Source organism: Nicotiana attenuata, unplaced genomic scaffold (genome assembly GCF_001879085.1).
Source record: "Nicotiana attenuata strain UT unplaced genomic scaffold, NIATTr2, whole genome shotgun sequence".
NCBI lineage: Eukaryota > Viridiplantae > Streptophyta > Magnoliopsida > Solanales > Solanaceae > Nicotiana > Nicotiana attenuata.
The window spans coordinates 1086465-1158553 of NW_017670290.1; the positions used below are offsets into that span (position 1 = coordinate 1086465).

At 39.6% G+C, this 72089-nt stretch overlaps 5 protein-coding genes across 6 annotated transcripts; all 5 read left to right on the plus strand.

The window, feature by feature from the left end:
- Positions 1–2394: 2394 nt before the first annotated feature.
- On the plus strand, positions 2395–9374 carry LOC109237330 (TOM1-like protein 2). 2 transcript variants are annotated; one of them, XM_019403625.1, is made up of 4 exons: positions 2395–2636; positions 3192–3817; positions 4098–4343; positions 8678–9374. In XM_019403625.1, the coding sequence occupies exons 2-4, from the start codon at positions 3296–3298 to the stop codon at positions 9095–9097; spliced, it is 1188 nt and encodes a 395-aa protein (XP_019259170.1). In that variant the 5' UTR covers positions 2395–2636; positions 3192–3295; the 3' UTR covers positions 9098–9374. The 2 variants fall into 2 exon arrangements, with proteins under 2 accessions (XP_019259170.1, XP_019259171.1); XM_019403626.1 differs by lacking the exon at positions 2395–2636 and adding an exon at positions 2674–2710 and having other exon boundaries at positions 8678–9286.
- Positions 9375–10327: 953 nt separating this feature from the next.
- LOC109237331 (probable arabinosyltransferase ARAD1) lies at positions 10328–15738 on the plus strand. The gene is made up of 9 exons (XM_019403627.1): positions 10328–10943; positions 11038–11211; positions 12181–12338; positions 12422–12563; positions 13517–13632; positions 13740–13878; positions 14449–14559; positions 14659–14727; positions 15369–15738. The coding sequence occupies exons 1-9, from the start codon at positions 10464–10466 to the stop codon at positions 15495–15497; spliced, it is 1518 nt and encodes a 505-aa protein (XP_019259172.1). The 5' UTR covers positions 10328–10463; the 3' UTR covers positions 15498–15738.
- Positions 15739–17783: 2045 nt separating this feature from the next.
- On the plus strand, positions 17784–23645 carry LOC109237332 (cellulose synthase-like protein D3). The gene is made up of 4 exons (XM_019403628.1): positions 17784–18211; positions 18783–19681; positions 20610–21417; positions 21531–23645. Exons 2-4 carry the CDS (start codon positions 18816–18818, stop codon positions 23274–23276), a joined length of 3420 nt encoding a protein of 1139 aa, XP_019259173.1. The 5' UTR covers positions 17784–18211; positions 18783–18815; the 3' UTR covers positions 23277–23645.
- Positions 23646–24140: 495 nt separating this feature from the next.
- LOC109237333 (FAS1 domain-containing protein SELMODRAFT_448915) lies at positions 24141–25072 on the plus strand. The gene has a single exon (XM_019403629.1). The coding sequence runs from the start codon at positions 24305–24307 to the stop codon at positions 25025–25027; it is 723 nt and encodes a 240-aa protein (XP_019259174.1). The 5' UTR covers positions 24141–24304; the 3' UTR covers positions 25028–25072.
- A 45692-nt stretch (positions 25073–70764) lies between these two features.
- On the plus strand, positions 70765–71376 carry LOC109237317. Its single transcript, XM_019403611.1, has 2 exons — positions 70765–70774; positions 70928–71376. The coding sequence occupies exons 1-2, from the start codon at positions 70765–70767 to the stop codon at positions 71374–71376; spliced, it is 459 nt and encodes a 152-aa protein (XP_019259156.1).
- The last annotated feature ends 713 nt before the right edge of the window (positions 71377–72089 follow it).

Here is a 72089-nt window from a genome sequence, read left to right on the forward strand (position 1 = left end):
TAAAGAGTGAAGATGGAATAATGTTGTCACAAGAAAATTATGTTGAGAGACTTCTTAAGAAGTTTGAATATTTTAATGTCACATCTGTGAGCACTCCTTTTGATGCAAACTCTCACTTGAAAAAGAATAATGGTGACCCAGTTGCTCAGTCTAACTATGCGCAGATTATTGGGAGTCTGATGCATTTAATGAATTTTACAAGGTCTGATATAGCCTATGCAGTGACAGTGTGTAGACTGAGTAGATATACTCATAATTTCAAAAGAGAGCATTGGTCTGCATTAGCTAGACTAATGAAATATTTGAGAGGAACCATGAATTATGGTATCCTATATAGTGGATTTCCTTCTATTTTAGAAGGGTACAGTGATGCAAACTGGATCTCTGATTCAGATGAGACAAAATCCACTAGTGGTTATGTATTCACACTTGGTGGTGGTGCAATATCGTGGAAATCAACTAAACAGACGATCATTGCTAGATCGACTATGGAATCAGAGTTTGTAGCTCTGGAGTTAGCCAGTTCTGAGGCTGAGTGGCTAAGAAACTTCTTCGCTAATATCCCTTTAATACATGACGTATTGCCTCTTGGGTCTATGCATTGTGATTGTCAAGCGGCAATAGCTATTGCAAAGAATAAATCTTATAATTGTAAAAGTAGACACATGAAATAGAGACATGATGTCGTAAAACAGCTGTTGAGAGATGGAATAATTTTCATTGATTATGTGAAGTCAGAGATAAATTTGGCTGATCATATGACTAAACCCGTGGGAAGAATATTAATTATTCAAACCTCAAAGGAGATGTGGTTAAGGCCGACATGTTGTCAATAGAGATGGTAACCCAACCTATGCGATTGGAGATCCCATGAAGTAGGTTCATATGGATAATAACAAGTTGATATTGACATTGAAGCACTAATAAAGAGTGCTTGACTGCTACTAGTTGAGAGGTTGAGTTATAACTCTTAATGAAATTCATATTCCGTATAGATTGTGTATTTAAAAGTAGTATACACTTGATGAATTCACCTATATGAGAGTGGAGTGGGGCCGCTCCTATGAGATTTTGGCCTGGTCTCTAGAGCTCTCATGAATAACCAGGCACGCGCATGGCCTGTGGAGCGCAAAACCGCGTTGAACAGCAAAATTATCGAGGACCGAAATGTGATTGATAAAATCTCCGACTTACAATAAGAGTTATTGGTTCATAGAAATATTATATTTCACCAGTAATTCTGTGAGTTAAACTTTATTGATCTAAGTTTGGTTCATAGTCCAAAAGATACCAAACCTTTTGCATTTGGACCATACAAATCCAACAAATCTTACTCCTCTTTGTATGAATTTTTTGAAAATATGTGGGGAAACTGTTGTGATATTTTCAAAAAGTGGACAAATGTCCATCCATGTGGCAAGATGTATGCAAGTTTTGACAATTATACTTGACAAATGGCAAGAAAAGCCTTAAGCTTTTTGCGGGACTTCCCTTCAGCCGATTTGACAAAACAGAAACATCATTTCTTTCATTTCCTTTCACGCCTCTTTTCTTCCTTTGTTGTCCAATATTAAATATTAGTTGTTTCCTTTTTTATTTACTTTTCCTACTAGCTAGCTGGGTTTGTAATTTAATATTTTGCTGATTCCTGTATCCTCCCTACTAGAGGTAGACTTGTTTAATCCCGGAGAGATATTTCACACTGCTGAAATAGTTTCTTAGGACAATGCCTAACACGACTCAAATCAATCCTTGTATCCGCTTACAAATAATATTAAAGCAGTGTTATTATTGAAATTCTTGCTCTCAATTACTACAATATTTTGAATGATCCAATAGTTCAGTTTTATGTTTTTTGTGAGGACAATTTCAACAAATTCGATTGGCGTCAAAGCTGGAATCAATTTAAAATGACAGGCATGCCATAAGTTCGGTGCAGTATCCAATAAGAATTATTGACAAAATAGAGATAAAGTAGCAAAGACGCAAACTATGACTATCCCTTACGTTGAGAGCAAATTGGGCCATTTACCCAGCATAATAGGAGATGTAAAGCCGGCTTTAATAATAAACATTTCCTCTATATATTTACCAATAAATGATACTCCTATGAAAATTTATGTCTTCAGAAGATACTATACAACTAATTAGTACATCTATTTATATATAACGATTTTTTTTTACATAAATCTCCGATTATAATGTACTGCAACTTTTCCCTAAAGAAAAACTATATCAAAGAAAAACTATATCAAGATCACAAAAAAAAAAAAAAAAAACAAACTATATATGGGAGTAAATGATTTGGTGGAAAAGGGAAAAAAAAAGATCAATGAGTTGTAAAAAGAAAAAATAAATAAATGCATAAAATTCACGAAAGGGAGAGAAGAAAAAGAAGAAATCGCATTTAAAGCGTAGTTGGTATGCATACGAAATATTAATACGGAAATACAGTTTAGCACGAGCAAAGGAGTAGGTATAAAAGGTAAAGTAGAAGACTTTGGTCTCCATTCTCGAGGAACATCGGAAGATTCCTTCATCTAGAGAGAGAGAGAGAGAAGTCAGTCGCGTTACGCGTCATATTCTCATAAACACGCAATCGAACAGTCTTCGATCCTAAGCTTTTCAGTTTCAAGGTAAGTCACTCAGTCCTTGCACTCTCTTTCGTGATCGCCGTATTCCTTTTTTTTTTCTTGTGTTTTTTGAAAAGGTAGAATTTTATGCGATCTTGTTGCTGAATTTTGTTCCTAATATACTTCAATTTCAGAGTTATATCGAAAAAATTGATCTGCTTACCTGGAATCTTAATTCAAGTCGGGAACTTGTACAAATTTGATTGTTTTTTTTTTTTTGCAACTCTGCTGCACTTTGAATTGCTTATTTTTTTTTTCCTATTAATTTATGGGATATTTTTCATATAGTTTTCTCCCACGATCAAAACCTTTTAATAACTATAGTCCTTTACCGGGTGTCTATTATATTTGTTCGAGTCTCGTGGATGCTTTTTGATTTCTCCATTTTTTTCATTAGTAAACCCTAGCAATAGACCATATTAGGTATTTATGATATCCAGTAATCTATGGGTTTGAATATAATTACATGGTTCCTGCAAGGTCAATCGTTAAGAAGAAAACTTATGTATCATTGTTGAGGTCAATCATTTATGCTTCTTTTTTTGTTTTCATTTTCAGTATAACTCTGAGCCTGTTTAGCTGGAGATAGTGTAGAGGCAAGGATTTGAAGAATTTAATCTAGGAAGTGTCGAAGAAGTGAGTTTCGGAAGATTTAATCGAAAATGAGTGACAACAATTTGTTGGATAAAGTCAGCGCCTTTGGGGAGCGCTTAAAGATTGGGGGGACGGAGGTTGGGCAAAAGATCACTGCTGGAATGAGCTCGATGAGTTTCAAGATGAAGGAGCTTTTCCAAGGCCCAAATCAGGCTGATAAGCTTGTTGAGGAAGCCACAGCTGAAACTCTGGATGAACCTGATTGGGCTATGAATCTTGAGCTTTGTGACATGATTAATCACGATAGAATCAATAGTGTTGAACTGATTAGGGGCGTGAAGAAAAGGATAATGCTGAAGAGCCCCAGGATTCAGTACTTAGGGTTGGTGTTACTTGAAACTATTGCAAAGAATTGCGAGAAGGCGTTCTCAGAGATTGCAGCTGAGAGGGTTCTGGATGAGATGGTGAAGTTGATTGATGACCCTCAAACTGTTGTTAACAATCGGAACAAGGCCCTGGTGTTAATTGAAGCTTGGGGAGAATCATCGAGCGAGCTTCGCTATTTACCTGTGTATGAAGAGACTTACAAGGTATCATTACAGATGTTCAGTCTCACCTTCATTTCAGAAAAATTTTAAGAGGTCAAATGTTCGGTTGTCTCTTTGTTTTTGTTGACTTGGCAAGTAGATTACTAGCCTGGACTTTTCTCTAATATACATCCTCCAACTGTCAAACTACTACAATTTAGACAAGGACATTGTAGCAAATACATGAATGATTCTTTCAGTAATGGAAGAGTGGATACATACTTTCTGATATTCATTTCTTCACATTCCTGTGTGATACCTGCCTTTTTGTTATTGTTTCCAGAGTTTGAGATCTAGAGGGGTACGTTTTCCTGGTCGTGACCATGAAAGCCTAGCTCCGATCTTCACTCCTCCAAGAACAGTGTCAGCTTCAGAACCAGATGTTACTATGGCACATCAAATCCAACATGAAATTCCACAGGAGAACTTTTCAGCTGAACAGACAAAGGAGGCATTTGATGTGGCTAGAAACAGTGTAGAGCTTCTGACAACGGTTTTGTCCTCTTCACCTCAGCAGGATGCTCTGCAGGTACTTCTGTTTTATTCCTATCAAAACATGTCAATCTCAGGATCAAAGATTTCGTCTTAATACATCCTCAGGGTATCAGTGTGGACCTATTATGTTTGGGGAACATTTGGAGTCTATCATTTACTTTGTTTCGTGAAGTAAAATAGAGGAAAAATTTGTGTTGAGAGATAAAATGCGGGCTTCATAAAACTTTATGTCATATTAGGAAGTAGACACCATTTAAGGCTGAGCTGACCACAAAAGAAAGTAGGACTGCTTTTTGAGACAGATGGAGAATCATCCTATTGATTAAATCAGTCAAGTTATATAATTGGCTCACATGAGTTATGTAAGATTTTTTTAAAGAGGTTTATAAAGGTTTTGTGCTACTCCACCCATTACTTTAATGTGTGGATGCTCAGTTTTATCTTTCACATCATATCAGAGCCAAACCTTCGGTATGTCATTCTCACATTGGTTAACAAATAAAAAAGAAGAACTCATTCTCACACTGGTAGCTCCATATTAAAGTTCATGTGGGAACCTAAAATCAGATTGTCCCACATGAGTTGTCTAAAGGGTTTCCCAATCTGCAGTAGGATTTGAACCGTGATGCGCCCCTAACCCACACATCACGCGAATGCGCTCTTACACTAGAGCAAGACTTTGGATGCTCATGTTCTTCCACAACATCAAAATATCTTTTTGATGTTAATAGTGCCAAAGTTTTAAATATTTTGAAATGTGATCCTAAAATAGTTAGTATAAACATATAGTTTGAAGCTCAAACTCGTTCATCCTTGGGGGCTTCTGCTGTTTCTAGCCAAGCTTGAGCTCAAATTTTGCAAAATTTATATAAGCCAAGCTCAAGTTCAACTTAAAATTCATTTAAATGTGCTTACTTCATGTGCTACTCAAAGCCAGCTTGAACATCTAAAACTGGGGCTTTATTATTTCATCTTTTTGTTACATATAAATATCTTTCTAGCTATGTGATTTATGCATTTTTAAATTATGCCCTCTAACTGTGAAGCCTGCTTTCTATTATGAAATATCAAGTCTAGTTGTATTCAAGTCCAAATGAGTTGGCTGGATTTGGAAAACTAGTGGTAAAATTGTTGCCTAGTACAAATATTACATGGTGATGTTGTTTTATGCAAAGAATTCATTTCTTAACCAATTGTCTGATCAACGATATATTGATGGATTGCTAGTAGTGAATTAGTCTTTATTATGGATACATAGAAGGTGTTAAGCTCCTTAGCTACTGATAGCTTATGCAGTCTTTATCCTTAGTTTGTTTTTGACTTGGTTATATTTGTGTGATCTAGCTCTAGAGTCAAATGAGCTAGTTGTGTATATTGTTTACTTGGTTAACTAAAATTTTCTCAGTTTGACCAAAAAAAGGATACATTCAGATCCCAACTCATCTGTGATTGACGTACAATAATTGTTTGAGATCCACATGAATTAATACAGCAGAGAAAGAAAAGATGGATATGAATGGATGATGGCGATGTACAGAGATTCTGAGTTATGTTTGGAAGGAAAAATTGAACTTCTGGACAACAATGAAGAACAAGACATCAAGTTTTCTTCCTCTCATCTTTTTGTTCCAAAAACTTACAAAGAGTCACTTATAAAAAAAACCCTTAAAGATGTGTCATCCATTTAATGAGTGGGAAAGGATTTACAGTATGTTAAAATTGTCAACTTGTTGCAGACATGTTAGCTGGTTTTTTGACATTGCAGTTGAAGATATAATTTTAGTTTTTCAATGCAGTAGTTTCTATTTTAACCAACAAGTTTTGGATTTTGGTGGTCACGGCTAGCAGAGTTAAATACTTGTTTAGGTTTCTCGCGCTTTTTTTTGTAGTTGGTTTTTATAATGCAGTTGAACATATCGAGCCCTCCACCCCAAGACTGAGTTTTGTTCTTTTCATTTAAAGCTTTCTCTTGTTATATTTGGTGCATTTAGTGTTGGAATACTGTGATGGAATTATTGTTGCTTGTGCATTTTGATGCGGACCACTTCTTGTTAGCGAGTGATATAAAGGTGGTAGAGGAGATCAATTTAAAAAGTTTCAAGCTTTCATGTCAGCAGGGGCGTACGCAGGAATTTTCTTAAGCGCTACCGAAATTAGGCTACACTTTGCTATTATAGAGTTGAATTTATCTGTCGATTCATTTAAAAAACTCGATTGTAGGCCCACTGGTTGATTTTGGTCTTAATGGGTAAGGGATCGTGGGTTCAAACCTCGTTGGAACCTTTTTCTTGGCAGTTTAAAAGCGGAAATTATTTAAAAAACAGATGTTCGAACCCTCTACCTCTCCTAAAGAAATATGGCGCTTCACAGCGGAACTGGAAGTTGTTACTCTCAAGCGGTGTCGTTCATATTCATTTTATCAACGTTTAGTGTTTTTCATATTATTTATGTATAAATGTTTATTAAGAATATCGGACGAACCACTTCACATAAGGTGTGGCTGCACCTACATGTCAGGGCAGAGATTCAATTTGGGACTGGAATATATGTCCGCAGTTTCCTGGTTAATAGTGTTTGAGCTTAATCTTCTGGGGTAAAATAACTGAATATCAGAAGTTCAGAACCCATCAGACTAATGCATAGATAGAAAGATTAATCAAGTACTCCTGCAAGCAGGAAATTTTAACCTGTATAATGGTTTGCTAGATATTGGGAGGCTTAGTGTGTACTTGCAAAATGTATAAGATGACATCTACATGGCATAGCATTATATACTTCTGATTTATCCTGAAACAAGGAAAAGAATCATCAAGTATTTTTACTGTTTTCCTGTGACCTTATATAATCCTTATAAGTTGTTTTACAATGAGTATTGAATGTTGCACTAAACCTTCATTAGTATTCCACTGCCTATTACTGTAAAGGTAGTGGCTGAAAAAGGCAGTGCAATTCCTAGGTAAAGGAAAACTTCAGTATTGTGGTGCATGGTTTGTCGCCCACTGTGCATGTTATAAGATTGTTTGGTCAAGTGTGGTTATCATTTTGCTTCGTTGGTTTTTTAATTTGTTCTGCAAAGGACACGGCTCTAGGTGCATTATAGTACTTTGGTGGCAAGTGGCTGCACATTTTTAGGTGGTAGAGATTATAATCTCACTGGTTTGCAATTGAAATATGGCAAGATATAGCAACTAGTTAGTAATTCATATATGTTTTTTTGTTTTCACAACTGTGGTGTCCGGGCCAGCTTGCGCGCACCTCGACTAGTACCTCCCACCACAAGTATATGTTTCTTTTATCATTGAAGTATTATGTTCCTTTCTTATTCCCTCCACCCTAAGTTGATTATCTGGTTTATTTTACACTCTTATGAGGGGAAGAACTGCCAATGTTATTGTTTATCAGTTTATTTGTTATGCGATTACATGGGGCTCATACGTTATTTTGGTGCTTAAGGATCAGAATAAGATAAAGGACCTTATTGAGAAGAGGAAAAGAGGCCTCGTGTGACTTTTGGTGCAAAACATTTAGTGAGGCCAAGGTCTCTTTCTTAATATAGATGTTTATCAATTGTATGAATTGGATGAATTCCGGTGTTGTTTGACAGTCTGAAGTTCATAGCTAGCCTTCCATCACTTTGTGCCAAAGTTTATGTTAGAGTGGGCTGTCATTGATGAGCTTTTCTTAATGTGCTATATACCTTTTATTTCATTAAAAAAGAGTTTCTTAAAGTGCTATAGACTTGTGTGGACATTTTGAACAGCTGAATCTTAAATTAGTGATATGAGTAAATATTTGAGATTTATAGATTAATCATAGGAGCTATCCTGCAAACCAGCAAAGACACTAGTCATGTCTCTATTCTAAAAGTAGCGGCCATCAACTTGAGCTGCGCTGTGATCGTGAAGTTGTAATAGGCTAGATCTTTGTCAAGTAAATCATTAATGGAAGTTCCTTTTCTAAACACCCCTTCTATTATTCCTTTTGGTCAGTGTCAGCATGTATATCTTTTCAGTGTCCAATTCTGGTTTCACGTTTCTCACCCTTGCTTTAGGAATTGGTGTACTTTAACTGTTTCTTTTATTAGTTGAACCAGAATTTGTCTAGGTTTTTATGGAGATTATTTTGGATAACTGTCCAGATTTTGAAATATATTCTGGTATATGCTTCCTTGAAGGGGCTTCTCAGAAAAGGCCACTATTTTTGCCCCCAACTATTAGATGGAAAATACTTTTTGTGCCACCCCTTGTCATGCTGTTGCTGAATGATAGCAATCTCCTTACAGAAATTCGCGATTGTGGATTTAGCTCCTTGAATACTGGGGTCATATTCCTCTAATTTCATGCCTACCTCTCAAATTATTTTTTGCAGGATGACTTGACAGCTACGCTAGTACAACAGTGTCGCCAGTCCCTCAATACTGTTCAGAGAATCATCGAGACTGCTGGAGATAATGAGGCCCTCCTTTTTGAAGCCCTGAATATAAATGATGAAGTCCAAAAGGCCCTCTTGAAGTACAACGAATTGAAGAAACCTATGGTTGTTTCATCAGAGCCAGAACCTGCCATGATTCCAGTTGCTGTGGAGCCTGATGAGTCCCCCCGTGCCGGAAAAGAAGATGCTTTGATCAGAAAACCAGCAGGCTCCCGGTCTGCAGTTCACGGAGGGAATGACGATATGATGGATGATCTTGATGAGATGATTTTTGGTAAAAAAGCGGGTGGCACATCTGAATCAGGACATGACACAAAGAAACAGCAACCACCAAAAGATGATCTCATATCATTTTGAATTCCTTCCCGTGCATTTGACTTAATACTGGAATCCACAGGCTTTGGTGATGTTAATATCAGGCTTGTTCAATTTCTACCAACTCTTGTGCTCATGATTGAACCTTCATAAATGGATGTAGAAACTTCGTCGATTTGGTCTCCACATATACCTGGATTACTTATAGTTTTAATGTTTGAACTTTTGGGATTTAGCTGCTTGAAAAAGAAATACACTGCTTGTTTTTCACTGGATGATATTTGTTCTTGATCTCGTGTCAGTGCTTTGAGACATGTCAGTAGTGACTCCATTTCAGTTGTTCTAACTTCTAAGTGATGCTACATGTCTGTGAACTTCCGTTTGAGAATTAAGATAATTTGGAGAATATATCCCTCGTTATATTTCGGGTCCAAATATACCCTTGCCGTAAGACTGTTGGTTCAAATATAGGGACACTCTTCCGTGATTTGGGGCAACATATAAGATAGAATCAACACCTATTAAGGCCATAAAATTAACATAAAAATATCCTTTGTAATGTTCAATTAATCAGTTATGACAGTCCCTAGTTGGTCTAATACAAATTTGCTTGGTAGTGTTGAATTCAATATCTTTAGTCACTCAGGTTGGCACAGCATGCTGTTAATAGTCTTTTCACACAATTCAATCTTCATCTGACGATCCGTTATTGCCATCTCAAGAAAACTAGTACACTTTATTTTCAATTTGTACATTCAATTAAGAAATGGACTTTCTTCAACTTACCTGTCACAAATTCTAGTGTTGATGTCGTAGTGAATTGAAAGAGAAGGAGGTAGTGCAAAATTCTTTTGCTGTCTTTAGTTGAATAGGCAAAAATATGTATTAATTAATCATGATTAAGTGAGATCAATTTATTTACAAACACATATTATGTATGTATTGAATGATGAAAACAACCGATACGAGTAAAATTTTACAGAAAGAAATTATATAACATCCAAAAAAGGCAAAAATTAACAAAGAAGAAATAAGATATAAAGAATTAAAAGTAAAAATAGACTACCTATTTGCTATTAAGCTTATCAAAGAGGAGAAGATATACAGTGGCGCTGCCACTTTGTTAACGAGGAGTCAATTGATACTCTTATACTGTGTAGTTAGGTAATGCATTTCCGTATACGTAGTATATATTGAATCTCCTAACTTATTCGTATAATTATTTTATTATATATATATATATATACTTACTAAATAATTGTGACTCAACATATATCATCATTGTAAGACTATTATCGAAAATGGTAAATATATGTTAGAAGGCCAAACAAGACAATTATGAATCATATGTAGCTTACTAAAGATTTCAAGTGTCATTGTGGCGTTGAGTAGTGATTCAATTATCTAAATGGCCGGAAGACATTACAGTGCTGCTTCTGGAACCTTCAAACCCAGATCTCCGGCACTACTTTTCCTCCTCGCATTCCTCGCTCTCACCCTTCTCTTCTACATCTTCTCCAGCTTCTCCTCTTCTTCCCCGTCCCGCTATTCCTCCCGAAACCCTAACTCCGAGATCGATTACTCCTTTGTAGCTTCACTCGAGAAATTCCTAACCAAATCTCCGCGATCCCCGACGGCCGGTGACGATACAGTTTCAGGAACAACGTCAGTTGAGGATGCTAAGAACCTGGACGATTCCATTTGGAAAAATGAGAATCAAAGGCTTTATGATGAGCCGTTTTATCCTGCTTTTTCGCCTCTCAAAGTTTACGTATACGAAATGCCATCAAAATTCACTTATGATTTGCTCTGGTTGTTTCATAACACGTATAGAGAGACTTCGAATCTCACCTCTAATGGTAGTCCTGTTCACCGCTTAATTGAACAGGTAATTTTCTAGTGTTCACTTTAAATATAAGTACATCATTTATTGGTTTAATTACATTTGCTTAGCTCATTTTGATGAAATATTTCCTGTGTAGCATTCAATTGATTACTGGTTATGGGCCGACTTAATAGCACCAGAATCAGAGAGGCTATTGAAGAATGTAGTTAGAGTACATAAGCAAGAGGAAGCTGACCTGTTCTACATTCCGTTTTTCACTACCATTAGCTTCTTCTTGATGGAGAAGCAGCAATGCAAGGCTCTTTATAGGGTGTGAGTGCGTCACTTCTTCAACGTTTTTCCTATTTCTTATTGATTCTTTACTATTTCTGTTTGAACTTAGAGTTTGATTTATATGCACAGATGGTGTAAAAAATATTTACATAAACCGAAAGGTAATTATTTAATAAGCATTGATTGGTAACCTAAAATAAATAGTAAGTAACCTGGTATAATAAGTAAATTGGTGTAAAACTCACATTAAAATCCTGACATCCTCTTGCTCGACTTAGTATATTTTTTTTTGCTGAATTTTGCTTAATGTGATATTTTCCGTGATTAGGAGTAATTTAAGCTGCACTCAGTCTGTACAACTTTTGTTTTTGACTGAAGCACAATCCTGACTATATTTTGGGAATCAGTCTGGTCCAAATTTCTAATACTGCAATCAAAGCTACATTTTCTTCGTTAATCTTATTTCATAGGCATACTAATTCTTTATTTGATGAAGCATACTAATTTCTTCTACTGCATCGAGGTTTCAGTCCCATAACCTAGTCTTAAGCGTTTACATTGTGTTCGTTACAATGCTCTGTTTGCAGATTTGGGGGAAAAGGGACAGAAAATTCTCCCGTTGGAAGGAAAACTTGTAAACTTGTCCCACAATTGGTTAATTGACTTAATTCTGAGTGGGGAACCTGGTATCAATGTGTATTTTAAACGATTGTTCCTTCCCCTTTTCAATTTACCATGCTCGAAACTTGTACCTACACAAATTTTTTGATATAGCCTATCATGATCAAATTTAAAAGAGTAACTGCTAATTTTCTAGTTTCACATCCTTATGGTTGAACACCAGAACAGATATCTTAAACTTTGATACTTTTTATCTATTTAAATAGAACTTCGGATTCTGTGACAGGATTAAAGACTTTTTTATGTTAGTGGAAGATGGTGCTAGACTTTGTCTAGCCGTGGTTTTATCGTAAATCAATATTCGTTATTACTTTTCTTAATTTAGGAAGCTTTGAAATGGGTTATGGATCAACCAGCTTGGAATAGATCTGAGGGAAGAGATCACATACTTCCAGTTCATCATCCTTGGTCTTTCAAATCTGTCCGCAAGTTTATGAAGAGAGCTATTTGGTTGCTCCCAGATATGGACTCAACAGGGAACTGGTTAGTATCTTCACTGCTAATTTCTACAACTATCAAAATTATTGCAGCTCTACATCATCTACTGTGGTTACTTTGAACTTCAGGTACAAGCCTGGGCAAGTTTATCTCGAGAAAGACCTGATACTTCCTTATGTTGCCAATGTCGATCTATGTGATGCAAAATGTTTATCTTCATCAAAGAGATCTATGCTGCTATTTTTCCGGGGGAGACTTAAAAGAAATGCTGTAAGATTCACCTTGTATTAATAAGCAAGTTTTATTCAGTTTGTTTAACGGTTCACATTAAGTTGATGTTACTGCTCATGTACTAAGTTGGTTAAAAGATGATATTTTATGATGTTTTGGAAAATTTGGGCTATCCTATGACAGTAAAATAGGTTCTAGGCTACCATGTTGGCCTTTAATGAGCAGGTTTCAAAATATCCTGGCATCAGCAGATTTCAAAATATTTGAGGGCAGGGCATGAAATGGTGGAAAAAGAACTTTCAAGCTAATTGAGGATGCAAACGTTTGTGCAATTGTGAAATCCTAAAATAACAACTTATTTATTTCTTTCCATCTTAAGAGAAGATCTCGGTAGGAACTAGTTGCTAAATCGTGCTAGGAACCGGTTGCTTAATATTGCTAGGGAAGAACATGGACAATCTTGCAACATCGTTCTCTCTTTTCATATTCCCATTATGAAGTAAGGAACTGAAGTTTCTAATGTAGTTGATGCTACCTTGTAACCTTCCAAAGTTATATATACACAGTACACGACATTCTTGATTATAAATGAATGAGATGGTGAAAGGAATTTTTTTTTCATGCTTATACAGTAGGAGGATGCGGAACTATCAATTACTTGCAGTTTTGAACCAGACTAACAACTTTTCTATTTTCCCTTGTTTTCAATATTATAGTGTTAGGGTGCAGAATGTGATGCCCAACTATTGCCTTATTGTATGGAATATTTATAACTTAGATCTGTTACTACTAGGTTTAATTTTTTCTTTTTTGGATTGGTCTGTAAGGTTTAATTTGCTACTGTAGTAGTTTCCATAGTTACAATTAGAAGCAATGGACTCTGAATCTACTTTTCCTTAAGTATTCCATGCGCTGTGTTCTTCAGAATGGGTATTTTTCCACAGAGTGGTTAGAATTATGGTTGGCTGTGGTTATGATATCTTTCTTTTCAGGGTGGGAAGATACGTTCCAAACTTGTGGAAGAGCTTCGTGGTGCAGATGGAGTACTCATTGAGGAGGGGACTGCTGGAGAAGGAGGAAAAGCAGCAGCACAGAGTGGCATGCGCAAGTAAGATTTAGACTGTCTGAGTGTAATCTTTAAATTCTGGAAGTGAAGGTGTTCTTCAGTTCAAACGTTAATTTGTGTGCTTTTTATTTATTTCCTTGGGTAAACAGGAGTATATTTTGCCTAAATCCAGCTGGTGACACCCCATCATCAGCCAGATTGTTTGATGCAATTGTCAGTGGCTGCATTCCTATCATAGTTAGCGATGAACTAGAGCTTCCTTTTGAGGGGATTCTTGATTATCGGAAGGTATTAGTTACTTTGGAACTCTTATTTCAATCTCTATCAATATCTTGGAGAGGTGTTAAAAAGGTGAAATGTTTTTCAAAGCAAATCAGACTATGGTAATGGCTCTCTTTTTAGAGCAGATTTTTCATCCAGACTTTTGTGAAGCCCCTAATACAAGGTTAAGATGATCAATCCTCGTAATTGGAAGCCCATAATAGGAAGTGTTCCTAGTTAACAAAAGCTGCAGTATTAGTTCAAGGCCAGTTGTAATGTTGATGGTCTAAGAGGAAGTTACGTATCTCAATCTATAGTAGTTTTTGGTTGTCTGCGAGGAAGTTACATCTATCAATGTATAGTAGTTTACTAGGGAACTTCCCATAACTTTTCTAGCAACTACCTCTTCCTCAGGTGTTGTATGACATTGATTTCTATATTTAATTCTAATTGCATCAAAGCTGGAATTCGTCTTACCCAACAAAGTTTCTCCGTTCTCCTTAAAGGAGAGTGAACATGGAAGGGAAGGGATGAAGAAATGAAACTGCATACTATGTATGAGGCTCTTACTCTTGTTTATCACTTTTTCTTTGGCAGATTGCTCTGTTTGTCTCTTCTAGTGATGCTTTGCAACCAGGATGGCTTCTCTCATTCCTAAAAAGTGTTAGTGCAGCTCAAATCAAAGAGATGCAAGTGAACTTAGCTAAGGTACGTAGATTTTTAGGTTGAGACTATCACTTAGAAGTAGCATTGTCTTTCATTTCATAGAATGGCTGGAAAAATAAATGCTTTTCCTTATGAATGCAGTATGCAAGGCATTTTCTTTATTCTCATCCAGCTCAGCCGCTAGGTCCTGAAGATTTAGTCTGGAGAATGGTTCGACATTTACTTCTCTTTAGTTTGTTGTTATTTTTGTCTTCACTTTTGTGAAGTACTGGTTTCCTTTTCTTTTTTTTATTTTTTATTTTCGTGACGGTTGGATTTTTGTGTGCTAACTAACTAAATTTTTTCAAGTATTGGTTTCCATTCCTATCATTCCACTTCTTTTATCTATCTATGGATCAAAACTAAACTTTCTTTGAGCAAATTGCGAAGGAAACAGCTTATTCAGGTGAAGTAGGAGAAACACTTTGTATGATATAATCAAATGGATTTCTCTAGGCTGAAAGTCCCATAATTTTTTTGACATTCTTCTCATTCATTGCAGACTTTTACTTGTGTTAAGATTTATAGAGTTGGTCATTGTTAGTACTCATTAGATTTCTTGTTGTACATTTTGATTCTCTCGTGATGCTTCATTGCTAAATAGTTATCCATGCAATGGTGTATAATGATAAGTTGCTTCACTAATCCCTTTTCTTTTTGCGGAACGGGCTATTCTTTAGTATGTTCTTCTTCTTTTTTGGTTGGTTGGAGGGGGTTCTTCATCTATTTCGACTATGCCATCTATGAGTTGCAGTATGAGAGGTAATAGAGTCCTGAATTTTGCTTTCCTTCATTTTCTGGTGATTCACCAGATGGCAGGTAAGCTGGTAAACATCAAGCTTCACACTAGAAGGTCACAGCGGGTGGTGAAAGGATCCAGAAGCGTGTGCACGTGTGAGTGCCGTCGTCCCAATGTTACAAGCCCAGGTCCATTATCTTGATTGTAGATCACAGATGTTTCTTTTTGTTTTCCTCGTATATTATTTTGCACTTCAACATTTGATGTAGTTCTAAGAGACCTAGCAATATGTGATTCAGTAAGCAGAAGTGAGGAAATTCTGATTTATTATTTGTGTCAAATGTTGCCCAAAGAATATTATGATAGCTTGATTTAGAAACTCAATATTATGCAATTTGTATATGCACCTTTAGTGGATTTCTGAAGAATTCTTCACTTTGTGATGGCATGGATTGCTACTTATGGAGGCCTTGAGATGTTGAGGTTTTGAATTTTTTGAGGCGTTAACTAGTTTTTTAGGAGTGCGGCATATGTGCTATCTTGGTCCCGGTTCCTTTAATACCATTAAGGAAGTGATGGTTATATTTGCTGCTATTGTCATACAGATCTTTGTCTCCAATTCGGAAATATCAGGTAATGGATACAGCTAGTGGAGCCATAGGATATTGAACTGCTTAGTTAGATGTAAACACATGAATGAAAAAAAAAAGTATTTTAACAGTTTACGCATGTGGTGAGAGATGGATGCACATGCTTTCTTTTTAATTCCCCAACTGTAGTGTTGGACTGTTGGATGGTAGTGGCAAAGGGGATGGGTGCAATGAGTATGGTGGGCAAGGCTGCGTATGGGACGTGCGAGGCACATATGATAATAATTTCTTTATATCATGAAATCATGATAGATCGTGCTCATGTTTTTGGATGGTTGCCTTCGCATGTTGCATTAGCTGTGTCACTTGCAATTGTGTAGTTTCCTGGCAATAAGTCACCGACCATCTTATGTTTCTAGATGCCATCGTATTACATGATCTCTTCTTTCCTATCCCCCCCCCCCCCCCAAAAAAAAATAAATAAATAAAAATTCTCCTCTTGCCTATCTCTTAATGCATTCCTTTCCGCACGATAAGTAATCATTGTTTCCGCAGAGGATCTCGGCATCAGATTTGGGACAACTTCTGAAGTAGTGTAATGTAGCCATTCCTTTATACTATTGGAGTAAGTTGCATTCCCGACACTGTCATAAGTGGCATATGTAAATGTAAAAAGGCCTTTATCATCGGTGGATTTTTGAGTCTAAGGAGGGCGAGTGGTTCTAGTTCAAGAAGTGCTAAAGTGCTTATATTTTTCTTTAATTGAACACCTTAATGGTCCCCATAACTATCCCGAAAAGAATATCCAACATATTATTGGTTCACAAAACTATCATCCAATGGGTTAACAACTATTACAGCTGAGAAAGCGACATACTGAAAGTAACGAAGCCACGACTGCATTTTGCAAGAATTGGCACATTTGCGGTATAGAAATAATAGTGGTAAATAGTAGGATACGAAGAGAGCAAATGAATGACGTTTTAAGTGGGTACAGAGTTGTTGCCAGCCAACGTTCCCGCGTCGAACAATTTATATATTTATGTATATACATAGCATAAAAATTGGGCCACCATTGTCAAGGTAGACAAAACGGTGATCGTGAAGTCCTCATGTGCTCCGCTAATTACGCGTTTACCATCATCTCGCCCATGTTGTGTGGCACTTTTGCAATTAGATACAATTCGAGGTGCTTTTTTTATTTGCTTTTTCGACGATGACCCACTATTGATTAGAGTTGACCTCTTTTCTCTAAATAGGACCATTTTTCTCAGTTAGGAGTTAGGACATTATCCATCCAATTGCATTTGCTTTAAAATAAATCTTTGGTTTAATTTTTCAAATTGAATTTTGTTGATAGTTAAACTGGACTAACTTTTTGTAGATTTAAGAGCATTTGTATTCATTCTATTGAACACATCGACCGTTAAAAATAGAGTTTTTATAGTTTTATTTGAACTAATAAGTGTCTAATCAATTGTTAATGCTTTGTCGTTAAATCATAATAATCCACCCGAGGGGATTGTTCAAACGATCAACATCCCTCACCTATAACCCCATGGTCGTGAGTTTGAGCCACCAAAAGAGCAATAACTCCAACAAAAGGATCAAAGCGGAAGAGATTTTAAAAATAATCGTAATGATCCAATTTGCTTTTAGCACTTTTTACTACATGTCAAAGGCCCTTTATTATTTTCTCCTTTTGGTGAAGATCATTTTCCTTTTCGAAAGTCCTAGTCAGCACTAGATACCAAGAATAACCTCCACATTGCGAGTAATATCTGATTTGCCCTTTTCCGACACCCCACACCACGTTTGAGAAAATAATTCAAAATAGACGAAATTTTGCTTCTTCGTCCTTGCCTACAAAATATTTAAAAAGGAAAAAAAAGGACAAAAACACGCCATTACAGAACATCTTGTAGTAAGACAGACAGTGAAACTTTTCCTTGTAAATTTTCCATATCTTCTACTTATTCCTCTTTATTATTTAAAGCTATAAACAGAGATTGAAGTGAAAAGAGAGCAAAAAAACGCTTTAAATTGAAAGTAGAGAGCCGGCATTCGACTACAAGTTCCTTTAATTTACTTCCAGAGCTATTTAATTTTCCATTTCAAGCTAAAGGATACGAAATCCCATTCTTAGTTTCTGAAAAAGCTTCAAGCATTGTGAAGACAGTTGCATAACACATTACCCATTTTGAAAATCTTTCAGATTTAGCATTAGATTGTAAAGATTTGCGTAAACAAATTGGTTTTGCTGCAGCGATTCAGTTCTCTTGGAATTTTCAATTCTCAAAATGATGGCTTAGCATTTCTTATAAAGGTATAACCTGCTTTCCCTATTAGTCTTATAAAGGTCTTTACATATTAGCAGTGACCAATGAATGAAGCTGTTTTTGTTATTTCTTTATGTACTTTAGTTGCTAATTGTTATTTACATCTCGGTTTTGGTAATCTATGAAAAGGTTATTCTGGATCTGTTCATCTTGATCTCATTAATCTGATTATGAGACGTGATTGTGCTAGTTTTCTAGCTTTTTGTGTACAATTGAGTTGAAGTTTGACTTCAGTTGAACTTCATGTAAAATTTGTGCATCTTTCTTATAAGGTGCATGCTTATATGGTTGCCAAGTTTGTGAAAAGAAAAAAAAAGCAAACATTTGGAATCCTAGTCGACCAATAGTTCAAGACTTAAGAGCTCTGTCTTTGTTAATCATTTCTCATCATTAGCATACTATATTTTCTGAATGCTTAGTGAATTATGATCTCCAGATGTCTACATCTGAGTATTTGGTTGTTGCCCCATGATCTGAAGGATAACGATAGAGCATGTTGATAATGATATTTATCTATGAATTTGGAACTTGAACCAGGTTAATGTTTTCTTTCTTCAGGATCTGGCGTTATATCTTAATTAGTCTTTGGAAATGGCTTCAAAATCATTCAAAGCTAGTAGATCATCTGTGTCAAATTCCTCGGATTTGCCTGATTCGCAGCATGGCAAACCTCCACTTCCTCCACATGTGACTTTCCAGCGGCGGACTTCCTCAGGCCGATATGTAAACTACTCAAGAGATGATCTTGATAGTGAACTTAGCAGCAGTGACTATATGAACTATATGGTACATCTCCCTCCGACTCCTGACAATCAGCCCATGGATTCTATTTCTCAGAAGGTTGAAGAGCAGTATGTATCAAGTTCACTGTTCACGGGTGGTTTTAATTCCGTTACACGCGCCCATCTCATGGACAAGGTGATTGAATCAGAGGCAAATCATCCCCAAATGGCGGGTGCAAAAGGGTCGTCATGTGCTATCCCAGGATGTGATGCTAAAGTGATGAGTGATGAAAGGGGCATTGATATTGTTCCCTGTGAATGTGATTTCAAGATATGCAGAGACTGTTACCTGGATGCTGTCAAAACTGGTGATGGTATATGTCCTGGGTGTAAGGAGCAATATAAAGTCACTGATTGGGAGGAAGCGAGTGGAAAAGATCGGCCGCTTCCTCTGACTGCGCCAGCTGGGATGTCAAAGATGGAGAGAAGGTTGTCAATTATGAAATCAACTAAGTCGGCATTGATTAGGAGCCATACTGCAGATTTTGATCACAACCGTTGGCTGTTTGAAACAAGGGGCACATATGGGTATGGAAACGCTATATGGCCAAAAGAAGGTGGATTTGCAAATGGAAAAGATGATGATATTGTTGAGCCTACTGAGCTGATGAACAAACCATGGAGGCCACTTACGCGCAAATTGAAAATTCCTGCTGCAATCTTAAGTCCTTACAGGTGAGAAGTTATTTCCGCTTTTACTCTTCAGAGTCCTTCTGTGTCGTGTTTTAGTATTAATACTAATAGCTGTACGCTGTACTTGATCACCCTTTTGGCGGGTCTGAAGTAACTAGCTGCTTGCTTGTTCTTCTGCTTTTGCTTCGTTTGTCCTGACATGTAGTTTTTCCATTGATTTAAGCTACTTTTTAATCGGTCGACTAATTTCTCAGTTCTCCACTAAATTATAAATGCATGATTTTTCTCGTATTACTACCGTTTTTTTCTTTTGCTTCGGTTATCTTACTGCTTCTTTTCCATGGCTTCTCCATTACTGTATTTCTTTTCAACAATGTTTTGACTGTGCTTTTCCTGAGCTAAGGGTTTATTGGGAACCTCTCTACCTTCACAAGGTAAGGTAAGGCCTGCATACACGCTATCCGCCCCAGACTCCACTTGTGGGATTATACTGGGTTTGTTGTTGTTGCATTTTTCTCGTAACATATGCTATGTGTGTTTCACTACTGGGTTAGTCTTGAATGACACTTAGATGGTATAGTTGCATTTTTTTTTCCTTTATCAGTTGCTACTACTTGAACCATTCAGGGGTGCAATATATCGAATGTTATCTTTTAATGACTTTTACTTTCTAAGGAAAAAAATCACTGCTATCTTTATGATTTTTTAGTTGTTATAAGATATAAAAGAAAAGAAAAATTTGAATGTGTTTCTTATTATCCTCAATTGAATACTGCTATCACTATTGTTCTAGTGTTTACTGTTAAATACCTTCTCTTTGATAATCCAAAGGACCCTTGTCAATAAACAGGACGGAAAGAAAAAGTGGTTCATTGCTTTGTCTAGCATTTATCTCATGCAATGACAATCTACAGGTTCCAGTCATTTTGAGCTGATATATACTTTCTTTTCCTATGTTTCTTCTGTTCAGACTTTTGGTTGCTGTTCGGTTTGTTGTACTTGGGCTTTTCTTAACATGGAGAGTGCAACATCCCAACAATGATGCAATTTGGTTGTGGGGGATGTCCGTGGTTTGTGAAATATGGTTTGCTTTTTCATGGATTCTTGACCAATTGCCCAAGCTTTGCCCTATCAACCGTGCTACTGATCTTGGTGTCTTGAAAGACAAATTTGAATCACCTAGTCCAAACAATCCTACCGGGAGATCTGATCTCCCTGGCGTTGATATGTTTGTCTCTACCGCTGATCCAGAGAAGGAACCTCCTCTTGTGACTGCGAATACTATATTGTCCATTCTAGCTGCAGATTATCCTGTAGAAAAGCTTGCTTGCTATGTTTCTGATGATGGAGGGGCTCTTTTGACTTTTGAGGCAATGGCAGAAGCTGCAAGTTTTGCTAATTTATGGGTACCATTTTGTCGTAAACATAACATTGAACCTAGAAATCCAGATAGTTACTTCAGTTTAAAGAAGGATCCGTACAAAAACAAGGTAAAGCAAGACTTTGTTAAGGATCGTAGGCGGGCAAAGCGTGAGTATGATGAGTTTAAGGTCCGTATCAATGGCTTGCCAGACTCCATTCGCCGTAGGTCTGATGCTTATCATGCAAGGGAAGAAATTAAGGCCATGAAGCAACAGAGGCAGAAGACCGAGGATGAACCTGTAGAGAATGTAAAGATCCCAAAAGCTACGTGGATGGCTGATGGAACCCATTGGCCTGGGACATGGTTGACTTCTGGACCTGAGCATTCCAAGGGGGATCATGCTGGAATAATACAGGTAATATTATCTTAAGAGTCTACTCTAAATTCTTTGGAATTCCACCTGCAATACCGCTGCAAATTGATAGATTCTTGAAAGCTATTAATATGATCACGTTTTCAAATATGCAGGTGATGTTGAAACCTCCAAGTGATGATCCACTGCATGGTAACAGTGAGGATGGGGTTATGGACCTGACTGATGTTGATATCCGTCTTCCCATGCTTGTTTATGTTTCTCGTGAAAAGCGTCCTGGCTATGATCACAACAAGAAAGCAGGCGCTATGAATGCCCTGGTTCGTGCATCCGCAATCATGTCCAATGGTGCATTTATTCTTAACCTTGATTGTGACCATTACATTTACAACTCCCAGGCTATCAGGGAAGGTATGTGTTTCATGATGGATAGGGGAGGGGATCGTCTTTGCTATGTGCAGTTCCCTCAGAGGTTTGAGGGCATTGACCCGTCTGATAGGTATGCCAATCGCAATACTGTATTCTTTGATGGCAACATGAGGGCCCTTGATGGGCTACAGGGTCCAATGTATGTGGGAACTGGATGTCTCTTTCGAAGGGTAGCCCTCTATGGTTTTGACCCTCCTCGCTCCAAGGAGCACCAATCCGGTTGTTGTAGCTGCTGCTTTGGTCGCAGAAGAAAGCATGTTAATGCACCAGAAGAGCATCGGGCCTTGCGACTAGGTGATTCGGACGATGAAGAAATGAACCTCTCACTGGCTCCTAAGGCTTTTGGGAACTCAGCAGTCCTTATTGATTCAATCCCGGTGGCGGAGTTCCAAGGTCGTCCTTTGGCAGATCATCCAGCTGTGAAGAATGGACGGCCGCCTGGTGCTTTGACCATTCCTCGGGAGCATCTTGATGCCTCAACTGTTGCAGAGGCCATCAGTGTCATCTCCTGCTGGTACGAGGAAAAGACAGAGTGGGGACAACGTGTTGGATGGATTTATGGTTCAGTTACTGAAGATGTTGTCACAGGATACAGGATGCACAACAGGGGTTGGAAGTCTGTTTATTGTGTTACCAAACGTGATGCATTCCGAGGGACAGCCCCTATTAATCTCACTGATAGGCTCCACCAGGTCCTTCGATGGGCTACTGGTTCAGTTGAAATCTTCTTCTCCCGAAACAATGCCCTTCTGGCCAGCTCAAAAATGAAATTCTTACAGAAGATTGCTTACCTCAATTGTGGAATCTATCCCTTCACATCAATCTTCTTAATTGTCTACTGCTTCTTACCAGCACTCTCCCTGTTCTCTGGTCAGTTCATTGTCCAAACACTCAATGTCACCTTCCTTGTGTACCTCCTGACTATTACAGTCACCCTCTGCATGCTTGCGGTGCTCGAGGTCAAGTGGTCAGGCATTGAGTTGGAGGAGTTGTGGAGGAACGAGCAGTTCTGGCTGATTGGAGGGACAAGTGCTCACTTAGCTGCTGTGCTTCAGGGGCTCCTGAAAGTTGTTGCTGGCATCGAAATTTCTTTCACCTTGACGTCAAAATCAGGTGGTGATGACGAAGACGATGAATTTGCTGATCTCTATTTGGTTAAGTGGACATCCCTCATGATCCCACCCATTACAATCATGATGGTAAACTTGATAGCAATAGCAGTTGGCTTTAGCAGGACAATATATAGTGTTATACCACAGTGGAGCCGTTTAATAGGGGGTGTATTCTTCAGTTTCTGGGTTTTGGCACATCTCTATCCCTTCGCAAAAGGGCTTATGGGCAGAAGAGGCAGGACACCCACCATTGTCTTTGTATGGTCAGGACTTATTGCTATCACCATTTCCCTTCTTTGGGTGGCAATTAATCCTCCAGCAGGCACTACGCAAATTGGAGGATCGTTCCAGTTCCCATGATCATCTTCTCTTCCTCGGAATTTTTCTCACTAAGCTGCTCTAATATCATGGCAAAAAGTGCTGGTACGTTTGATTCGTTGCATATCAATTGGAGTTATATTTTTTTCATCTCACCAATGAAATTGGCGTCATACAAGCTGCTCAACTATTTTTAGCAAAGTGGAAGCAGAACTAAGCAAGTTTAGTTGAGTTGGACTTGGATAGAGAATATTCAGCATTTTTTGTATCATCTTGGACCGGAATTATTCATTTAATTGTTTGGTTTACAACAACATTGGTGTTACGGAATTGCAATAGACATTTTTGTCATTGAAGTGTCCCCCTTCACTTCTTTCTTCTGCTAAACATGGAAATTTTGAATTTCTGCCATCTGGTTTTTTAGCTGATTGAGACTGGAGTAAATTAACTCTAGACTTCCAAAGTAAGATTAAAAACCTTTTAATTTTTCTCTAAATCATGAAATCTTTCTTCATTTTTTTTCTTCTTTTTCCTCTCCTTTTTTAAGAACTTGAATCATGTGATATTGGTTAAATTCCCTTGTTTGTCAAAGGATGTTAGATGGTAGAAATAACCTAAATTCTTCAATTTCCTCAAATACACAGAAATTAGGGAAGAAAACGAACATGTATGTATGTGTATATAACAGTCAAACCTCTCTATATCAACCTCGTTTGTTTGGACATTTTTTTTGCTGCTATAACGACGTGTTGTTATAGAGAACATATATTATAACACAATATGAAAAATTGGTTCCAAAGAAAACTTGGCCGTTATAGTGAAGTGATGTTATAAAGAATGGGCTGTTATATACATATATATGTATATGTACATGTAACGTCCCAAGATCAAAAAGACTTCCATTCATGTAGGCGGAATGAAGTGTAGTTGTTGAGCAGCAAAATTGCATGTTTTAGCTAACTTCCATCTAAATAGTAGAACACATAATATTTGTATTATCCAGGATAAAAATAAGATCATCAAATGATACAAAGTCATATCAACTCAATTGACACACAATAAACCAAAACATGGCCAATAATCCTATGACCTTGTTCTTCTTACTCCTAACAATTATGATTTCATCAGTTTATGCCACAAACACTACCTCAAAAACCATAGACATTTTACAAGCCATTGATGAAATGAGAAAAGCCAATTACTTCACTTTTGTCATGCTCATTAACATGGCCCCTCCTGACTTCATTCAAGGAAACATCACTTTCTTGATGCCAAAAGACAAGACACTCTCCCAAACCTTAATCTCACAAAATGATGTTTCAGATTTCTTGCTCCAACATTCTATCCCTTCCCCTTTACTTTTCGACTACCTCGATCATTTTCCTACAGGTTCTATTATACCAACTTCAAAACCTGACATTGTACTTAAGGTGAACAATTCTGGTAGAAAAAGTTTCTTTCTCAATAATGCTCGAATAGTTAGTCCCAATATATGTACTGGATCTGGTTCTATCATTTGCCATGGTATTGATCAAGTACTGGAACCTACCACTTTGTCATCTGATGATCATAACTCTACATTTTCACCTGTTCCGCCCCATTGTCCCAATGTCACAATCCCACCTTTTGTAGTAGCAGCCCCTCCTGCTGTCATGTCATTTCCGCCACCAGCAGAGCCAGTAAGGAGTGGAAGCTTTAATAATCCGACCCCACCGATGAAATCTGGTGTTCATTCGATACTGCAGCTAAGTGATGCAGTGGTAGCTGGGCTGATGTTGCTGATGTTGCTGTAATGTAGTTCATCTGTTTAATTGGGATCTACTAACTAAAACTAAGAACGTGATTAAAGATTGTGTACAGTGGGTGGGGGGGGGGGGGGGGGGGGGAGCAGATGTGCTTGTGACTTATAGCTAATAGTATTTGGTTTCTTGTTTACGAGATTTGTTTGTTTAAAGATTCAAACAGATTATAGTTATGTGATCAGTTTGAGTTCATGAAACCATAGAATGATTTGCTTCTTGCAAAAGATAGGATTAATATGTTTTATGGTACTAATATAATTGATTGAATTTTATTTGGACAAAATATGGATTTGCTTTGACTAAGGTAGATTATGGAAAAGAGAAGGAATTTCATTCCTACCACATTTACAAGCTGAAAACAATTCTCCGTTTAAAATGTTTTAGAAAAGATGCAGAACGGAAATCGAAAAATAAGTGAGCGACTATTGGTATTAGCTTTTAAAATTTTTGCCAAGTTCATATCTTTTACATGATGTAAGGAGCATATGATTTATATAAATGAAAATAGCCACTTGGCAGGACACCCTACCTAGTGGTATATTAACTTTAGCTTAAAAAAATAAGTGAGAAATAACAAATTAACTAATATAGTATTTGTGAAATTAACAAAATAAGTAAGGACTAAACTATCAATTTAAGAGTCTTCGCTCTGTATGAACTTCCATAAAATCTTGTAACCGCAAGGTACTCCTCTTTAAGCTTCTCGTACACCCTAAAATGTTATACAACGTAGTGGATCTAGACCACAATCTATAGGTGCCAGGACCTAGTACTTTTACTCTAATCATGTATATATTTTAAAAAATAAATATTTATAAATACCTTACTGTATAAATATCAAATCACAGATTCGCCTCACTCACTTATATCGAGTTGATAATAACCAATAATATACATTGATGAAACCAACACAACAACGACTGTTTACTCAAGCCTATTACTAACACCTTTCAAAGTACCATCACTAGCATTATCGAATTTTTCTTTTTGACATGACGAACGAGAAAAAAATAACACAAAATTGTGAATTCTCGGTTTCGATAAAAAGTGGCATCTACTTAATACATAGGTTGAATTTAAAAAAGCATCGGTGAGAGAAGGTCTCCCCTTTCCCTAGACTACCTACATGGACACAAATACTACACCACCAATTATCTCACCGGAATCACCGGATAAAAATAACCAAATAGATGTGGAAGAAATACCAACACAATTTTACAAGAAAATATAACTAGATAAACAGGCAGTAAGCGGAACATAGTATTACGATGAGGAACCCTCCCCAAACATCAAAGATGATAAAGGAAAATGTATTCATGGCTCATTTGCCCTCTCTCGGGAAGATAAGAAACGCCTATACCAGCCATGACGCTTTTCAGTAATCATAAAGGTCTTTGGTAGTAGAATGCCTCACCACTACATCCGATCTAAACTTACCGACCTCTGAAAACTATCCGAACAGTTAATCTTGATTGACTTAGGATGAGACTTCTTCATTGTCAAGTTTGGTTTAGAGGAAAATATGGCTAAGGCACTGCATCTAGGCTCATGGTTCATTTCTAGGAACTTCTATCCGTACGTAAATGGGAACCAAAATTCATCCCACAAGAAGCTACATTATCTTCCACCGCCATTTGGATTCGTCTGTAACAACTGCCAACAAAATTCTATGATAAAAGAAAACCTAGAAAAGTTGGGAGAAAGCTTGGAAAATTATTAAAAATTAATTCTCGTGCACATCCTCCACTCTGAGAGGAAGGTATGCACGTATCTGTATTCAAGTCCCACTTGAAACCCCGGTGAAAACATCAGTCATCATCGGAGATCACAAACAGGCAGTGATCTATGAAAGAGAATGGACTTTGTGTATAATATGTGGTAGGATTGGTCACACCTCAAAAAATTGCAAGTTCAGGCAACTTGCATCAACACCACTACAAGAAGTTCCTGAATGCGCAGATATGCACAATCCCAAGGAAGACAAGGACGGATGGAAAACAGTAACCTTCGCTAGACGGAAGAAGCCAAACCACCAACCCACAAAGGAAAGAAGCAATGGAGCAAGAAGTTCGCAACATCATGAACAAAAATCACAAAATATTCAGGTAAAAATGTTTGATGCAAATTCTAATAAGTTTCGGGAAACCAAAACTTTTAAATATTCAAAAATGCACAATACACAAACAAATAACTCCAACCGGCCCAGTGACCCAATTAACAAACACAAACCCACTCCTCACTCCCCGATAGCCCAACCAAAAAGGCCTAAACCCAAGTACATTGCTAAAAGAAAAACAGGAACGGGGCTGAAGGGACAGAAACGGATAAAGCAACTAGGACCGTCCAAGTTGAATTAAAAGAGGCTCCCATCAATTAACTCCGTTTAGGCCCGTTTAGGACCGGTCAAACCGACCCACTTCCCAGCCGGTCCCTGGCCCAAACGGTCTCGGTCTCGCGGGCCTCAACCATGGGACCGGGCCAATTCCAGGCCCACCACCACCTGGTCCCGGTTCTATCCGATTAGGCCTGTTTAGGCCCATCGCCCATTTGAGCTCGCGGGCCCGGGCCTAACCGGCCCACATGCCACCCTTACATCAATAACACAAATCTAGGGCTACATCTGATATGAGCTGCTGGGTTAGGCCACCACTCCCCAAACAAACCAACTAATGGGGACCATGCCCAATCAGATCCCCCCAGCCCAAATGATTTCCCTTGCCCCAGTACCTACACGCCCCCTACTTCCCCCTAACGAAGATCTCTACTGTGAAACCTTCACCACAATCCATGGACACTCAAGTGTCTCACCTGAGAAATCACCCAAACTCAGGTGACATGACACCCTCCGTCCACTCAAACAGATACACTATTAATTCCAAATCCACAATATCAGATGCAATTACCGATGCTCATACCACTGATTCTGATTTGAATCCCACTCCAAATTATGCCATTATGTACCCACCCTCTAACCTAACCCCCATTTATACCCAAAGAGGCAAAGCAAAAAAATACAAAAATGGAAAAACCCCAACAACCACCCATTATCGTGACATTCCTACTTCCACTGGACCATTCACTGGCATCGTGGCTGAAGATGGCACCACAGGGCCAAGGCTTAGCCTACAATTTCACCCTAAGGAACCATTGAGTCACCCTAATCGTCCAAAACCCTGCGCACCTAGCGAGGCTAATAGTGGAGACCCTAAACAGGGGCTTAGCAGCCTTTAGCCCAAGCCTCTAGCAAGCAATGACCCTCAACGGCAACATGCACCCCAATCTAGACCCACCACTTATCAACAATTTTTTCTCCCAAGTATTCCAATCGATCCGCTTCTTCCCAGACCCAGTAGCGGAGGACCCGACGACGACTCCTCTCTTCGCGACAATCGAGCCCCAATTCTAACAATCTCCATCATTTTCTATTCCAGTAGGGAATAGCCACTCGCCACCACTAGGGAACATAACAAAGGAGATCAACAGAGCTCTAGAACTTTTGAAAGGGAAAGCAGTCCTAGAAGTGGAAGGGGAGGGTTATGGACCTCTTCGCACGGACTCTCTTCTACTAGACTCTGTCAGGGCTATAGAGTTCAGTGTAGAGAGTAGCGAGATTCTAGTTCTCATGTGTCCCAAGACCTTAACCAAATGTAGAGTGAGCCTGGCTCTCACCACAGTCAAGAAATGATTAACCATTGCTAAATCTAACCCGGTGCTGAACATGAGAAGCAAAAATCAGAAGAAACCAATGATGCCTCCTTAGGGGATAGAGAAGGCACATAGAAACTAATCCCCTACCAAGCCAACACCCCTAATGAACTACATTATATGGAATGTTAGGGGTGGGAACAATACTGAGTTCAGGAGACACTCCTTTGATATGGTTCAAATGCACAAACCAGCAATGTTTCTACTGCTAGAGACAGAAATGGCTGACATAAGAAGCTGACCGAGGAAATGCAATTTGATATGCTCATCTAGTCTCTAGCTGTAAGTCTCTCCGGTGGGATTGTTATGATATGGAAAGCTGACTGTGTGTAAGTGGATGAGGTGTCCACTACTCCACAGGCATTCATGCCATGGTTAAGGTACTACCCTATCAGAATCCCTGGTTATTTTCTGCCATATATGCTAGCACCATATTTGCTGATAAGAAACTATTATGAGATAATTTAGTTACTATCTCTAAGAGCTATACTGGAAATTGGTTTGTGTGTGGTGATTTTAATGAAGTATGAAAGGGTAGGGATAAGTTTGGGGACAATTTCATTAACCCAAACCGTAGCAACCTCTTTTGGAATTGCCTCAATGAATGCAAGTTAGTTAACTTAGGATACATGGGTAGTAAATACACATGGACTAACAAAAGATATAAAAATAGGAGCAGTCTAATTTTAGAAAGAATGGACAGATATTTTGCTAATGATTGCTAGATATCTCAGTACTCTGAGGCTTGTGTGACCATCTCTCTTGGACCCATTCTGATCACTGCCCTGTACAAATAACGCTAAAGGGGGATCCTGTCAATAATACTAACATGCCCTTTAGGTTTGAATCTATGTGGACTAGCCACCCATCCTTTCCCAATATTATCACTGAGGTTTTCACCCCAAACTCCCCTTTAATCCAATCAACTCACACCTTCAAGAACTTAGTCACCCAGTGGAACAGACTTACCTTTGGCAATATCTTCCACAAAGAAAAGAAAGATCCTGGCCAGAATTGCTGGAATCCAAAAATCCCCCAGCTACTAGTATAGCAACCTTCTTTTGAACCTAGAAAGTAGCCTGATTAGAGATCTGGACTCAATCCTCAGGAATGAGGAAGATTTTTGGAAGCTGAAATAAAGGGTCAACTGACTAACTGAAGGTGATGCTAAGTTCTTTCACACTTCCACCATCAATAGGAGAAGGAGGAACATGATCCTGTCCCTTAAAGATGATAGTGTGAAATAACTCTATGATCATGAAGACATTAAGAACTCCATCCTGAACTTCTTTAGGAACCTTTATACCTCCTCCCAAACCCAAGTCCCCCCTTCACACTACCATCCATGTATGTATGACCCGAACTCTCTCCTACTATCAAAGAGACAACCTGGATAGACCCCTAGATGATAGTGAGATTAAATTGACCATCTTTTCCTTCAAACCATTTAAAGCTCCTAGTCCTGAAGGGCTTCACCCTTTCTTCTACCAAAAATACTAGAGAATTGTGGGAAATTCAGTGATTGACTTCTCTAAGTCATGCTTTGACACACTCCATGGATGAAACCATGAATGAGACACTGCTCTGCCTCATCCCCAAGTTCCCCTAGGCTACCATGCTAAAAAACATCAGACCAATAGGACTTTGTAATACCATCTATAAAACTATCACAAAGATCATTGTTAATAGAATCAAGCCACTCCTCCCTGGCATAATTGTCCCTAGCCAGGCAAGCTTCTTATCCAACAGAAGAGCTTCTAACAACGCTATCATAGTCCAAGAATACATCACCTACTTTGGCAAAATAAGAGGGAATAAGGTCCACATGATCCTCAAAATTGACATAGAAAAAGCGTTTGGCAGGCTGGAGTAGTCCTTCATTAGAGACACACTCCATGTTTTTAACTTCTCATCTGGGCTAACTAAGTTAATCTTATCCTGCATTAGATCCTCCAACATTTCCATTCTAGTAAATGGTGGTAAGACTGACACTTTCAAACCTTCAAGGGGAATTAGGCAAAGGGATATCATCTCTCCATACCTCTTCATCATTGATGGATATAATTATTCATATATTTTATATGTTAAATATTAAAGATTTTAAATAAACAAGAATAAATATATCATTTTCTTTCATATTTTGTAACATACTTCGCAGGAGGAAGAGCATACGAAAATTGAAGAAAAGAAGCAAAAAAGTGAGAATTGAGTAGCCAACTGGAAATGAAGAAGCAAATGGACTATATCACCATAGTTGCGATAATGGAAATCGAAAATCATGAAGCAATTACATAGTTGCAACTAGAGAACTATAGTTGAAGCTATAGTCTTTTCTGCAGAATGAAACTCAATTGGCAAGGCCATAGTTGCACAGAGAATTTTCATAGTTGCAACTATGGAGAACCTTAGGCATAAAACTCTATAAATAGAGTGTGAATTTTGGAGAGAAGACATCGAGTCTTGCTGGGAGAAAACTACTCTTTGGTCTCTCTTTTTTGTTCTTAGTATTTTCTACTTGTTGTCTTTCTTTTAGAAGAATAATATTTTATTTCTAAATTATTTTCTTACTTCGTAATGGAGTAACTTCTTTTGTTGGGATAGTTGATGAAACTTATATATATATATATATATATATATATATATATATATATATATATATATATATATATATATTATCTCAGTTTAATACATCCTTGGCTTGAAACTTTCTTTAATACTTTGTACGGTGCTGTAATAATAGTTTTTAATTAATTATTATTATCACTTCTATATATTTTATCTCTAAGTTATTCTTATATTATTTTTGTAATTCTCACGAAGCAAAATTGATATATAGTAACCGATGAATAAAATAGTATAGTGAGCGTAATTTTTAGTAAAATATTATTCCAAGTTCGTAATCTTGCTTGCCTCAATTTTAATTCTTACAAAGGAATTGTTGTAGGCAAGATTACTGATTTTTAGTAAAAATATTCTCACGAAGTTTTTACTACCTATTAATTGGCTACTTCTTAGTGAGCTAAATATAATTATATTAGCAATAAGCAATTATTCCTCAGAGAAATACATGTAAAAGCTGAGATTTTATTGTAATATATTATCAAGTGAATTCAATGATTCCCAACTCATTTAAATTATAAATCTTCCAAGAGTTCTTGATTCTTTAAGTAATTAACAAGCTTCAAACCCCATTCACTTTTCATCAAATTGATCCTCTCAAATAGTAGTCAAAATATTAAAAGTCTGTAGCATAGATGTTCCAATCTGCATGGGACGATATCATAAACTATACTAGAATTTGACAAAGTACGAGCAGGAGAATCCTTGGCCTCGTCAATTATCTGCATGGAGAGACTCTCAAGACTCATTGATAGGGCTGTGTATGACAAGCAATAGCTTCCCTTCAGTATTAGTAGGTATTGCCCAAAGATATTCCATCTCTTCTTTGCTGATCACCTTACCTTGTTTGCAAAAGCAAACACCAAAAACTGCAACACATTCTCCAATATCCTGCGGTCTTTCAGTGAAGCTTCAAGTCAGAAAATCATTCTCACTAAGTCTAGGGTGCTTTTCTCCTCTAACATTAAGCCTGACACCATAGAGAACCTTACACGTTTCTTTCCATTCAAGCCACAACCTCCTTTGGTAAGTATTTGGGATTTTCAATGTTCTACAAGAGACCCTCCAATAATGACTTTCAGTTCATAATAGATAATATGCAATCCAAATTATCTGGCTGGAAAATAAATTGCCTAAATATGACTTGAAGAATTATTCTGGCCAAAGCCTCTCTTAGTAGTATATCAAGCCATGTCATGCAATACATCAAACTGCCCACCAAAACTACCAAGAAAATAGATAGAATCCAAATGAATTTTATCTGGGGAACTAATCCAAATAAAATAAAAATGCATTTGGTCAACTGGGACAAAGTCACTAAACAGAAGTCTCATGGAGGCTTGCGACTATAGAAAGCTGAATGCAAGAACAAAGCCACCCATGCATGACTGGCCTGGAGGATTTTTCACACCTCTAGCCTGTGGGCAAGAATCATAATCTCCAAATATTGTAACTGGAAACATACTCCTAGAAAGCCCAATTCCCTAATCCGGAAATGTATCCTCAAAGGTTGGGATACATGTAATAAGGCCAGTAGATAGGTGGTCCACAAAGGCAACAAGGTGAGTTTCCTTAATGATGCTTATTCCCAACTATCCAGCAACTAGGGACATGATTGAGGGTCCACTCACCCCAAACGACATTATTACCAAAGTGGACACTATCTACAGTTCAGAAAACTGGATACTTCATCCATCTCTATGAACCTTCTTGAGGATATCTCTAATCCAATCAAATATATGTTTATCCCTACAAACTCTGCCAAGGAATATAGGCTAATTTGGGGGCTAAGTTAAGGTTCCTTTACCACAAAATCAGCCTGCACATTCCTTAACAACAACAATAAGTCTCTGATTAATGGGGAAGGGGGTAATTTCAGCTGGATATGGAGGTTATAGGTCCCAAACAAGATTAAACCTTCATCTGGCTGCTTTCATGGGATAGGCTCCCAACTAGAGCATTCCTACACAGAATTGGTATCAACTGCAATCTTGCATGTTGTTTTTGCTCCAAGATACCAGAGAGTAGTAACCACATCTTCTTCTAATGCCCAAATTCCATTCAATTCTAGCATGAACTGATCTCAAAAGGTTCCGTTGATAGTCAACAGATGAATCCTATCTTTACAGCCCAGCTCTGGCAAACCACTTGGAGCTAGCTAAGAAAACTGCCTTTTAATAACACTATCTCCTGGAAAGTCATTCTCCCTTTCTGTTTTTGGCACATTTGGCTAACTATGAACTATAAATTTTTCAATAATAGGAAAGATGCCATATCAATTGAGAACACCATTTCCAAATCAACTGAGTACCACACAATAACACACACATGAGCTAATAGGAAGACCTTTCCTACTAGAGTTAAGTGGGAGGCCCCCATAAGGGGCATTACAAACTTAACACTGATGGGGTGGCTACGGGTAACCCAGGCATTGGGGGAATTGGTGGAGTATTTAGGACACACAATGGTGGTTGGGTTCTGGGGTATCTGAAAAACATATCACACACAACCAACACCATGGTAGATTTAACTGCTTTATTAAAGGGTCTCCAAATTACAGAACAAAATGGTTGGATACTACCGAAAGTAGCAACAGACTCACTAGAGGTAATAAGAATGCTAATCACATGAAACATAACTTATGATCCTATTATATGTGAATGCAGGTTGTTGATCCAAAAGATGGACAGAGTAGTAGCGAGACATAACTACATGGAACATAATAGGGTAGCTGATTAATTGGCGAAGGAGGGAGCAGAAACAATTTTTTGGGAAGACCTACCATGCTACCAATTCTTTCGATGTTTGCGAACGAACTGTTTTGGGCAAACATCCTAGGAGCTGAAGTAACTAGACATTTTTTGGCTTGTAATATTTGTACACTCAATATATATATATATATATATATATATATTGAGTCATATGATGTTTTCATAATGAAAAGGCATCCGGGTGCACAAGCATTCTGCGTTCATGCAGGGGAACGGCGAAACTATATTGGTCTAAATTTGGCGACTTGATAAAACCAGATACGGGATCGAGAACGAGGTCAACCACGGCGTAATAGTGGAAAGCCGTCTTCAAGAGGATTGTAGTCGAGGACGGGCTACTGGGCAAAGAAATAACGGTAGGATAGATTTGGGAATGAATACAAGGAATATTCCGTTGGATATTCCTTATTTTGTACTTTTTAGGGTTTCTTGAAAATATCCCTTATAAATAGGAAGAGATAGAGAATAAGAAGGGGATCTTCACTTTTTGAGAGGGAACACATTGTAAAAAAGGTTGACTTGAGAGGATATACAAAAGATGTCTTGTTCATTGATTATCTTATTCAAGTGCACATTATTTGATCTTTGCTCACAAGATCTAAAGATTCCATAACCATCTTCACTTCCCTTCTTTCCACATTGCTGTCAGGAGAAAGAACCATCCAAAACATACAATAATTCGGTGATAGATTCTTTCTTACTATATTTATTGCATGTTTATGTTATCATATTTACTAGCATTCATTGAATACAAACTTGTTAGTTAGCGCTGTCAAAACATCACTTATCTTACCGACTTCCTATAATCTTTGATCTAGAATTAATTATTTTTAACTAAGGTTCATCCATCATTTCATCATTAATTAGTTTAACTAAAAGGCTCAACACTTTTTGGTCAAACAATTTGGCGCCATCTGTGGGGAGTATTTTAGTTAAAATTTTTAGTTTCTGCTAGATCATAAAGGACATACATCTTTTTCTCGTCTGCACAAAGTAACAATAGCACGGAAAGGAGATGAAAGACAGATAGCAATAATGGGTGTCACTACCAACATCTTAAACACCATTAACGAGGATGGCGCCAAGTGTTACACCCATGCGGAGTGACTCACCTCCCCCTCATGGAAGTGGAACCACTTCACGTGAGAGAGGAGCTTCCATATCCATAGCCAAAGAAGCACCACCACCAGTAAAAAAATTACTGGAGGAACGACTGACAAGCACTCTAAATAACATACTCGACAAACCTGCTCAACGGACGAGTAGGAACGTCATATAGACAGATACCACAGCGATCGCCGACGAGCAACCCGCTCCCCCAAAAGGTAACACTCACACCGCTTTTGATGCAGGTAATGACGCACTCACGTCCATCCTAAAGAAAATGGAAGAAATAGAAAACGAGAACAAGGAACTCCACGACCAGATGAGGGAAAATCAAGAAAGGGTCGATAAAATACCAGGCGCCCCAAAACTGCTACCAAAACGGGATGTCGGCCGATTCGTCAAACAACCATACAGCGAGGAGGCAGCCCCACATGCCATACCCAAAACCTTTAAGATGCCACCATACTTGAAGATATATGACGGCACAATGGATCCCGAAGATCACATCATTTACTACGTTACAGTAGTAAAGGGTAACGACCTCTCAAAGGAGCAAGTACCATCAGTGCTACTAAAAAAGTTCGGAGAGACCTTAACCGGGGGAGCCTTAACTTGGTACTCACAATTACCAGCACGATCTACAACGTTCGAGGAAATGGCCGACAAGTTCGTCACCGCCCCCGCTGGAGCTAAGAAAGCGGAAGCCAGGGTAAATGATATATTCGCCGTTAAGCAATAGCCTGGTGAGGGACTCAGGGACTTTTTAGCCCGGTTAAACAGGGTAAGAATGAGCTTTCCAAATGTATCGGAAGGGATGGCGGTAGCAGCTTTCCAGAACGGGTTGAACAGGATTGGGTCAAGAGCGACAAGAAAACTATTAAGCAGACTCATGAAATACCCTCCCACCACTTGGGAAGAAATTCGCAACGCCTACTGCGCCAAGGTGAGAGCGGATGAAGACGATCTTAATGGGTAACATCGGTTCAAATAGAGCCGAGTGACGCTCGAAGAGATCAGTCGGGACCCCACCTCAACCGAGATAGGCACCGACCTTACGTCAGAACAACCGTCCACTATCTTCTCGCCATGTGGAAGGACCGTCCAGGCCGCAAACAGGGACTCACGGAACGAAAGAGGTATGCTTCCGCTCCTATCTGCTCATAATTTTTGTGTTTCCCCTTCAGAGATAGTGTACGCACTAGAAAAGCTCGGCCCGAAGGTGAAGTGGCTGCAGAAGATGAAATCCAACCTGAGTAATCGAAATCGAACATCCTTTATGAATTTCATCAGGAGCGGGTCACAAAACTGTGGATTGCATAGCCCTACGGCAAGAGGTAGTAAACATGCTCCACCAAGGGCACCTGAAAGAGTTGATGAGCGACCGAGGAAGAGCTAATTTCGGCCGCGGAAGAGAACAACACCAAGGACCACCAAAACTGCCCTTCCCTGCCCGCACCATTCAAATGATCATCGGTGGAGGCGATGAAGCAGCAATCAACCACATAAAGTTTACCACCACACACAAACTGAAGTGGTCGATCACCCACGAACGGTATGATGACCTCGAAGAAAGTATCATCTTCGACAAGTCAGATACCAACGATTTGAGTTTTCCTCACTCCGATGCTCTTGTCATTACTTTACGTATTTCAGACACTGATGCGCGTGTATTATTCACCCTCGAGTTCTTGCGCAAATGCGACTCGAGGACAAGATAGTACCACACTGCATAACACTAACGGGTTTTAACAATGCAGTCGAGCGAACCTCAGGAGAAATAACGCTGCCTGTTCTGGCCGGGGGTGTCACCCTAGAAACAACATTCCACGTCATGAACCAGGACACAACTTACAACGTAATCATAGGGAGACCATGGATACATGCCATGAGGGCCATCCCATCCAGCCTGTATCAAGTAATCAAATTCCCTACTCTGTGGGGGATATTCAGCATCCGAGGAGAACAACGCACATCCCAAGAATGCTACCGGATCGCCCAAGATTGTACATTCACTCAACAGCTAAAAGGAACAAACTCAGAAGCATAGCAATTATCAAAGTCGGCGTCCGAACCCAATGATCAAAAAGATGTTATCAAGGACCCCGACGTCATGGAAGCCGTGGGATCAACAATAGAAGATCTTGATCCCGTCCAATTAGACAGCAACAACAGCAGCAAAAAGGCTTATATAGGCCATAAGCTCTCCGAGCTAGGTAAATTTCATAAGTTTCTAACTAATAATGCTGATCTGTTTGCTTTTTTCCACGCAGATATGCCAGGTATTCCGAAAGACATTGCCACACACAAGTTGAACGTCGATCCCTTCTACCCCCCAATACGACAAGTAAGAAGAAAATTCAATGCCGCAATCAATGAGGCCGTCAGCGAAGAAGTGGATAAATTACTTGCTAACGGCTCCATCCGAGAATCAAAGTATTCTCAATGGGTCGCCAATGTAGTCATGGTAAAAAAGTAAAATGCGAAGTGGCGGGTGTGCGTGGATTTCACGGACCTGAACAAGGCCTGCCCGAAAGACTCCTTTCCCTTGCCTCATATCGATCAGCTAAATGACGCAATAGCAGGGAACGAGTTATTGAGCTTCCTGGACGCCTACTCAGGTTACAACCAAATCCTCATGGAGGAAGAGGACCAGGAGAAGACTACTTTCATCACCCATCAAGGAACGTACTGTTATCGGGTCATGCCATTTGGCTTAAAGAACGCGGGGGCAACTTATTAAAGATTGGTAACCAAAATGTTCAAGGACCAACTCGGCAAAACTATGGAAGTTTACATAGACGACATGTTGGTCAAATTGAAAAGGAAGGAAGATCACATCGACCACCTGAAAGAAGCCTTCGGGATACTAAGGCAATACGGTATGAAGCTGAACCCCGAAAAATATTCCTTCGGCGTAACTTCAGGCAAGTTCCTCGGTTTCTTGGTGTCACAAAAAGGCATCGAGGTCAACCCCGACCAAATCAAGGCCATTGAGGGAATACCTGAAGTGTTAACCAGCAAAAAACAGGTGCAAAAATTGAGGGGCCGCATAGCTGCCGTGTCGAGGTTCATCTCACGATCCTCCAAAAGATGTCACAAGTTCTTTAACGTGCTAAAAAAGGACAACCGGCTCCAATGGAATGCAGAATGCATCGAGGCCCTAAGAGAACTAAAGGCGTACCTGTCTTCGCCCCCACTACTCGCCAAAGCATAACACGGTGAACACCTCCTGATATACTTAACCGTATCAGAGGTCGCGGTAAGCACAGTACTAGTCCGCGAAGATAAAGGTCCGCAATCTCCGATCTATTATACTAGCAGAACTCTCATCGACGCCGAAACGAGGTACCCTCACCTTGAAAAATTAGCCTTGGCATTGGTTATAGCTTCATGGAATCTTAGACCCTATTTTCAATGCCACCCAATATCAGTGGTAACGACCTTTCCCCTATGAGGTATCTTGCGTAAACCTGAGGTATCAGGGAGATAAATGGGCCATAGAGTTGAGCGAGCATGATATAACATATTAGCCGAGAACAGCGATAAAATCACAGGTACTTGCCGACTTCGTTACCAATTTCAGTGCCAAGATAATGACTGAGGTCGAACAAGAAACTTTTCGTACCTCGTCCAGTTTACCCGACCTATGGGTCCTATACACTGATGGTGCATCCAACGCGTCAGGATCTGGACTGGGGCTCGTACTCGAGGTTCCAACGGGCGAAGTCATTCGCCAATCCATACGGTGCCCTGATATGACTAACAATGAGGCCGAGTATGAGGCCGTAATTGCAGGATTAAAGCTAGCTCTCAAATACGAAGCACGACGAGTCGTCCTTAGATGCGACTCGCAACTCGTTGTAAACCAAGTCACAGGGACTTTCGAAATCAAAGAGCAGAGGCTACAAAGGTACCAGGCAAAAATTCATAAACTGCTACCAGAATTCGACGAATGTCGACTCAATCAGATACCTCGAGCACAAAACATCAAGGCAGACGGTCTCACCAAGTTAGCAGCGGCTACTAAAAACATCACGAAGGAAAACGTGGTCACCCTCCTCCACTCATCAATAGACTAACTCGAGGTACCCTCCGTAAATTTGACTTGGGACTGGCGCAACCGTATTATAACATATTTGCAGGAAGGAGTACTCCCAGCAGACAAAAAGGAAGCCAAAAAGCTTCGAATGCTGGCGGCCAGGTACAACATTGTAAATCATAACCTATACAAAAGAACGTTCGGGGTCCCCTTGGTGAAATGCCTAGGGCCGAATCAAACAAGACGTGTGCTCGAGGAAGTAACAAAGGCCACTGCAGTGCCCATACCGGCAACCGGTCCCTCGTCAGATGCCTCATTCGAGCAGGATATTATTGGCCCACAATGAAGAAGGAAGCCGCTGATTATGTCAAGAAGTGCGAACCGCGCCAGAAATATTCCCCTATGATACACCAAGCGGGAGAGCACCTCCACTCTGTCGCATCACCATGGCCGTTCATCAAATGGGGAATGGACATCGCCGGACCCCTCCCAACAGGGCGAGGTAATGTACTTTTTCTTTCGGTTTTAGCTGACTATTTTTCCAAATGGGTAGAAGCAGGTGCATTCACCCAAACACGCGAACAAGAAGTTATCACATTCATATGGAGAACATCATATGCCGCTTCGGCATCCCCAAAGAAATCAGCTGTGACAATGGACCCCAATTCACAGGAAAGAGGACCGCTGAGTTCTTCGAAAAATGGCACATCAAACCAATACTCTCCGAGCCATATCACCCTGCCAGTAATGCTTAGGCTGAATCCTCCAGCAAAACAATACTGAATATCTTGAAGAAAAAGCTTGAGGACGCCAAAGGACTATGGCCGGAATTACTACCAGAGGTACTATGGGCATACCGCACCACGCCAAAAACAAGCACAGGAGAAACACTATATTCACTAATCTACGGGACTGACGCCATAATACCAGTCAAGGTCAGGGAACCCAGTTTGAGATACTCCAACGAAAGCGGGCCAAGCAATGAAGAAAATAGAAAACAAGACCTCGACAAAGCAGAGGAGCGAAAAGACCTGGCTTACATAAGAATGGTAGCTCAAAAGCAACAAGCAGAACGATACTACAACAAAAAAGCCAAAGTACGACCACTCAAAGTCGGAGACTATGTACTCAAGGCCAAAACACAAGCGAGCAAAGATTCGAGAGAAGGAAAACTAGGAACCAATTGGGACGGGTATACAAAATCACGGCAGCAGCAAACAAAGGATCTTTCCAACTGGAAACAATGGAGGGAAAACTACTACAAAACAATTGGAACGTCGCCCATCTCAGATACTTCAACTTCTGAAAACAGACGCCCTCCGCATCATACTCTTTTTCTCTCATCCGGGTTTTGTCCCAGTTGAGTTTTCTCGGAGAGGTTTTTAATAAGGCGACAAAGGGGACGTCTCAAAGTTCAAGTATAATTCATCGCCCCGCGTTCCGACCACTTCTATAGGCTGAACGATGAAGGGACTGGATACATGGGAACTTCTCCAATATATGTATGAAACAAAAAGACACATGTAATATTCTCCAATGAATTAAATAAAGCAGCATCTTTACTCTCCACCAAGTCTTTTCATACTTTATATTCGACCTCGCTCGAATTATTCTACATTCGACCTCGCTCGAATTGTTTTACATTCGACCTCGCTCGAATTATTTTACATTCGACCTCGCTCGAATTATTCTACATTCGACCTCGCTCGAACTATTCTACATTCGACCTCGCTCGAACTATTTTACATTCGACCTCGCTCGAATTATTCTACATTCGACCTCGTTCGAATTATTTTTCATTTCGACTTCGCTCAAACTACTTAATATTCGACCCTGTTCGAAATCTTCAATGTGCGACCGCGTCGAACATCGATCTCATCAAAAAATCAGGGACTTCCCCACATAGCAAAAATAAAGGAGAACGGAAATCAAGGAATACGTAGCAAAAAGGGCGCTGTTCCACTAATACAATCAAATTACAATACTTTTTACAAAGGGCCCAAAGACGCCCTCACAAAAATAGCAAAACAAAACAAAAACTAAGTACGACGGCTTTACGCCGCGTCATCCCCATCAGCATTCTCAGCCATCACCCCCTTGCTCACCTCGAGCTCGTCCTCCTTGGCCTTTAGAGCTGCCTCAAGCTCGCTTCACCTATTGATGGCTCCCATTAGCTCATCATCCCTCTCCCTTAGCTCTTTATCTTTCTTCGTCAACTCCTCATCTTTCTGTTTAAGCCCATCTTGAAACAACTGAAATTCGCTATCCTAGTTAAAGACGTCGGCCAGCGTTCGGTGTTTAGTATGGTACTCCCTGTACTTGGAGGTCACCTTCTTAAAGAGGGCCGTCCTCCGCTCCTCCCGTCCGTCACGCTCGATCCCATGATAAGAGTTTGACATGCAAAATAAAGGAGTCAGTATGAGCAAATTACACATGCAAAACAAATCCTAACACTAAAGAGCACTTACTCGCAGAGCCATGCCAGATATACTCAGCGACAACTCCGCATCGCTCATCGCCTGTAATGCCGTGTTCTCAGAACCCGCGCACAGGGGGGAAAGGGCGGCACCACCCGTTCTGAGTTGGCCAAAAGGTCATAACCCACGGGAATGATTACGTGACGATTGGGACCTCCGTCCTTACCTCCACTCGAGTATTCCTCTCCAGGAAGGCCTGTACCTCCTCAGGATCGACATAAGAGCTAGAACTGTCGTCCCTTGCAGGTACCGCTCTATTTCCCCCAGCTGCCGATGACGCTCCACCTTCTGCGGCCCTTATAAGCTCCCCATCATCACACACCCCCTCGGCCCCAGAGTGCCTCTTCTCCATAACGGCACCCGCCGTAAACATGATCCCTACATCTGGTGCAAGTGCAGATGCCGCTTCTGGAGCAATGATTTTCTCTGGCTCAATATCAGCAATGACGGCCTTCCCGCACTCCATCCTTTGCCTTTTTCTCGATGGCGACTCCTCTTCATTAGACGACTCATCTACAAGATGATAGATGGGCCGACCGAGAAGAGATCTCATCTCGCACAGCAAGAGTCTGAGGGGCGGAATCCCCTATTGGCGGAGCTTGAGTACGAACTCCACGAGTAGACTCGGCTAAAGCCAATTGCATCCCAGTCGATGCGATAGCTTGGCGAAATGCCGACACTGGAGCCTTCTTCTTGGTAATTCGTCGACCTAGCACCAAAGGGAGGTCACATCAAATAGCAGTGGTAAACGACAATAAGCTGAAGAAAAAATAACACTTACTAGACGGGACCTTGGGTCCAAAACGCTTGTGAAAAGACATCCAATCACGAATCCCCACCATGTGAGGTAACACGCGAGCCACCCAATCTTCAATTTCAAAAACAGGAGAAGGTGCACGCCTCTCAGCTGAAAAACAGTGAAACCACAACTGAGCTGAAAATGGAAGGACGAAAGAAGATAACGAGCATACAACCAAAACACTTACGATTATGGTTCCACTGCTCGGGAAGCCCAGTCGGGTCTGCCATCAGGTGCTCGGTCTTGATGAAGAAATACTTATGCCAGAACTATCGATTTGTTCTGCCATCTATCCTGACCACCAATCCTCTGGTGCCACGAAGCCGTAGGCGTATCATAGTACCTCTATAAAAACTAGGCAAAAATAAGTGCAGCAGGTGGCGAACATCGACCTCACAGCCAGCCAACTCCACATACTTCGTCAGCATCAAGAAAGCTTTATACAAGTAAGGAGAGAGTTGCGCCGGGCAGGCGTAAAATCGGCAAAATTCCTCCGCTAGCGGAAGGAGAGGAAGAGTGTAACCAATTAAGAACGGGTAGACATAGAAGGCACAATACCCGGGTCGATGAACCTCCACGATGTCACCTCCAACCGGAACTATATCAACATGGGGAGGGATGCGATACTTGGACCGGAGGTCGGCTATGTGAGACGGTCCGGTCTTGGAGGGTATCTGAGCGGGAGCAGGAGCAGGAGCAGGAGCAGGAGCAGGAGCAGGAGCAGGAGTAGGCTCCTTTGGAAAATCATTTCTAACCAAAGGATTTTTGGGGACTATCTCCTCCACGGTAGGGAATCTATCATCCTCCTCAGCCATGAATTCCTCACCGCTGGGAGGAAGGGCCACCGATAACGGGGTGGCATCGGAAACCTCATCATGAATATGAGGATGTTGTGACATATTTCAACAATGAAACGTATTCTACCAAGCCCGAAGAAGAAGATAACAACTGGGCAAGAAAGAGGGGAATGTGACTGAAGAAGCTATAAGGAATGAGGAACAGAAACTAGGGAAGAAGATCAAAAGAAGAACAATGCTCATGCAAAGTGAGGATTGGTGAAAACTTCCGAAAAATGAAACCCCCATCTATTTATAGGGTTGGGTGGCGCGATAATCGAAGCAAATGATTGTCAATGGAACTAAAACCAAAGCGACAGACGCACAGACACTACATCGGGAAGATGTGCAATGATGACGCACGTGGCCATGACGTCACCTCACAATAGCCATACCAACCACAGTTTCGGTGGCTGCGCCGTTTTCTCGACCTTGGCCGATTCGATCAAATCAACACGACCAAATTTCTTCTAAACGGATGTGAACCGGGCAAATCGAGGGCGTGCAAGACCACGACCTCATCAAGCGGAGGGACTAACTGTATTGTTCTAAACTTGGCGACTTGATAAAACCAGATAGGGGATCGAGAACGGGTTCGACCACGGCGTAATAGTGAAAAGCCGTCTTCAAGAGGATTGTAGTCGAGGACGGGCTACTGGGGCAAAAAATAACGGTAGGATAGATTTGGGAATGAATACAAGGAATATTCCGTTGGATATTCCTTACTTTGTACTTTTTAAGTTTCTTGAAAATACCCCTTATAAAAGGAAGAGATAGAGAATAAGAAGGGGATCTTCACTTTCTGAGAGGGAACACATTGTAAAAATGGTTGACTTGAGAGAATATACAAAAGTTGTCTTGTTCATTGATTATCATATTCAAGTGCACGTTATTTGATCTTTGCTCACAAGATCTAAAGATTCCATAACCGTCTTGACTTCCCTTCTTTCCACGTTGTTGTCAAGAGAAAGAACCATCCAAAACATACAATAATTCGGTGATAGATTCTTTCTTACTACATTTATTGCATGTTTATGTTATCATATTTACTAGCATTCATTGAATACAAACGTGTTAGTTAGCGCTGTCAAAACATCACTCATCTTACCGACTTCCTATAATCTTTGATCTAGAGTTTATTATTTTTAACTAAGATTTATCCTTCATTTAATTATTAATTAGTTTAACTAAAAGGCTCAACACTTTTTGGTCAAACTGACACTCCAATGAAGTATTTGTTTAACCCAAAAAATGGTTTTAATGGTCAAAGCAATAATTTTATATGACGGGCCACAAACAACCGATTCAATCCGAAAGATATAAAATTTTGTTAATACAACGTGATAGAGAAGTGGGAAATAAATTCAATGACAGATAATATAATAAAAATAAAGCAGAGAAGAAAGAATTCTTATTGAATGATCCTTGATAGGATAATGAGCCGAACAGAGCTTGAAGGGCCGAACTTTGGCTAACTTGAGAGCTATATGCTATAAATTACAATGTATAGAATTGTAGAGAAGAAAATTAGATCCCCCCATGGTTGTAAAAGTATGTCTATTTATAGGGCTAAATCTAAGTAACCATTCTCCTTGAATTATGTGTCCATTATGAGCATTTACTTCATTCATCCATTACTTTTGGAAGACTTGTAACAGCTGTGTAAATGCTGGAATTCCATAACTGATGAGTTAATTTCGTAACTGATGAGTTAATTCCGTAACTGATGAGTCAATCCCGTGCCTGTTGAGCCAATCTCGTGCCTGTTGAGTCAATTCCGTGCCTGTTGAGTCAATCCCGTGCCTGTTGAGTCAATCTTGTGATTGATTGCCTTGACCGTTACAATCATTTATTGCATTTATTAATAATTGATTTGTAACTGATGGTGTAATGATGGTAAATCCCATAAAATTCGGGATTAATTGATTCCTTCCTCATTTGTAATTATGAGATATTCTCCCACACCTGATCTGGGCTATTTCATGATGATCAGTTCCGAGGCTAACAGGCACGGTATGTTCGGTCCCGGGGGTGTTTCACATATCATCTTTATATGTCATTCTTCACTTTTCTTCAAACTTTGCTGACACGTGTCGCCATTTAATAGACCCATATGGCGAGTCTAATTTTTACAAATACAGATAGTCCCCCCACTTTTCGGTTACTTACTATGATGTGACCAGGAAGTGGAAGATTTTATCCTTTTCATCCTTGCCTCTGCCTCATTAAAAACCTTGCCGGAAAAACCCAATAGGGACAAAAACCGGATGAAGGAAAAAAGAGTGCAGAACTTAGGGATTCAGATGATAACTCCACCGTTTATGTTCCTTTCGTGAATAATCGGTTGGTTTACCCATGTCTTGTTTCGAGGTTTGAAGACAAATCTTTGCCTTATGTTCGCAAAGTTTGATATATATATATATATATATATATATATCAGCTTTATTTTCTGCCTATTTTAATGTTTGGGTTTTTGTTTTACCCTTCAACTTTGCATTAAAAATACTTTAATGCTCCGTGACTTTTTTGAATAAGCACGAATTATAAAAGAGGGCCTTTTTATGAACGGCACTTAATGAAGAAGACGTCTCAACTTCATAATGGTGTAAATATACAAAAGAGAGATAAGAATTTTCACATGTTTTTCTTTAACAATGTTTTGGAGAAAGTTTTTACATTGAACTTTCATAACATTTCACATGTGTTTGTGTATCGTCTATAACTCATTTTGTAACTATTTTTTCTTTTAACAGATTTGATATATGCTTGTACTCGTAACTGTTTTTCTTTTGCAACAGTTTTAAATATAAGGGTATGAATTTTTACCCATAACTATTTTTATTGATAACAGTTTTCAAATGAATACAAGGGTAATGCTTTTTCATCCGTAACTGTTTTCAGTTACAACAGTTTTCGAGTAAGTACAAAGATGTGCATTTTTACCCGTAACTAATATTCTGCCTTTAACTTTTTTTGAAACATTCCGTTTATATTTACGAATATGTTTTCAAAGGTTTTCGAGTCAGGCTTGTATTTTTGGCTCGTGACTTTGCTCTTAACTTTCGATTTGTTGGGTAGACCTTAGGCTTGACTTGGATTTTGATTTTTCTAGTCTTCTTTGCCTTCCATATATATAGTCCCCCAAGTGTTAGAGCTTTGAAGTATGAAATCTCGAGCATTTAATTATTCCTTCCATGTGGTCCATTTCCTAAAAAGGAAAAACATACGGGACTCGGAGGTATATAATTAGATGATGATTGCTTAACCCTTTTTTTTAATCAAAAGGGTTGTAACCTAGACCGGGGATAACACAGTGTTCCTCGTGTCTTTCGGGTCTAATATCATCATTTGGCATTTTAGGGAATTTATCCGAGTACAAGTTTTTTTTGGCACTTTAGAAAATTATTTGAGTGCTCATACTTAGTCTTTTAGACTTAAAATATATATTTGGATGCATCGTTACTTGTGCGATATCTAAAGTTGCACCTTTGGGTGTCTAACTTTTAAATAAAAGAGAGCTCTTTTATATACTTTAAACGCTATGAATAGGACGTCTCCTTTTCATTCGAGCGTAAAATAGGATCGATTGATCCGAGTAAACTTTTAGTCTAAGGGATTATTAATCCCGGTAGGATTTACAAGAGTATTGACCCCATTAAGATTTACGGGAGTATTGATCCCGGTAAGACATTGAGTTTGAGGGAGTATTGATCTCAAATAAATATATATCTTAGTAGATTTATCCTGAAGAGACATTTAATATGATTGGATTTTGAATCTAAATTGGAGTATATGAACATACTTCCAAGTAGAGAGGGACACATGTCCGAAATAATATTTGAGATTTACGGGATAATTGATCCGAGTCATAATACAATTAGCCATTAAGAAAGGCTTATATATTTAGCTTGAATGGTCGTTGTTGGACCGAATATAAGTTGCGTGTTTGTTCAAAGTGAATTTTGTTCTGGTGGCATATTTGCATACCTTTATCTTGACTTAGATGTAAACTCTCGTTTTTTGTCGTGGGATTCTTGGCTCTGACATGGAGTTCTCGATCCTTTTTGTGTACGTGTAGTATACGTATTTTTGAACAACTCATTCAACACTATTTGAAGTGTTTATGCTTGATATGAGTAATACAACTAACTGAGTTGAGCTGGTAAATTATATCGGAATACTCTTAGAAATTCTATCTCCCAAGGCAATCAATTGTTTGTATCACTTCTTATAATGTCAGGTCAAATTGACTAATCTTCAAGTATAACCTTCCTAGCGTTTGAGTTTTGAGGTATGAGAACTTAAACACTGGAATCATAATTTGACAATCCGCAGTTTAATAGTCCCCAGTAGGATAGTTAGTTTCGATATTGATGGACTTTCAAATGGTCCAGTTCCAACATAGGGACGGTACTGAAGCTCTTTTTATCAAATATTTTGTACTCTGGTCGGAAACTACGGAGGTTCCAAAATATTGTCGAGGATCATGCCATATCTTGATTTGATCTATTCATACTGACTTTGATGAGTTTTGATTTAAAGCCTTATTACCGGAGTAATTTTCACTGCTTTGTTTGGTCCATGTGGCATTTTAGCTTTTGGAGCCTTAAATATTCTCAAATATAATTCTCCTTCAACAAGGCAGGCAGTACGGGATGAGACGCACTCAAAGTTATCGAGAGCATGCTTGTCTTTGGGTAAAGTCCCATTCTGCAAGTAATAAATGAATTTATTATGCCAATTCAAATTAAATTAGTCAGGCTTACCTCATTTTCATTCTAATTGATGATAGATCAGGGATCGCCTAAATAAGAGATGGATCAATCTCGAGATTGTTTGATCCGGAAATGATATTTCTCAATAAGTGCCCGGCGTTGCTTTCGGAGTCAGTGATATCAGCAATAGATCCGAGATTAGTACATCTGGCTCGATTTTCTTGGGTTGCATAGTTTTCTTGGATTTGATCAATCATTAAATCAATATTTTTACTCTGAGTCCCAAAGCTAATTTAAGCCCTGTAGCATATGCTTCATACTCGGCTTTGTTGTTAGTAATAAAATAACTTTTATGAATTATCTAACTACTTTTCCTGATAGGCATTAAGCATTGTCTCTAACTCGAGAAGTTTAGTACTTGTGGACCTAATTGTGTAGAAGGTCCAGATCTTGAGAATTATCCCAGAAATAACATGTTCGGGTAATATGTTCGAGCTAAGATTAATCATGAAATCTGCTAAATTTGTGATTTTATAGCCGTACGTGACTGATAAACAATATCATATTCACTTAGTTCGACTACTCATTTAGCTAGCCTTCCTGACAGTTCATGTTTATGCAAAATATTGCGCAATAAAAATATAGTGACTATGGGAATTGAATGACATTGAAAATAAATCCTTAGATTTAGGGAAACTACAATTAATGCCAATTTATCAAAATGTAGATATGTAGTTTTCGTATCTAAGAGCATTTTATAATAGATAGGAGAATGTGTACCTTTATCTTCTTGAATTAAAATTGCATTTACCGAGACATCCGAGACAATTTGGTGTAGCGGCAATCATCTTTCTCCTCGGAATTTTGAAAGTAATGATGCGTTGTTGTTAGATAGCAAGTTCGAATGATTCGACTTTTCGGACTAAACCGATCTTTCGAAGTTCTGTAACTTTATCTTTTATTATTTGACTCTAGTTTGTTCTTTTGCTTGACCAGATTATTCCATGGGTCAATATTGAGCATATAAACCTTTACCTCCGGTGGTACACCTGTTATGTTAGCATGGAGGCAAGCAAATCAATTTTTGTTAACATGTAAAAATTACCTTTAAATTTGGTGTCGAGTCACGACCAACGTAAACCTTCCTATTTGGGAAGTCAATGATAATTTCTAGTTCTTCAGCATTTGACCTCGTGGCTTCTGATGCTTTCGGTTCAATGATTGCTTTGAAAAATAGTTTTATAATTGTCCAAGGTTATTAATGAACCTTCCTTCCTCGTGGTCTATTCCATCCCGCAACTATCTCTTCTTTTTCAGTTGTTAGGTGTGGTATCTTTGTAAGCAATCTCGTGGGTGTTTTACCCATGTTTCTCCTAATCTTCATTCTTCTCCTTTGAAATTTTACAATTTAGCAAGGTAATTCCTTACCTGTTCGGGTAGATCCGGATCTTTTCTAGCCCGTGAAGAAAATCTCGTATCTCTTTGCTCAGACCTGTTTTTTAGATTTTTTCATTTAAATTCGGATCACCCAAGAATCACATCTGTTTGATCTCCAGGCCTGTTTTTGACTTTTAATTGAATGAACGTGTCTTCCTTTATTCAGAGCTTTGTATATATCGAATTTAAATTTTGCTCCTCAGTTCCGGGAAGGTCCGACGTTATTCCTCTAACTCCTTTAATTGGATCCGGAATCACCTCGGTTTGGTTTTCGAACCTATTTTTGGTCATCTTATTAGTGTCGATTCGACTTACCGTGTCTTCTTCTATGTAAATCCCGGTGCTGTAACGGTTATGCATATTATTCTCGTAGGATAGATAGGAATTCCCGGAGGTGTTCTATCCGCTCGTTCTGTTCCTTGATCTGTCTCTGTAAGGTTAGAACTAAATTTTGCAAATTAAAATTACCTGGTGTATCTGAACCTCCTGTTCCGGAACTGTTTCGTACAGATTCGTTATAATCAGTTCTGGTACTGATAGTTGCGGTACCAATATATCGATGTACATTCTCTATTTTTCTCTGCTTGTTGCTTACATATTATTATCATGGCTATTCTTCCCTTTTTATTTTGCATGGTAAAGCCATCTCCAACTTGGTTGTCCTCAACTGTGTTGATTGGCAAATTTCGGTCATGATGAAGGTTTAAACTGAAAACAAGCGAATATTAACAAAAATTATTACTATCTTTGGATGAATAGCAAATTTGCTTGAGTTCCCGGTAACGGAACCAAACTGTTTAACCCAAAAAATGATTTTCAAGGCCAAAGCAATAATTTTATATGACGGGCCACAAGCAACCGATTCAATCCGAAAGATATAAAATTTTGTTAATACAACGTGATAGAGAAGTGGGAAATAAATTCAATGACAGATAATATAATAAAAATAAAGCAGAGAAGAAAGAATTCTTATTGAATGATCCTTGATAGGATAATGAGCCGAACAGAGCTTGAAGGGCCGAACTTTGGCTCACTTGAGAGCTATATGCTATAAATTACAATGTATAAAATTGTAGAGAAGAAAATTAGATCCCCCCCCCCCCCCCATGGTTGTAAAAGTATATCTATTTATAGGGCTAAATCTAAGTAACCATTCTCCTTGAATTATGTGTCCATTATGAGCATTTACTCCATTCATCCATTACTTTTGGAAGACTTGTAACAGCTGTGTAAATGCTGGAATTCCGTAACTGATGAGTTAATTTCGTAACTGATGAGTTAATTCCGTAACTGATGAGTCAATCCCGTGCCTGTTGAGTCAATCCCGTGCCTGTTGAGTCAATTCCGTGCCTGTTGAGTCAATCCCGTGCCTGTTGAGTCAATCTTGTGCCTGTTGAGTCAATCCCGTGCCTGTTGAGTCAATCTTGTGATTGATTGCCTTGATCGTTACAATCATTTATTGCATTTATTAATAATTGATTTGTAACTGATAGTGTGATGATGGTAAATCCCATATAATCCGGGATTAATTGATTCCTTCCTCATTTGTAATTATGAGATATTCTCCCGCACCCGATCTTGGCTATTTCATGATGATCAGTTTCGAGGCTAACAGGCACGGTATGTTCGGTCCCGGGGGTGTTTCACATATCATCTTTATATGTCATTCTTCACTTTTCTTCAAACTTTGCTAACACGTGTCGCCATTTAATAGACCCACATGGCGAGTCTAATTTTTACCAATACAGTGTTATGTAGGCAGCCTATCCTGATACAAACATCAGTGATTGTTTTCATAAAGGTAGAGTCAAATTTTAAGAAGAAAAAAAAAGGTAAAGACTTTAATTTATAGATACTAGATCACGTATGTCTAATTCGAGATGAGCATTTCATCTGACCGATATAGGTAAAATTTTAATGTATTACTATTATATATGATGTTGATGTAAGAACCAATAAACATCAAAATCTTAGATCCACCTCACTCACTTATATGGAGTTGATAATAACCATTAACCAACAATAAATATTGATGAAACCAACACAGCAACCATTGCCTACTCAAACCTATTACTGTACATCTTTCAAAGTACCACCATTAGAATTATTGAATTTTTCTTTATTGACGAACGAGAAAAAATAACAGAATATTGTCAATTCTAGGTTTCTATAAAATATGGCATTCGACCATTAATAACATAGGTGGAGGTACGACTTCCACCAATATTTAGTCTTTTCTTAAAAAAGGAAGATGGTAAAATAAGGGGTACTCTTTTTTTTCTTCTCTTTCTTTATCGCTTCACTTTGTTGGTGTGAATTTGCTAATATTGTCGGTCTCAAAATCGAATAAAGAAGGAGAATTACGATAGCCACTTGTCGACTCAAAATTGAATCCTCATAATACTTCTACTTTTTTGGGACTTACTCATTCATTGATGCACTATAGGGAAATAGAATATTAATGGTCATATACTGTTTTCATAATGGTAGAGTCAAATGTCAGGAAATAGAAAAAGGTAAGACTTTAATGATACTAGATCACGTATGTCTAATTCGGGATGAGCATTTCCTTTTACCAATTAGGTAAAATTTTAATGTATTGCTATATGGGTTTAGATTAATCCCTCAATCGCGAAATACAAGGGTACGAAATAAGTAACAACAATAATAATATATTTAGTATGATCTCACAAGAAGGGTCTGGAGAAGGTAAGGTGCGTTACAACTTATCCCTATTTTGTGTGTGGTAGAAAGATTGTCTATCGGATGTTTCCAAAACAGGTTTGAGAAATACAAGAGTAAAAAAATAACTATGATAAAAATACTAAAGAAAAGAAAAGAATTGAAAATTAGACGGTGCGAAATAACCAAAAAGATAAAGAAGAACTGCTCTCATAGAAAATTAGTTCTCATTATTGTGTTGAAAATGAGAGATAGAACTTTTGGGTATCACATCTTGCAGCAACAATAAAAGTCCCACGTGCCAGCAATAACACAAGAGCCATCATTAAAGGATCTCTTTATGCAAAATGCCAAGCACTCGTCATTATAAAATGATGTCGTGCACTCTTCATAGCAAAGTGAACTCACTTGTTTCCGACCTGTTCATTTAACATTAAAATAAAAATAAAAATTATGTAATCTTTTTTAATAACTATTTCTAAATGCTATAAACCAGTATGAAATGTTAAGAAGGAGCAAGATAAATGGAAAAAGTGTTACCAAGATTCCTTGCTATAGCCAAACCAATGATAGCTAGAAATACAATGAGAATACATGAGTAGGATCTGCACAAAGCCATTGGAGTTTATGATTTGTGTTTGCTTTGCTATGGTCGATATATAAAGCTAATGACTTAGGCTTTGGCCCTGTTGTGACAAATTTCAAAAGGAAAATATTTAGGGAATCCATCTTTTATAGGAAAATCATTATTAAAACATTCAATTTATTAATGCAAGTAATGAATTTCCGAAATAGCGGAGGTCTCCTAATTATTACAAGGACCCAAGGGCCTTTTCCTTTTCTTCTACAAGATGCGAGGATCAACCAATGGAAAAATTCGTAGCCTAGATGGCGCACAGCCTCCGTCTCGCCCAAATATAGCAAGAAAGGAACTCGCCCTTTAACACTAACAGATAAGAGCTGAACGTTGACGATGATAACTTGGTGAACAAAATAATATGAGAGAAAGTTCTCGAACCGAGTTATGATCGAATAGAGTACGGAACCCGACGAGAGCAGCCAAACAAGGTAATGAGTCTAAGGGATGTTAGAAATTTACCGTCTCTCCTAGAGACTCTAGTGTGACCCACATATAAGGTGATAAATTATTTACTTTGTCTCCCAAAGAAAATAATATATTAGATAATATTTTGTTGTTATGCATATATGGTAGTTTCTTCGATGGAAAGAAATTATTTTATTAGGAGTCCCTAGGGCAATTATAATTTATGGAGAAGTGCCTAGGGCTAAAGTATTTGCCTAGGAGTCCCTAGCCTACCTATAAATACGCATGTGACTCTATGAGTCTGGCAACCTACGATAGGCACAAGCTAAAAGACTCCCTAGGTTTTCTATCAAGGTTCTTTCGAGGCGACTTTACGATACTTGAACAACTATGGATGAAGGTACGTTTCTTGATTAATTTTCGCTGCGTTGGCTTTGTGTTTGTATTTGAAATTTCAACATATGGTATCAGAGCCTACCTTTAGTTGTATTATTCAGCATCGAGGTTGCATTCACGATGATGCAAAATTAACTTTGGACAAATCATATGTTCTAAAGATATAAATGTTTACCCTCGAAATCGGATAACGATTGAATTTGTAAGTGGTTTTAAGGATACACGGATTAATTTGACACAAAGCTATAAATTGGATTAGATTGAACGAGTAAAGATAAAATTAAATTCAAACCACACGAATAGGATTGTTTCAGCCTTGGGGAAGTGTTCACCCTCAATCAAGGCTCACTATAGCCAACACTGATGAACAAATAGAAATTTCTAAATAATAGAGAAAAAGATAATATATTGCTTTTGAATGCGTGATAATGTGTTTCATGAATTATCAGACCCCCTTTATATAGTAGGGGAGTATTACCTTAGGTACAACTCTATAAAAGGTAAAAAATCTTTTGACTAACTGATTGTCGGCTCCTTATCAATATGTGTCGAGATCCCCACCGTGATATACGGCCGGTCACAGATATTTTGGCATTCCGTTGGCTATGTTTGATTGTCCGATAATGTTGCTCGAAGTCGTTCGAGATCAAGACCAACCCAAAACTCTGACCCCGATATTCTCAGGGGCAAGCGTCGTGCCCCCAGATTCCGACTAGATGAGACTTTTGCCTCGATGTCGGTCGCTTGTCATCATGTCTCGAGCCTGGCTTATCTTGTTGGAGGCCGGGGTACACCATGAGCTCAATTTTACCCGTATACAGATAGTCCTCTCATTTATCGGAGAATAAGTTGACGAGAAACGACATGAGCTTTCCGATTCCTTCTTCGATACGTCGTATCAGAAACGACAAAAACGCAAAACGTCTCATCAGTCACGTCATAATGGCATTAAATGCATGTCAGCCACCGGTCGACTGTCTCTGAATGTGAAACGTCACCGAGTTCCTATAAATACTGCCTCCTTTGTTCATTTTCACTTTACATCAAACCTTCTACCTTCGTACATTTAAGATTTCTGCACTCTTCTGGCGTTTTTACCTCTGTTACTCAGGGTCCTTTGCAAAAATTTCCATCCATCTTATTCCTAAGCCAACAAGTCTAATTCTTTAACTTCCTTTCTTTTTTCATCTTTTCCAGATTTTCCTCCATTTTTACTTTCTAAAGGAATGGCAAAGACTTCCAAAACCATTCCCTAGAAAGAAACTCCTTCTACTTCGCGGTCGGTTACTGAGGTCAAGGTGATCGCTCCAAACGTAACAGTTGATGAACCATCAGCCAAACCTCCCTTGAAAATGTTCATCCCCAGGGGATGCTCGGTCAATAACGATTTTAAAGTTGAAAAACCTTCTTCCGTACAGGGTCAGTGCGAAGAGGTCTCGAGATACATCTGTTCGATTATCGAAGAAGTCCTCCCTACGGTTCGGAAAGGATGCAATTGGGCTAGTGGTCCCCGACCCCAAGGAGGCCATTACCACCCATGTCGGGGGATATCTAAGTGTTAACACTTATTCCTTCACATTGGGACCGGTGGACCAGATCATAATAGATTTCTGCAAGATGTACGAGGAATGCCTCGGTCAGATTTACCCTTCCCTGTGGAGAATTGTGATCCTTCTTCGGTTTTTCATGAACAAAATTGATTCCTGCCGATTCACTGTGGATCACCTGCTACATTTGTACAGTCCCCAAAATTTCCAAGAGGGGTTGATAAAGCTTGTGCTCCGGACCAACAAAGCCCCGTTCTCTAGTATCGATAAGGAACAGGATCGAGGATAGCAAGGCCGTTTTGTCCGAGTGAGGACTTCGGACTTGATTCCGATAGTGCCATTCCCCGAAAAGTGGAATACAAGACGTAAGTGGAATTTTTTTTGAATGTTGATTTTATGTTTACTTCTCTTTTTCTTATTGATGTTTGTCGTGGTACATCCGTTGCTCGGGTTCCAAATGTTGTTCCTTGACTCAAGGAGTTGGTCGAGGGTATCGCTTCACAGATGACCTACTCCGAGCGCTCGTGGCGTGAACTCTCAAAGGGCCGTTGGGAGGCCCATTCCCATGGTAAGATCTCTTTCCCGATCAGGTTGTGTTAGGCCTCTACTTTTATTATCAAGTCCTTATTTCTTTTATTCCCTTTTGCAGGTTTGCCCAAGGATGTCAAGCTTAGGCCTCCGGTTAGTGGCGAGGACTTGCCTGTGGAGTCTCCTACTCTAAGGCGGTCTGGAGAGAAGAAAAGAAAGAGGACTCCAAGTTCTCCGAGCTCGGAGAAAAATAAAACGAGAAGAAGGCTGGTGCGTAAGCCAAAGGAGAGCACCAACTCCCGAGTGCTCGACTCGGACTCACTCCTCCGAATCAGGGATGAGTTTGAGGGGATGATCTTTTTCTGGACCATGTGCCGTCTGTGCCCGAGGAACGGGTGGCAGTCGAGGGGGAAACAATGGAGGCCAATTCCCCTCAAGTTCAAAAGGCCGATGCAGCAGTGAGGGTTGAGAACCCTCAAGATGCTGGTTCTTCCCCGCCCGGTGTCATTGACATAACAGGATCGTCTTCGTTCACAGAATTGATGTTCGGTGAAGCTCAAACGATAAATGAGTGATCGAATGAGGGGGTCCATGAAGCGAACGATCCCCTCCAAAGATTTTTTAAGGGTGTGGACTCCAGCACCACGGAGGACGCCACCGAATTAGGTGATTTAGAAGTACCGAGGAAGGTGGGCCTAATTCAAGCCCAAGATTGGTCAACTGGTTCCCTGCCTCGAGTGGGGATCCTGGTTGGAAGCGGTCAATTATCATCACCATTCTGGAGGATGCCCGGGTTCTTTCCGCACCCGTTGGGGTAGCTAGTTACCTCCGGTGCCTGGTGACAAAAGAAGACCAGGCACAAATTAACGAGGTGGATTCTCCGTGCTTGTTCAACAAAGCACAACATGTGCTTAACCGGGTAAGGTGTTACCGAACCTATTGTTATTGGTGATCTTAATATTTCTTCTTATATTTGTAGGCCTTGGTGCTTTACCACGAGACCTTCCTCTGGTACCGAGATGAGCCGAGCCAACTCGAGGCCGAAGCCAAAGAGCTCCTTGAGAAGAGACATGTACAAACTTCTCAGTGAGCAACGTGAAGGAGAGGCTAAGAGTCTTCGATCCGAGTTGGACGCGGCTCAGAAAAAACATGCCGACCTGGTGGAACAGGTAAAAACCTTTGAAGTTAGTGATGATGAGCTAAACACGGTGACTAACAGTCAGACCAGGTTCAACAGAAGATTGATCGGATCGACCAGCTCCGGGCTGAGATGGACGTAATCAAGGTTGAGGCCGAAGAGTGGAAAGGCAAAATGGACCGCTTGGCCTCGGAAAATAAGACTGCCCAGGCGCAATTGACTTCGGCAGAGGCTCAACTTTGGGCGACGAGGTAGAAGGCTGAGGCACAGTCCCAGAAAATTAAGGAGCTTCAGTCTCAACTGAGCTCGGTTGTTGCCGATTGAGAGACCCTCGTCAAGGAACTCAAAGCAGCCAAGTCTGTGGCCAAAATAACCAAGGCCAATCCTGATGAGATGGTGGCCTAGTATAGAGCCGATGCCGAGGTAGTCGAGGACTACTTGAAAGACATCTTCGAGTGCGAGAAGCGACAGTCCCGAAGGGAGGCCCTCGAGGAAGTTCAAGCTCGGGGTTTATTGGCCGAGATCGAAAGTGTTAAGGGGATCGAGGCCGAGGCAAAGAAGTTGGCATACCCCTAGGACGATGAAGACTCCGAGGGCTCCGGCGGATCCAGGGGATGAGAAGACCCTGATGGTCCCGGTGATAAGGCGGGCAACGGCAAGGACCAGGCTGTTTAGATGCCTTTGTAGATGTTTTTGCTTTTTGCTCTCTGTATTTTTTTTCAAGGCCGTTTGTCCTTTGTAAAAATCTTTGTCGAGGCTATTTGGCCTTTGTAAAAATCTTTTAATATATATATAAGGCTTTTTTCCTTCAACAAATTTCAAGCTCTTTTTTTTGCTTTTTCTTTAAAATTGCAAAGATATCGAATGCCTTAGCACGTAATAATTAAGTGTTGTTCGGAGGTTCGAACATGCCTCGTTCCTGGTATTATTTTGCTTAAGACTCGTGGGGGCTCGATATGATCAGGAGATTTTCCCAAAAGTACTTAGAATATTTTTGATTACAATTTGTCGAGGGTATCCTTTTGAACCGGTATAGAAAATTTTAAGGCCTTATGTTTTGATTACGGGTCTCGGATATCTCCGAGCCATTCTAGGACGGCTGTAGCCTTTTTGATTTGGGTGTTGCCCAATGGGCTTGTTATCCCAAGTCATCCAGGCATACCCAAGACAACCGTTTTCGAATGGAGATGGCCGTAGCCTTTAAAGTTCGGGCACTACCTAATAGGCTTTGTGACCCCGGTCTTAGCTATCCTAGGCTGTCCGAATCTGCCATGGACGACAGTCCTCGAGTGAGGTGGCCCTTGGGGTCGATGCATTTAGGGGACCAAATGTAAGAAAGAATTTATTTTTAAAAAAGGGGCAGAATATTTATCCGCAAGGTAGAAACTTCCTTTCATCTTTGTGCATAATAAACAAGGTTACACATGTGTATAAGCTTTGTATCACGGTTCGGGAGGTCTGTGTGGGCATGGTTCATTTGACCGTTTGGCCCTTACAGTAAGTCCTATCAACCGGTCCTAGACTATTCGAACACAAAGTTTCTTTCCTTGCTAAAATCATTATCGGGGGGTGATGCCCCCAATGTTCGAGGCCGATCATAAAGAAGCCTCGGATACTGCTAATGTGATTCTTGACATCAGTTCATAACCGGTCTTCGATTCTAAGTTAGCACGATGCACTGTTGTCTCGTTAAAAATCTTGCCGAAAAAACCGTTTGGGACAAAACCGGCTCAAGGGAAAAAGAGTGCAACGCGTGCTTTCAGACCTAAAAGTTGCATCGTTCCTTAAATATCATCTGCAAATATTAGTCCAATAACGTGAAATAAAAGAAAATGAACGGGGTCGTACCTTAGTAGTAGTAATGTTTCAAGTGGTTGACGTTCCAGTTGTTCGGTAGTCGCTCCGCGTTCATTCTTTCGAGTTTGTACGATCCTTTTCGGTGATCTCAATAATATGGACCTTCCTAGTTCGTCCCCTGTTTCCCCCCGTTCGTGTTCCGGGTGCTTAGTGTGACCTTCCTTAGCACCAAGTCCCCGACATTGAGGTGTTGAAGGTTGTCTCTTCGATTGTAATACCTTTCGATCTGTTATTTTTGGGTGGCCAACCGGACGAGGGCGACCTTGCACCTTTTGTCTAATAGTTCGAGGCTCGTATTCATGGCCTCGTCGTTTGATTCTTTAGTCATATACCAGAACCTGAGAGTCGGTTCTCCTACTTCGACCAGTATTATAGCTTCGGCATCGTAAACCAACGAGAATTGGGTGGCCCCTGTACTCGACTTCGAGGTCGTCCGGTATGCCCATAGTACTTCGGGCAAGATTTCCTTCCATTTCCCTTTGGCTTCGGTCAACCTTTTCTTTAGATTCTGGAGTATGGTTTTGATCGTTGACTCCGCTTGCCCGTTCCCACTAGGGTAGTAGGGTGTTGATAAGATCCTTTTGATCTTGTTATCTTTGAAAAATTTGCTTAATTTGCTGCCGATGAACTGCTTCCCATTGTTGCACACGATCTCTACCGGTATTCCAACTAGCATATTATGTTGTCCTGGATGAAATCAATGACTTCCTTTTCCCTGACCTTCTCAAACGTCTGGGCTTCCACCCATTTACAAAAATAGTCAGTCATAAACAATATAAATTGAGCCTTAATGGGTGCCTATGGAAGGGGGCTGGCAATGTCTATTCCCCATTTCATGAACGACCAGGGTGACAAGATCGAATGCAATAGCTCTCCGGGCCGGTGAATCATCGGAGCATGCCCTTGACATCCGTCGCATTTTCATAAGAACTCCTTCGCGTGCTTTTCCATGTCGATCTAGTAGTAGCCGACTCTGATTACTTTCCGAATTAGTGATTTGGCGCCCGAGTGATTTTCGCAGGTGCCTTCGTGGACTTCCCTCAGAACATACTTGGTATCTCCTAGTCCTAGACATATCACGAGTGGTCCATCAAACATTCTCTAGAACAGGGTACAGACAAGCTGAATCGGCCCATCTTCGTATGCAAAGCCCTTGACTCCTTAGGATCCGAGGGCAGCTTTCCGGTCTTTAAATACTCTACATACTTGTTTCTCAAGTCCCAAGTTAGGCTTGTTGACTTTATCTCGGCGTGACCTTCTTCCACCATCGATCTCATGAGCTGTACTACCGCCCCCGAGTTAAACTCATTTTCGTCGACCGACGATCTGAAGTTAACAAGAGCATCGGCCTCACTGTTTTAATCCCGAGGCACATGTTGTAGGGTCCACTTCTTGAACCGATGTAACGTTACCTATAACTTGGTTCACCACAAGGAGGGAGTCGCAATTAGCTTCGATCATCTCTGCCCCCAAGCTTTTGGCCAGTTCGAGACCTGCAATCATGGCCTTATACTCGGTCTCGTTGTTAGTCAATTTTATAGTCCTAAAGATTGTCTAACTATATTTCTCAAATGTGGCTTCAATACGATGCCAAGTCTGGAACCCTTTACGTACGAGGCACCATCCGTAAAGAGGGTCCAGATTCCCGAGGAAATCTCTCAGTTCAACAACAATTCTCTTTCGACCTCAGGTATTAGGGCCGGCGTAAAGTCGGCCACGAAATCTGCCAAAATTTGAGATTTGATGGCGGTTTGGGGTCGATATTTGATATTGTACCCGCTGATTTCCTCGGCCCATTTGGCCAGTCGTCTCGAGAGTTCGGGTTTATGAATTATGTTCCTCAATGGGTAAGTAGTTACAACACATATATGGTGGCATTGAAAGTATGGTTTTAGCTTCCTAGAGGCGCTTAGCAAAGCGAGCGCCAATTTTTCTAGGTGAGGATACCTAGTTTTGGCCTCACCTAGAGTTCTACTAACATAATAGATAGGAAATTGCGTACCTTCTTCTTCCCGGACCAGGACTCTACTTACCTCCACCTCGGATACTGCAAAGTATAGGTACAGTTGTTCGTCTGCCTTCGGAATGTGAAGCAAAGGTGGGCTCGAGAGGTACCGTTTGAGTTCCTCCAGGGCTTGTTGACATTCTGGAGTCCACGAGAAGCTAGTCTTCTTCTTTAATAGTGAAAGGAACCGATGGCTCTTGTCGGAGGATCTCGAGATGAATTGACCCAAGGCGGCTATGCGACTGGTTAACCTTTGAACGGCTTTGACGTTTTCCACAACAGTGATGTCTTCAATGGCCTCGATCTTATTGGGATGAATCTCGATCCCCCGGTTGGATACCATGAATCCGAGAAATTTCCCGGACCGGACTCCGAACGCGCATTTCTCCGGATTTAGCTTCATGTTGTACTTCTTCAATATGTTGAAGGTTTCCTGCAAATATTTTAAATGGTCCTCTACTTGCAGGGACTTAACTAACATGTCGTCAATGTAAACCTCCATTGATTTTCCTATTTGTTCTTCGAACATCCGATTTACTAGGCGTTGGTAAGTGGCGCCGACGTTTTTTAGTCCGAATGGCATTATGTTATAGCAGTAGGTACCGTACTTAGTGATGAAGGACGTTTTTTCCTGGTCGCCTGGGTCCATTCGAATTTGTTGTACCCAAAATAGGCGTCGAGAAAACTGAGGATCTCGTGGCCGGCCGTCACATCGATCATGTGATCGATGTTGGGCAAAGGGAAAGAGTCCTTGGGGCATGACTTATTCAAATCTTTATAGTATACACACATTCTTAATTTATTCCCTTTTTTAGGGACTACCACTACGTTAGCTAACCAATCCGGGTATTTAACCTCCCGAATCAACCCTATTTTAAGGAGTTTAGATACCTCGTCTTTGATGAATGCATGTTTGACTTCGGACTGAGGTCACCTTTTCTGTTTGACTAGATGAAACTTCGGGTCCAGGCTTAGCTTGTGAGTGGTTATTTCCGGAGGTATTCCTGTCATATCAAGGTGGGACCAAGCGAAACAATCTATGTTAGCTATAAAAAAATTGAATGAGTTTTTCCTGGGGCTGGGGACTTAACCCTGTGCCCAGGTATACCCTTTGATCTGGAAAATGCTCGATCATTACGACTTGCTCCAGTTCCTCGACCGTTGACTTGGTGGCGCCGAAATCATCAAGGATTATGAAGGACTTGGGGACCCCGTAGTCGTCGTCTTCGTCAGTCCCCTGCTTCTCCGTTTGGGTCAGGGCCGGTGTTGGTAATTGCTATTTGTTTTCTTCCTTGGCGACCGAACCCGGGCTTTTTGTCATTGTAAGTGCAGATATTGGGATCACCTCTTCGACCGCGAACATTTCCTTTGCAGCTGGTTGTTCTCCGTAGATTGTCTTAATCCATCCAAGCGTTGGGAATTTTAACACTTGGTACAGAGTTGATGGTACTGCCCTCATGTTGTGGATCCATGGCCTCCTGAATTGAGCGTTATACCTCATATCGTCTTTGACTACATAGAACTTTGCTTCCTGGATGGTCTCGGCGGTGTTCACCGGTAATGTTATCCCCCCTTTGGTGGTTTCACATGCCATGTTGAATCCGTTTAGAACTCGGACTGCAGGCACGATTTGATATTGTAGACCAAGCTGTTCCACGACCCTCGATCTGATGATGTTGGCCGAGCTACCTGGATCAATTAACACACGTTTAACTTGAGATTTATTTATGAGTACAGATATTACCAGAGCATCGTTGTGGGGCTGCACGATCCCTTCTGTGTTTTCGTCATTGAAATACAATGTTCCTTCAGGCACATAATCCCGAGTCCATTTTTCCCTTGTGATGGATACTTTGGTGCGCTTTAACTTCGGCCCCTAGGGAATGTCGACCCCATCGATGATCATGTTAATGACGTGCTGAGGTTCTTCATGCTTGATTTTTTATTAGCATCTCTATTCCTAAAATAATTCTTGGCTCAATCGCTCACGAATTCTCAGAGATGCTCGTCACTAAATAGCCGGGCTACTTCCTCTCTTAATTAGAGGCAATCATCTGTTCTGTGGCCGTGAGTGCCATGATATTTGCACATTAGATTAGGATTCCTTTGGGCTGGATCGGATTGTAGAGGACGAGGCCATTTGGTGTCTTTGATGCATCCGTTGGCATATACGATGGCAGTGGCGGCAACGTTAAAGTTGTATTCTGAAAGACTTGGTGCTTCCTTGGGCCTGATGGGCCTGTCAAAACTGTTTTTGCTCATGAGTCCCCTGTTGTTATGACCTCGATCACTCCTCGTTTCATTCCTTAAGGGTTTTTGACCAGATCCGTTACCTCTTAGGTCTCCGTTGTATGGTTGATAACGATCCCTGCTCGATCTTGGTTCACGATTGATGTCTCTCTTGAGTCTATCAATGAATCGGACTGGATAAACGGATCCGGAAGGGGCCCCAAGTTGATCATCTTCAACCCTAATTCTTGATTGATACCGGTTATGTTCGTTGGCCGAAGTAACAACTGGATATTCTACTAGATTTTGTTTCAATTGCTGTGAAGACAACGAGCTTCGAACATTGAGTCCCTTGGTAAAGGCTTGAATAGACCAATCGTCAGCGACCGAAGGCAGGTCCATTCATTCCATTTGAAACCGGGACACGAATTCTCTAAGCATCTCATTGTCCCTTTGTTTTACTTTGAAAAGGTCTGACTTCCTGGTCTCGACCTTGATAGCCCTGGTGTGTGCTTTCACGAAGGAATCTACAAGCATAGCAATGATTCAATAGAATTAGGAGGTAGGTTGTGATACCATATCATAGCTCCCTTTGACAGAGTTTCCCCGAACATTTTCATCAGGACAGACTCGATCTCGTCATCTTCCAAGTCATTCCTTTTGATGGCGCATGTGTAGGAGGTCACATGCTCATTTGGGTATGTCGTTCCGTTGAACTTAGGAATCTAGAGCATGCGGAACTTCTTAGGGATAGGCTTCGGAGCTGCGCTCGGAGGGAAAGGTTTTTGAACAAACTTCTTGGAATCCACGCCTTTTAATATCGGCGGTGCTCCTGGTATTTGATCGACCCTGGAATTGTAGGTTTCTACTTTTTTTTTCATTGGCTTCGATTTTCTTCTCTCCCGATTCTATCCATTTTGTCGGCTCCTCGAGCATTTTTATGATCTCGGGGTTGGTCCCCGATTCACTTTCATTTGGTCTCTCCATGATCGGTTCATTTCTGCGAGTGACTTCCCGGGACGGCTCTGGCTCAATCGTGCTCGGGGCGCGGCTTTGATTATGGAGCTGGGCTATTGCTGCCTGTTGTTGATACCCAATTTTTCCCTATAAAATTTTTGAAGTGCATATATACCTTTAAAACTATGCGTTAGCATCAATGGGTAGTTTTCCATAATGTTTACATTTTTTAAATTAATTTATCTCAATATTTTCTTCATATAAAATTACAAAATTGCATTACAGATGATTTTAAAATATTTCTTAATTTAATATTACCATTTATGATCTTATTCAGTTCCAATTATTTCATAAATAGTCAAATTGACATCTTTTGGCTGTAATTGCAATAACTCTGCAATTATAGCCCATGCATACATTTTTGCATCATCTTTACAAGAAATTAGTCCATTGTATTTTTAAAATACTAAATAATTATTTGTAAAACATTTCCATGCATAAAAATTAGTTTTGGTAATTAGTTAATTATTTTACAAATTAATTTTATTCAACTACTTTGGGTATTTAATAAACAACCACTTTTTATTTCAATTCAAGCCTAAAACTAACCAGCCCAATACACCTTATAAAATTGGCCCAAACCTTAGGCCCAATTCCCTACCTGCCCGACCCAAACCCCTTGGCCAATCCTGGCCGTTGATCATTTTTGATCAACGGTCCAAGACTCCCATACCATAATTAAACCAAAAGACCCCCCTAACCCTAATCATTTCCCATCATACCCCGCCATCACCTGATCCCTCCTCTCTCAAACGCTCTCTACCTAAACCCTAATCTGCAAGCGCCGTCACCGGCTTAGCCCTCCGATCTATGATGTTTCTCTGTCGTCTCAGGCCTATATTGGCCTCCTATTTACTGTGGTTCATCAGTTCTTGGATCCTTGAGAAGATCTCAAGGGACCTAGTCGGTCTGGTTTACACCTTTGTCCCTTTCTTGTCTGTTTCAGGCCATTTGGCTTGACCTTGAGTAAGATCTTTCTCATTTTTTTCATGGATTCCTAAGTCTATGCTCGTCTCTATTGCCTTTCTGAAAACCCTAATTTTTATCCTTTGACCTTCTCAGATCTGTCCAGATCTGAGATGAATCGAACCTATTTCACATGTTTTTCACGAAAGTCTTATGGTTTTTCAATTGATTCTCCATTTTTCCTCAAAATAGGGTTTACTGAACTCACCTTCTCAAAGCTTTTTTGACTTTCGAGTGTTTAATCATTGTTCTTAAGTGTTACTGATTGATTCATGTTAAGGTTGTTTGGACCCTAGTTGATTTACGCTAAAGCCCTAAGTTTCTTATAGTCTGCTTTGACTCTGAGCCTATCCGTGTTACTTGTTACATTGTTTTGTCTAATGTCTTCACCTTAGTTCATCTCTAGGGGGTTTCCGGTTCAACTTCTCGACTGATTTATGTGTGTTTACGAAGTTGTATTTAGCCTATTTGTTTATTTGTGGAAACCTATATTTTTCTCCCTTGAAATCAGTACTATTTCGAATTTCTGATTTACTGATTTGCTCTGTCAAACTTATGTGCTGATTCTTGATTATTTCCCTTATTTACGACCTTAATTAGTTTTCTTACCTTATTTGATTAGCTGTGATACCTACTGATTCTTCAAGATTGCTTCCTTAACTGAACTCCTATCTATTTACCCTTAATTGCTCACTTGATTTTCTTTCCTTAAATGTATCCTGCCCTTTACCGTTGGATAATTATCCTTAATTAAGGGAAAACTACACTAATTTATGTGTAATTGATTTTGTGGCTTCCTTAATTGCTGAATGATTGATCTCCTTTACCTTATTCTGTTTTGCTCCTAACCACTATATATACTCTCATCTATTCTCACTTCTGACACACGAACACTAGTTCAGAAAACTCTCTTACACTCTAAAAGATATCTGTTCTTCTCTATTACTTGTGGTATTCACTAGTCTAGCTGGCTGCAAGCCAAAGCTAGATATTGCTCAACATTTTCTTCGCATTCTAAGTTTTCTCTTCTTAACTGGTATGTCTCTGATTATTTTATAAAGCTAAACCCTATGTGCTTCATTACTGTCTTAAGTTCATCAATTATAAGTCCCATTCTTGTTTCTGTTCACTGTCTTGATTAACACTGTCCTGTTCAATTTGTGATTAGCATGTCTAACTATACTAGCCTACCCACTGCTTTATCTAGCATGCCTACATTCTGTCTTGTTCAAATGTATGATCTGATGCTTTCCTGTTTGCAATTCATATGCGATCCCTTAACTATGTGATCATGCCATGACCCTACTTGTGTGTCTGATTCTGTCTCCCACATCTTTGCTCCATGTTTAGTTGCCTGCTATCCTGGCTAATTTAGTAAAATTATGAAGATCCTAAGTGTTCTCTGTTGTTTACATGCCTCCCTGTCCTATTCATGTACCTTCAATAGGATTCCTATATGTTCCCAATCCCCTTTCACCCCTGCGTGCAAACCTGCCTGCTATAGTACTTGTGAATTTGAACCTTCTATGACTGACTGGCTGTCTACTTAATTTGCTCTGTTCTGAATTGTTTTCAAAATGATGTCAGTATTTTTTTAAAAAAACTGGCTTTCATTACTAGTATTTTCTCAAACTGGTCTATTCTAGAAAACCTTTTTCACCCCTAAGTTGTTTTCACTAAGTCTTTCAAACTATATCAAGCACTCTCACTTACTCTTAGGTTATTAAGTTTTGCCCCTCTGGTATGTGTACTGCTTAGAGATCCTTGAGATTTCTCTGAACTCTGGCATATCAGGGCTGGCTCTTCCACACTGCACATAATCAGTCTTTATTTGAGAAAAGTCTGGGTGTGAGCACTGCCCGGGATCCTTGAGGTCCTTAGGGAACTCTAACACACCTGGACGCAAATGTGGCAATGAATCTTTGGCATTTGAGACTACTGAAGGCCTGGTACCCCAGGTTTGGTTTGGGCCTGCATCAGGCTCCCTATAGTTTAATTTATACTTATGTAATTTATTCAATTCTGGTCTGTAATAATTATTTGTAAATAGATATTGGGGTAACTAGTGAAATGGGAGGGTAGTTGTATGATACTGTGGGTAAAACTCGGTAGGAAACATGCTATAGGCTTTATATTATGCAAATCTGCATTAGAATCCATGTTCTAGGATTACTGTGTGTATTTGCATTCGAACCATGTTGAACTTGTGCATTAGATATCCTGTTTTTAGGGCCTTCACGTTTACTGCTTCAGCATGTTGCATGCTCAATTCCTAAGTACTGTCACATAGACATCCTGCTATCTAATAATCTTAATAAAACTGTCATTTCTTATATGCATTAGATACCATGTTCTTAGGAACTCTGTTTGCATCTGTTTGAACCACGTCTATTCCGATTAAATCAGTAGCTGTCCATGAAAAGGTTTAAAATAAGCTCACGTATTGGTATCAAATTGCCTGTTATAACCTGTATCACTTAGATCAGCATGCTCATAGGTTGAACAATCTCCAACTATTCAAACAGTTCCTCTAATTGTGATCACGTATAGTCCTCACGCCTAGGCAAGCCTTAGGTGGTCAATGTCCTTATAAAACTAGAAACTGCGTTTCAATTGTGTATAAACTGCGTAAATCTCACAGGTTTAAAACCAGTAAGCAAACCGACTTGGATCCTGCCATTGAGTTTTGAAATATCGTTGCAAGATCTGTGTATTAACGTTCACCTAGATATCCTGTCCTAGGATTCTTTCTAGAAAGTACCTGAATCTGTGTTTTAGATGTGCTGTTTATTTGCCTGTATACATGCGGAGGTAAACATGAGCCTTTTAATTGCTTTTTCCCTATTTGCTTGTCCTACGTGTTATTTGTTTGTCGCCTAGATTTTTGCCTTTTAAATACCTTAGGTTTGTCTAGAACCGCCCAGATTTAGAGGTCCTAAGCTCCTCCGGGACTATAAGGAAGGGATGGGTTGCAGCACGCTTAGAGGTCGTTAATCAAACTCGCTTATATAATCATTAAAGGGGAGGGGGGGGGGGTAATGGGTAGTAAAGGGATATGATGACCTGCCCGCAATTGTCACGTGTAGCCCCTCTAGTTGAGGAGGATTACCGGGCATTGCACAGATTGATCCTGTAGGCTAATTAACTTAGGACTCCCCTTTCCCAATTCCTATATGTGTTTAAATTATCTAAACTTCCCTTTTCTTTACACATATGTGTTTCCAAACCTCTTTACTTTCATTATCCGAACTTCCTTGTTCATATATGCATTTAGATAGGGGAAACTACTTTATTTGCAAATATGTGCCAAGACTGTTTACTTGTTTAAAGACTAATTCACATAGTTTAAGTTCGGCCGGGACCCACCATTGTGGACCGCGTGGGGTGCCTAACACCTTCTCCTCAAGGTTATTTCGAGCCCTTACCCTAATCTCTGGTAATGCAAACTAGTTACATGAGTTAATCGCTCTAGGTGCCCTAACGCACCATAATCCGTTAGGTGGCGACTCTTCAAAACCCAATTCCCAAAAGAAAATGAGTTATTCTCCCATGAACGTCGAAACCCGGACTTTTCCGCGAGGGGAAAAAGGGAGCGCGATACCTGTTGGGCCTGTAACATTTCGAAGATCACCCACAAGGTGATCCCATCATCTTAGCCGCCGTGCGTATTTTGTGCAACCGATCAGACTTCTCTACGGATGCTGTTCTTAGGATTGGTGTGCAAATTTGCATTGACGGCCACATGCGAGCTAGCGTCGATCGGGTCTTCAACTAGAACTCCGTTGTGGTCGAGGGGGGGCACCTAGTTACCGGGTGTTGCATTGTTATTCTCGCCATGGTGGCCGGATTCAGCATCCACGTTTAAAGGGCAGCCTGAGAGTTCGACATTTTAAATTTTAACCTGAAATCAAAGATACTCCAAAGAACAAGTGTCAAATAGTGTGTGTTATAAAGGTTTGTATCAAATAACCACTTTTATCCTTAGCCCCACGGTGAGCGCCAAATTGTTTACCCTCAAAATCGGATAACAATTGAATTTGTAAGTGGCTTTAAGGATACGTGGATTAATTTATCACAAAGCTATAAATTGGATTAGATTGAACGAGTAAAGATAAAATTAAATTCAAACCACACGAATATGACGATTTCAGCCTTGGAGAAGTGTTCACCCTCGACCCAGGCTCACTATAGCTATAGCTAGCATTGATGAACGAATGGAAATTGTTAAATAATAGAGAAAATGATAATATTGCTTTTGAATGCGTGATACAATGTGTTTCATGAATTATCAGACCCCCTTATATAGTAGGGGAGTATTACCCTAGGTACAACTCTATAAAAGGTAAAAAAATCTTCTAATTAACTGATTGCCGACTCCCTATCGATACGTGCTGAGATCCCCGCCGTGATATCCGGCTGTTCACGGATATTTTGGCTTTCTGTTGGCTATGTTTGATTGTACGATAATGTTCCTCGAAGTCGTTCGAGATCAAGACCAACCCGGAACTCTGACCCCGATATTCTCTGGGGCAGGCGTCATGCCCCTGGATTCCGACTCGACGAGACTTTCTCCTCGATGTCGGCCCCTTGTCATCATGTCTCGAGCCTGGCTTATCTTATCGGAGGCCGGGTACACCATGAGCTCGATTTTACCCATATACAATAAGAACACCTAACTGTTTTTCGTTTCTGGACAATGGAATTGATATTCTGTGAGTTAGAAGTTATCCAAAGAGTCGGTAGCTTTTATTTGCAATGCCTGTTTTCTGATATAGATGTATCTCTTGTCATTCTTTATAATAATTTATCTACTGTGGGGATCCGCATATAATTGATGGGTTTTTAGGCTCTTAAATAGAGAAGTATATCACTGTTAGCTTGTCTCACTAATTTATATCTAATTAGGTAAGTTCTTAAAGAATCTGCAACTCCTAATAGGTCCTTGTTGAAATAGGCAAGAATGAATAATTTATTAATCTTGAGTTATAGGAGTGTTGTGTTATGAGATGACTTCGAACCTTTCTTTAAAGGTTGTTGCTTCCTTGGACTTTTGATACTTGATCTGATATAAGTAATTTTTCGGATATGCTCTTTAAGGGAATGAGATGCGAGTCCCGAAATTTTTTGCACTAGTTGTCTCTCAGTCCAATTAATTTTATATAGCAAGAACTTACTATACAATGAAGTTTGGCCTATTGAATTTATACTTTATTCGCCAAGGCTATTTGTTGACTTTAATCGGTCTTCCTAGTATTATAAAGCATCACCCAATTTTCATTGATGCATTTGTATCGACCTTGTATTTTGGTAGCGGTTTTGCGGATTCAAATAATGGTTTAATATTCGTTTAAATCTTGAAGAAGTCACCGTGAATTTTTGCTTCTATTTGTTTATTTTATGTTTTGTGCTAATAAATAATTTGCTACTATATGAAGATATTCTTATAATAGTATAAGAATTATCAATTTGGTCCTCTATATCCATTATTATGCTTAAAAATGTGTATTCCCAGTTTTGACTCTAATCAACATACGGTGAAGTCGATTATTGGACATATTATACTAAGATGTCCTTTTGAGTTTTCTGTTATGTGATGTACTTAGGAGTAGCCACTGACTGCATCTTGAGTACTTTATATAAAAGAAATTAAGTTATTTAATCACATAAAGTTTAGTGATTAAAATTAAAATTATAATGACATCTATTTAGTCCGATTATCTCATTAGATTAGTAACCCGTCCCTACAGGGAGGTAACTATTTTAGTGAGATTAATTAAAATGAGATAGTAAACCTTTCAGTTTAAAATTATTCTATGCCCACAGGTACGTAATAATATATGTTATTTTGGTTTATTAGTCTAATATAGTAAGGTAAATTTTATGCATGAGTTGCAACCTCTGCCCCCAGGAGGGTTTAGAATTTACTTAGACTCGGTATTTTACGCGATTCACCTTTTGATGGATTGTGCTTTATAGCTTATGTATGTGTATCCTTGCTTTCTGCCTTTACAACTTTTCCTACCGCTTATTTTAATGAGAATGCTCGAATTCCAATGCTTTCCGGTGACAATTATGCTGAATGGAAGGAGAAAGTCCTTCTTACTTTAGGGTTCTCGGATCTGGACCTGGCACTCCGTGTGGAAGAACCACCTATTCCCACGGAATCAAGTATGCCAGTGGCTAAGGCTAATTATGAGCAGTGGGAGCGATTTAATCGCTTAAGTTTAATGCTCATAAAAGCCCACATAAGACAAAGCATTAGGGGTTCTATCCCTAATAGTGATAAGGTCATAGCTTACATGAAGGCAATTGATGAAAAATTCGTAAGCTCTGACAAGGCATTGGCCAACACCCTTATGAAGATGCTCTCAAGTATGACTTTCGACAGAAGTCGTACAGTGCGTAAGCACATTATGGAGATGTGAGACATTGCTGCTAAACTCAAGTCCCTTCAAGTCCGTTGAGGTTGATATGTATGAACCATTTCTTGTGCATTTCATTCTCAACTCACTTCTTGTGGAATATGGTCCATTCAAGATTTCTTACTACACGCATAAAGATAAATGGTCAATCAATAAACTCTTGACCATGCGTGTTCAAGAAGAAGAGAGGTTGAAGCATGAGATACCTAAAAGTGTTAATATGGTGACTCATGGTAAGAGAAATGCAAAGAAGGGCAAAAGTATTCTCATGAAGAAAAACATATTTGATAAAGATGCTTGCCGTTTCTGTAAGAAGAAGGAACACTGGAAGAAGGATTGCCTAAAATACAAGAAATGGCTTGAGAAGAAAGGTAATTTTACCTTTGTATGTTATGAATCTAATTTTTGTTGAAGTTTTTGATAATACATGATGGATTGATTCTGGTGCTACAATTCACATTGCCAAAATTATGCAGGGCTTTCTAACTCAGAGGAAGCCGATAGGAAGTGAACAATACGTCTATTCTGGCAATAGGACGCGTTCACGTGTGGAAGGCGTGGGGACTTATAGGCTCATTTTGAAAGATGGTTTTCACTTAGATTTAGAAAATACCTTTAATGTTCCAGACTATTCTAGAAATTTAATTTCTCTTTTAAGACTATCTATTAGTGGATATGATTTGAAATGTCATTTTCCTTTTGTGAAACTTTTGAAA

What these genes read in the sequence shown, in the direction of transcription:
- LOC109237330 (XM_019403625.1), top strand. Translation starts at nt 3,296, where the DNA reads ATGAGTGACAACAATTTGTTGGATAAAGTCAGCGCCTTTGGGGAGCGC. An exon ending in TGTATGAAGAGACTTACAAG is followed by an intron (nt 3,818 to 4,097) that starts GTATCATTACAG and finishes TATTGTTTCCAG; the next exon opens with AGTTTGAGATCTAGAGGGGT. An exon ending in CTCAGCAGGATGCTCTGCAG is followed by an intron (nt 4,344 to 8,677) that starts GTACTTCTGTTT and finishes TATTTTTTGCAG; the next exon opens with GATGACTTGACAGCTACGCT.
- LOC109237331 (XM_019403627.1), top strand. Translation starts at nt 10,464, where the DNA reads ATGGCCGGAAGACATTACAGTGCTGCTTCTGGAACCTTCAAACCCAGA. An exon ending in TTCACCGCTTAATTGAACAG is followed by an intron (nt 10,944 to 11,037) that starts GTAATTTTCTAG and finishes TTTCCTGTGTAG; the next exon opens with CATTCAATTGATTACTGGTT. An exon ending in AAGATTTAGTCTGGAGAATG is followed by an intron (nt 14,728 to 15,368) that starts GTTCGACATTTA and finishes GTGATTCACCAG; the next exon opens with ATGGCAGGTAAGCTGGTAAA.
- LOC109237333 (XM_019403629.1), top strand. Translation starts at nt 24,305, where the DNA reads ATGGCCAATAATCCTATGACCTTGTTCTTCTTACTCCTAACAATTATG.
- LOC109237332 (XM_019403628.1), top strand. Translation starts at nt 18,816, where the DNA reads ATGGCTTCAAAATCATTCAAAGCTAGTAGATCATCTGTGTCAAATTCC. An exon ending in GCAATCTTAAGTCCTTACAG is followed by an intron (nt 19,682 to 20,609) that starts GTGAGAAGTTAT and finishes TCTTCTGTTCAG; the next exon opens with ACTTTTGGTTGCTGTTCGGT. An exon ending in ATCATGCTGGAATAATACAG is followed by an intron (nt 21,418 to 21,530) that starts GTAATATTATCT and finishes TCAAATATGCAG; the next exon opens with GTGATGTTGAAACCTCCAAG.